At 37.0% G+C, this 72,089-nt stretch overlaps 4 protein-coding genes and 1 pseudogene across 4 annotated transcripts; 1 reads left to right on the top strand and 4 right to left on the bottom strand.

The window, feature by feature from the left end:
- Positions 1 to 8,217: 8,217 nt before the first annotated feature.
- On the bottom strand, positions 8,218 to 11,879 carry LOC113275621 (carbon catabolite repressor protein 4 homolog 3-like). Its single transcript, XM_026525158.1, has 13 exons — positions 11,614 to 11,879; positions 11,372 to 11,535; positions 11,210 to 11,275; positions 11,044 to 11,096; positions 10,852 to 10,933; positions 10,580 to 10,666; positions 10,313 to 10,405; positions 10,156 to 10,188; positions 9,930 to 10,033; positions 9,658 to 9,769; positions 9,429 to 9,508; positions 9,258 to 9,342; positions 8,218 to 9,009 (listed from the first exon to the last, which is right to left on the bottom strand). Exons 1-13 carry the CDS (start codon positions 11,840 to 11,842, stop codon positions 8,887 to 8,889), a joined length of 1,311 nt encoding a protein of 436 aa, XP_026380943.1. The 5' UTR covers positions 11,843 to 11,879; the 3' UTR covers positions 8,218 to 8,886.
- Positions 11,880 to 12,772: 893 nt separating this feature from the next.
- On the bottom strand, positions 12,773 to 16,122 carry LOC113275620 (GDT1-like protein 5). Its single transcript, XM_026525157.1, has 13 exons — positions 15,885 to 16,122; positions 15,711 to 15,779; positions 15,538 to 15,597; positions 15,392 to 15,439; positions 14,849 to 14,937; positions 14,684 to 14,720; positions 14,556 to 14,603; positions 14,163 to 14,228; positions 14,034 to 14,078; positions 13,866 to 13,927; positions 13,363 to 13,435; positions 13,174 to 13,264; positions 12,773 to 12,992 (listed from the first exon to the last, which is right to left on the bottom strand). The coding sequence occupies exons 1-12, from the start codon at positions 15,903 to 15,905 to the stop codon at positions 13,193 to 13,195; spliced, it is 690 nt and encodes a 229-aa protein (XP_026380942.1). The 5' UTR covers positions 15,906 to 16,122; the 3' UTR covers positions 12,773 to 12,992; positions 13,174 to 13,192.
- A 2,125-nt stretch (positions 16,123 to 18,247) lies between these two features.
- LOC113275619 (3-dehydrosphinganine reductase TSC10A-like) lies at positions 18,248 to 21,639 on the bottom strand. The gene is made up of 4 exons (XM_026525156.1): positions 20,965 to 21,639; positions 20,058 to 20,205; positions 19,386 to 19,676; positions 18,248 to 18,622 (listed from the first exon to the last, which is right to left on the bottom strand). The coding sequence occupies exons 1-4, from the start codon at positions 21,496 to 21,498 to the stop codon at positions 18,615 to 18,617; spliced, it is 981 nt and encodes a 326-aa protein (XP_026380941.1). The 5' UTR covers positions 21,499 to 21,639; the 3' UTR covers positions 18,248 to 18,614.
- Positions 21,640 to 41,620: 19,981 nt separating this feature from the next.
- On the bottom strand, positions 41,621 to 55,715 carry LOC113272572 (uncharacterized protein DDB_G0283697-like). Its single transcript, XM_026522385.1, has 6 exons — positions 55,661 to 55,715; positions 55,378 to 55,446; positions 55,188 to 55,277; positions 42,318 to 42,521; positions 42,126 to 42,230; positions 41,621 to 41,676 (listed from the first exon to the last, which is right to left on the bottom strand). The coding sequence occupies exons 1-6, from the start codon at positions 55,713 to 55,715 to the stop codon at positions 41,621 to 41,623; spliced, it is 579 nt and encodes a 192-aa protein (XP_026378170.1).
- Positions 55,716 to 56,026: 311 nt separating this feature from the next.
- On the top strand, positions 56,027 to 71,839 carry LOC113272571 (annotated as a pseudogene).
- The last annotated feature ends 250 nt before the right edge of the window (positions 71,840 to 72,089 follow it).

Below are 72,089 nucleotides of genomic sequence, written 5' to 3'. Positions count from 1 at the left end.
CATAACAAATCATTTTCGAATAAGACATTTAACCGATCGAAAGATGAACCTTGTTTTCATCCATATCAACTTTAGCCAAAACGATCGAGATCATGACTATCTTTTCATCAGATTTTAATGCCATAAATAATAGCTTAATCGAAATCTGCAGCACAAACAAAAACAAGATATACTCAAACAAAACAAACAAGATCATGACTATCTTTTCATCAGATCTTAATGCCATAAATAATAGTTTAATCGAAATCTACAGCACAAACAAAAAGAAGATAAAATCAAACAAAAGAAGAAGAAAAATCTTGACCAGGCATCTTTCTGATCGGGTATCTTTTTACCAAGCTCACCGAGTTCACGGTTGGTATCTTTTTTTTTTTTGGTGATCTACGACACAAACCAAAAGAAGAGAACCTCAAAAAGGAAACGTTACAAAAAATTCCATTGGGGCTAAAGTTTAGACCATGCACCGGTTAATTAAGGTATAAAGCTCACATATTCCCTCTTTCTTACCCATTACCCGTTTAAATGGAGACGAATTCACTGTCTCGCGCTAATATTTGCAACCATATGGAAGGTATACTCACGCTAATATTTGCAACCATATGGAAGGTATATAGCTCAGCTATTTCTTTTTTTTTTTGACCGAAATTATGGCTAATTTTTTCACTTACTTTTCATCCTCTATTTACTCCCCTCATTATCCTCCCAAGCTCCCACGATTATTCACTTACTTATCTATTTACTCCCATCATTATCCTTAAATAACTTTTGTAAGTCCTATAAATAAGATAAAATCGTCCATGCTATAAAGTTTGCATGCAATGAAACGGTTGTTTTATGATTAACACATAATAATCCATTCCAAAAATAAAAAACGTCAAAAAAGATTAAATATGTCACTATATGAATAAAGGAATTTATTTCTTCAACCACACATATTCGCTCATTCACTCATTTCCAACTCATTTACTCATTTCCAACTTATTCTTTTGACGAAATTTTTAGTTTAAGCGTATCAACATGTCAAACATGATCAGTTGTAGCCTCACAAAAACCGTTGCCCAAAACATATTTGCTTCCTTTTCGAGAATGCATGATTGCGATGAAAACAAACATGCAATATTTAGGTTTGTTTCAAGAAAATGGGAAGAGGTTGATTTCATGGCGACCAACGAAGGCACTACTTTGTATTTACTAATGATTGACTAAAACGTGAGTATATTATTATTTCAATCCAAATCAAACTAATATTTTTTAAAAAATATTATGCATGCATTCCAATCAATATTTCCATCCTACATAGAAGATACCATGCACGACATCGTCCCTAAGAAATTGATAAGGAAGTTCGAGCTATTGGTCCATGAGGAGGGATTTATTCACTCTCTAAGTTCAAGACCACAATGGAGAAATCCAGATTTCATCCATCAAAGAATGATCATCGGTAATTCTTCAAATAGAATATCGAGGTTGATTGTTCGTTGGGGGATACCAGAGACATCCCCATGCATGCCTTTTCCTTTATTGAATTTGATGACCTGGAGTCTAGGAATTTTTTATCAAAAAATATTATTTTAAGTCTAAGGAGTATCGTTAGGAATTATTAATTATTTAAGTGTAACCGAATTTATGATTATTTGGATTAAAATTTTCATGTCAACAAGTTTTCATGGTTCGAATTAAGCCTCATAGTGTGTGGTAGTTATTAAAATCATTATAACTAAAAGTTATCTTGTTTAATGTCGTGCCGTTACGGCACGAGTTATTTCTAGCTATTTACATAATATAGTCCAAACTTGTGCACCCCTCCAAAATCGGGGTGCACATTCCGCCCCTCCCTATTGGAGGATTTATTTTTAGTAAACCGCTTTTAGTTTATCTTCCAAAAGATTTCTCTCTCTGCTTTTACTCTTTGTCATTCTATATTCCAGGAAGTGAGTTCATCTTCTGATCATCATAATATATAGTTGGGTTCTTCTCTCTCTTTCGTATTTTAAGTTATGATGTCTTGGCTGAAAGAAAATTTTTTCTTGAAATTTCACATCTAAACATCTAATACGAATCTCTTGATACTTTTTTTAGTCATTCTTATGAACATACAAATCTGTAACTATCTCCAAAAAATGAGTTCTCATATTGAGGATAATCCAATGGTGATTCTAGAGGAGTTGTCAAATTCAGAATTTCTGATCATGATTAGTACATGGGAAAGAACATGATTTGCTCGTAAGGCTAAGTCCTATGGGGTATATATCTAGATGCTAGATTGGCCATCCACGTCAGCATGGGAAACCTCCTAAATCCTATGGCATGGCGAATCTAGCAGTGAAACGCTGAACAGTAAAGCGTTTATGCAATGCCGAACCAACCGGCGTTTGACCTGGTCAGCTACATTGACAACGCCATTCGGTTCAGCGTTCAAAAGAATCGATACATTCAACAGAAGCTAGAACTTCTCCCCCATTTTCATTTCTTCACAAAATTTTCACTTCTCTCCCGAAAATGCTTCTTCAAGATCTTGAGTTGTAGAATTTTTTTTTCAAATTCCTTTTGTGGGTTTGTTCTTCATTGGATTTGTGATCGCTTGAAGGTGGTTTGGAGCGATTCCATCCACGAAATCATCCGAGGTAAGAAATTTAAGTTTTAGGTTAAAGTTTTATGATTTTTGATTTTTGATGCGATTTCATTCAAATTGATGATTGAACCAAACAGCGCTGAGAAATCTCAGCCATCAGATCAAGATGACCGTTGCATTTTTAACGACTCAGATTTTGTAGCCGTTTGAAACCTTAACAGCTATATTTTCAGGATTCCTTATAAATAGAGGACTACTTCTCCTTCATCCCTCACACCAAAATCAATTGATTATCTCCTTCATTGATTTTCTTCTTCTTCTTCACATAATTTTGTTCATACAAAATTATGACACACTTTACTACAAAAGAAGAAGAGGCACTAATCTATGGTTGGGTTATAGCAAGCAACGATTCGATTCCTAGAAAAGATAAAAAAATGTGCAATATTTTGGGGGAAGATAATTGAAGAGTACAATAAAAGAAATGGTACCGATGGTGTCGAAAGAGATAAAAATGCATTGCGAACAAAGCGCAACACATTGAGAGCCGAAGTGAAAAGATATATTTCACATGTTAGGCCCTACTTCCGAAGCAGACCTACGGGGATGACCGAGGCGGATTATGTAAGTACCTCAATTTTTGTTTAATATTTTCTTTCTTCCATTTTGATCTCTTTCTTTCTCTAAATTTTTCCTTTCATTTTTTTCCCCGTGGACAAGAGAATTATGAAGCAGAGACTGGAAGACTTTGGAGGCACGAATCGGTTTTCCAGATCCTGAAGACTTATCAACCCTATTACAACCCAACGGTGAATAATGATGATGGAGTCGGTACTTCCACTCAACCTAGTCAACAAACTCAAGCTACTCAATAAAATGAAGCTGATAATATGGATGAAGATTTGGAAAACATGCAAAGGTTTGGTAGCACTTCATCTACTCATAATTCTGAAACCTCGGACATATCAAAGAGAAGACGCTATTTCGAACAAACACATGACGTTAGAAGTGAAGGGAGAGATCAAGCAAAGAAAAAGGCTCGTGAGGCTAAAGCATCGCAGAAATCAGATGAAAAAATGGATAAACTCATCGGACTTCTTGAAAACGCACAAGGACAAAGGGCTTCCAAGTATGAAACAGAGGAAGCATATCTGAAGAAGAACATGGAAACCTCTTCAATCTTGGACAAAACTCAGCAAAGAGAATCGGACATGAAGATCCTATGACAACCCTTGGATGAATTACAGGAATGGGAGAAACCTGTCTACAAAATTTGGAAGAACGAGTTTTTGGCCCGTAATGGATTGGACCTTATCCCCTAAATTAAAGTGATATATTAGTAATAATTTAAGTTATTTAGAAGTAGGATTTCAATTTCAATGTACTTTTTTATGTTTTAAGTTATTTAGAAGTAGGATTTCAATTTCAATGTAGTTTTTTATGTTTTAAGTTATTTTAAATTAATGTATTTTTTTAATTTCTTCAAAAAAACATTGTAACTTTGTTTTGCAATGTAATGGAATATTACAAATTCTCAAACGGCTACATTTACTTTGATAAATTTTCAAATTTTAAAACAAACTACGATTGAAACAAATTGCCAAACATGTGAAAAATGGAATTCCGGAAAAAAAATAGTCGTTGGTTAAAAAAGGGTCAAGCGCTGGATGGTGCAGCGTCCCAGCCGAACGCCGAATGGAACAGCGTCCACAGAAGCGCTGAACAGTTCGGCGTTGATTCTCTGGAATATTCGCATAACGCCGAATCGTTCAGCGTTTCGATCACTTTTTGAGCGTCGCACTATTCAGCGTTTCAATCTCGCTGATAGTTGGACTGCGAGCAAATGCTAGGAGAGAGAAGTAGCCTGAAAGAGTGTTAACTTTTTTCCCACACTTTTTTCATGATTTGCAATACTTTTTGGCCAATCTAGCTGTTCAATCTAGCCCATAGGGGTTAGCCTAAGAATGATTTATTCGTCTTCAATTTTTGAAAATATGTGGGGCTTAATGCAATTAGAGAGTGGGCAATGGAATATATCAGTGAAAAGTCCGGTTTAATCTAGCAATCTAAAAGCCATATCATTCTTACTCTTTCTTCCTCCTTCCAATCGATATATTCGACACTCAAATGATCAAAACTCTTTCTCTACTTATTTAAATACCATACCAATACCAAATTCAAAAAAACCTGGAAATAAAATCTTTAGTTCTTCTAAGTAATCTTCTTTCCTCAAAATTACACACTAGTATATACTTTTCCTTTTAGATCCAATAAGATGAGGCGAGAATTTTCTCTATCTACATTATACTGCAATTTGTGTTTCGAAGATTATTAGAACATTGATGCCCATAGAATCTGGTTGAAGAGAAAAAAAAAAACTTAATAATCAAGAAGAACCCAACTAGATATTATGATGATCAGAAGATGAACTCACTTCCTGGAATATAGAATGACAAAGAATAAAAGCCGAGAGAGAAATATTTTGGAAGATAAACCAAAAGCGGTTTACTAAAAATAAATCCTCCAATAGGGAGGGTCAGAATGTGCACCCCGCTTTTAATGTTGTTTGTTTTTCTCTTCAGTCCAGATTCTATGGGCATCAATGTTCTAATAATCTTCGAAACACAAAGTGCAGTATAATGTAGATAGAGAAAATTCTCGCCTCATCTTATTGGATCTAAAAGGAAAAGTATATACTAGCGAGTAATTTTGGGGAAAGAAGATTACTTAGAAGAACTAAAGATTTTATGTCAAGGTCTGTTTGAAATTGGTACTGGTATGGTATTTAAATAAGTAGAGAAAGAGTTTTGATCAATTGAGTATCGAATATATTGATTGGAAGGAAAAAGGAGTAAGAATGATCTGGATTTTAGATTGCCAGAATATATCGACTGGAAGGAAGAAAGGTAAGAATGATCTGGCTTTTAGATTGCCAGAATATATCGATTGGAAGGAAGAAAGAGTAAGAATGATCTGGCTTTTAGATTGCCAGATTAAACCGGACTTTTCACTGATGTATTCCATTGCCCACCCTCTAATTGCATTAATCCCCCATATATTTTCAAAAATTGAAGACGAATAAATCCTTCTTGCGAGCAAATCATGTTCTTTCCCATGTACTAATCATGATCAGAAATTCTAAATTTGACAACTCCTCTAGAATCACCATTGGGTTATCCTCAATATGAGAACTCATCTGTGGAGATAGTTACAGATTTATATGTTCATAAGAGTGACTAAAAAAAGTATCAAGAGATTCGTATTAGATGTTTAGATGCGAAATTTCCAGAACAAATTTTCTTTCAGCCAAGACATCATGACTTAAAATACGAAAAAGAGGGCAAGTGAAGTATTTTTTTTGCCTCGTGTTACGGAGTGATAGTATGCTGTTTTCATTCAAAATAGGTTGTTTTTAATCAAAGAATCCTCCGATAGGGAGGATGGAATGGGGTCGAGATCCCATGTCCTTTCCTTCCGTGTGCCCCCGTGCCCCACCAATCAAGTCTTTAACATGTGGCAGGTTATTTTTTCTTTATCTTAATTTCCTCTATTACAGTTGGAGATGAGTAAGAAAATTTAAAAAGAATATATCGTTTCCTTTTATATCTCCCAAGCGGTAATCCAAAGCTGCGCATCTTTATTATTCATCGAAGTTTTTTCATTAATGAAAAAACATGACAAACTGAGTTTACTGTTTTACAATCAGGAATAGACGAATGGTTGATTAAATGTGTAGCTTTGCAACATTTGAGTGTATATATTTTCCAAGTAGCTATTAACGTAATATGGGAGGCTAATATCAATCACACTCACTATCAAACCGTACTCACATGTGTAGTTAACTGTTAACACCTCAAGGTATTTTCTTCCGTTCTTAACTCTGTTTTAGATACCTATCATCGTAAAGCATTTTCTATTTTTTGCTGGACGTTTAGCATATATGTATTCGAGGAACAACAAGGATTACAAGGACATGGGTTGCAAACACGTCAGATAATCACAGCGGAAGTGATGATAAATACACATTCAAGTAAGAAAAGAAGAAATGCTCTGGAGCTCGGATTGTCGCACTTGGATGTTTGGGTCTAATCCATAACAGATGGATAACTATTTCAATCCCCGTCTGCATATCCAGAGGCACACGTTAAGAGCAAATCTTAAGGGTAGTGTCATTCTTTCAAATGAAGGAGTGCACTACCAATTTGGGCAGATTAGAGACTCCTATGGGTAGTGTTTACCCCACTTTTCCCCCAAACACGTTTGTGCACTCGTTCAATTGAACGAGTGGTTGGTAGTGAAACACTAGACGGGGATGGTCTCCCGTCAAAAAAAATTGAACTTTTTGAACCAAACGGGGGACAGTCCCCCGTTAAAGTAGTTTTTTTAGGGTTTTTTTATTTTGACGGGAGAAAGTCTCCCGTGTAGGATTTTTAGTTTTTTTTTTCTTTTTTTCCCGTTAAAGTAGTTATTTACGTTTGTTTGTTTTTTTGACGGGAAAAAATTCCCCGTCTAAGTAGGTTTCTTAATTATTTTTTCTTTTTTGATGGGGAATAAATCCCTCGTTTAGTGTTCCTTTTCATTTTTGCCCATAATGGCTTCACTCCTTCATATGAAGGAGTCCTCTTTCATATGAAAGAGTTCGTTTTTATTTGGGGACTACCCATAGAATAAGCTCTAAGATTTTCTTCTTTCTTCTATTTTTTTTTTCTGCCGTACCTCAAAACAAAAATGGTGTAATTGAAATTGAAAAAGGAGTTGTAGATTGTGTCACGGAAGATATAAAAGGAAACAATATATTTATTTTTTATTTTGTTGAAAATCAAATTAAGGTAAAATAATAAGCCACATGTTAAGACTTGATTGGTGGGACACGAGGGCACACGGGACATGAGATCTCGACCCGCTGGAATGTGCACCCCGGTTTTAGAGGGTGCACAAATTTGGACTCTTTAGAGTAAAAGAAGAAGCCATGGGATTTAGAAGATGATAAAAACTAGATAGGCACGAGTTCTCTTTATAAAGGGCCTGGAAGTCAACTTTAAAATCTGTACAAGAGGTCAATTTATGTCTATATATGGAACAAATGGGTGTTCTTAATTGTTCTGAATTTTCATTTTGCTTAATTTATACTTGGCAGTTTCATGTGGTTGAGTAAATCCAGTGCCAGTATTAAATTCTGAGAAGAAATAAGCAAAGAATGGAAAATGTTCTTGGTTGCTGCAAACACCAACTTGGCCATATGAGCAGTGTATACTCAGAATAATAATTAACCAGAGCACAATTGATCCGCAAATCTTGTAAACTTTAATGGGATCTGTTATTGGTCGCGATGCAATCAACTTGCTTATTATGGAGCATAAGAATGGAGCATGTTCTTCATTGATTCAATCGACACTGCAGAGACATTACGCTATAGAAAACACTATTCTACCGCAAGAGTTACTAATTTGGCTTTTTTTCTACTATACAATTCCCTGAATATAAAGTTAGCACACGCATGGGTAGATTTGTATCTCTCTCACTCTCTGTGTGTGTTTGGTGTGCACTGGGCCACTGGCTGCTGTGGATAATCTATCAGAGAAATAATTTAGATATAGTACTGCTCTGGGCTGAAAATAAATCAGCATAACTAATACCGATAACAATAATGCAAAATGAGACGATAAAAAATGGGCAAGCTGTTTTTACACCAAGCACTAGTTCTTGATATGCATCCACACTATACATGATTGATCATGTATCAGACTACCAACGATGCGAAAACTAAGAGTACATGTGATTTACCACTAGAACATTGGTGCTGAGCTTTGCAACGCACAAACCTGTTAATACAAGTAACGAGAATGGAGTACAAAGAGAGAGACATGGGAACAGGAAAACATACTTACCTGGACAGGGTCTGATTATAACGAAGTTAATCCAATAACTGATACATTAGCATGACATTATGCAGCTTCTATGTATATTGTGGCTGGCTATTGAGAAACCGAGCAAATTCAGTCAGCCATGGTTTCTTAATTGGGTAAACACAGTAATAAGTGGCGGTTTTTTGCATAATTTCAGGGATGCATAGTTGTGGGGATGTTTGCAATGTTTGCTTCAACAATAGGTAACTTATGGAATACTATCATCGATTCTTCCACATATAGTTCTTACTTCTTACTCTTAATAGTGATAACAAACTACCAATCTCTACGTGGTGTTATCCAACAACAATCTAAGGGTTGTAATGTACTACACTTCTCAAGTAATGACCAAGCTTATTTCTACGTTAAGTCTCTCTCTATTTCTCTTGCATCACCACTTCCCAGATCTCATTCTACAATTTCTGTTGCTGCTGTTGAGGCTGCAGTTGTTGTTGAGCCATTTTTATCTTCTTTATTACAATCAGTGAAAGAAAACTCTGAACCCAATGCCAGGTGATCGCTGCCCAAATGCTGTATCGAATAAGTAAAGTGGTCTGTGAGTCTGACAAAAATACCTGCCAGATGCGAAACTATGCTATTGCTGTATTGAAATAATAGAGCAAAAATCCGAGACAAGGGACACATTTAGGCCGGTTTTAAATTGTTCAGTAGCACCACTGTGTACGACATAATACTCCTTCAATGCTCATCAAGTTAAAGAAATCTAAGCTATACCATAAAGAGTTTAAGAAAACCATATCAACAGCTTATGTTTGTACCTTGTTTGGCAATCCGCGAGTCTTCAATAAAAGATTGATTGATGGGGTATCAAGAACCCTCGTAGGAACAAGGTCGTTTGAGTACCTGTTTTTTAAGTTATTCCATAAACATTAAGCAAAGTCTGCATTTATAGATGGAAGGTAAGAAGTTACAGAAAGGAACTGAATTACCAAATATAATCGACAGTTCCAAGGAACATTGAGTGATACGAAGTAGCTGAGGGTTCCCCAAGAGAATCTCTCGCAGTTCCCTGAAATATTAACCTTTGGTGTAAATTATCATATGAATAATGTTAAGACATATTCACCATTTGAAGTAGATACCAGGAAAAAAAAAACGTATGTTCATTACAGATAAACTATGAGAAAAACTAGTTTGGGTGAACAGGGTGGCATCAACCTTCACTGTGGCGTAGGAGCTGCGCAGCTTCAAAGGGTTTTCGAGTACAGTTTTACTTGAATCTCCAGTGGCATATTCAATCTCTTCATCAGTCCAGCAATACTCAAAGTCGCTGAAAGGAAAAGAGTTGTCGCGTTGTTAACTTAACATCTTGGCCAAGTCAGCACAAGTCAGCACAGGTTTGAATTATGTTCAGTTGCAGACCCGAAACTGAGTCTTTCAAACTTGATCAAATAAGGAGAAGTATTTGCAAATTAAAATTAACAGCATGCCTGTCCTTCAAAATGCCTGGTTTGAGTTTTCCACCAGTAAATTGAGCAGGGTGACGACTCTTCTGTCCAGATAAATCTTTGCGATCGTGTAACGTGATATTCAGCTGCAAAAGAGGAGGCAGAACAAATATATACAACCACCTTATTACTAACGTATATTTTGAGTCGCCTATACCGTAAAGAATCACCAGAAGTATCATTTAACAATATGCAGCAAAATTTTCACCTCTGAAGATGACAAGAACTTGTAGACGGCACTCTGCAGGGATTCAAAAGAACACTAGTTGTTAATACTATCGAAACAGATGATACCGTATAATATATCTGAAGTCCGAAGTAGTAATAAGTTTCGGATAAAAACAATATCTCATTAAGGTGGTAACCTGAGGAGTGATATTGAAATCACCAGCTAGCACCATAGGAATATTTCCCCATTTCTCCGACAGGGCATGTGCTTTTGACAAGAGCAAGCGAATCTGAAAACGAAAATACAAATATTAGAACCTATTGAGTGATTTAAAGGAATACAAATACTGACAGATTAGAAAAATGAACTTCTACACGTAGTGGTCCCGTACTACTTCTGTTCCATTCTACCATAGGAAAATGAATAGTGTTTCATGCATAAAACGAAATGTCATGGTACTTACTTGACCCAATTTCATGTCGCCTCGGTTTTGATTGAAAAGAACATGTATATTGCCAACTAAAATTCGACTTGTGTCTGCATTACACATCTACCTGTTTCAAAACATAAATAAGCTATTGAAACTGATGGTACATACATATAAAACTTTATTCAAACAGTTCAACAGCAGAACAGCGCATGAATGTCGTCAGCAAACTGTAATGGAGAGATCATAATGAACAGACAAGAGCAAATAAGATACTCTGAAAGTACTTAAACAAATGTATCTACTACCTCGAAAACAGACAGTTGAGCAATATTATCACGGAGTTCGAACTCCTTGAACTCGATGCTCTCTCCTTCCAATAACTTGAATCTAATGCATTAAAGTAAGAAATATAGCCATTCAGATTCAATTCACTTGGAATTATCTAAGCTAAAGCAAATAAACAAAGGAGTGAGAGAAGTCACTCAAGAAATTCTTACACATTTGGTTTCCAGAACATAGCACAACCATCTGTGGCATCTCCAGTGCGTCTCTACAATGTTCATCATTTGGTTGAGTTAAAACCAAAGAGAGAATGTGATTAAAAAAATAACTTCTAGTTCCAATTTTCGGCACAACCAAAAACCCTAAGTTTTAAATTTTCACCTTATAATTGCCAACATAACCTTCTTTCTCCATGGTCGCCGAAAGATCATTATATCTGTCCACCTCCTACAATCAAATTCAACAAACTTATATTATCAGCAGAAGAACATCAGAATAACAAACAATAACCAAAACATCAATTCAAGAAGAAGATGGACATACTTGCAAACAGATGATATCAGAGTCCAATCCAATAAGTTCCTCACAAATAAGTTTCTTCCTGTAATCCCAATTCACAAACTGACAAGCCACATTTGAGTATAAACCTCCATGTTTCGAAGCATTCTTCTCGCTCAATACATTATACGAAACAACCGTAAACTTATCTGGATTCAACCAGGAATAGAGTGAGGTGTAACCACAAAAAAAAATGCATAAATAATATATGATTAGTAAGTATTTACCGTTAGAGTGAGGTGGTGGAGAATCAGATTCAACCCAACGCCTAATAATCTTCGGATGGACAAATGTTTTATTACTGTTGGGATTGTACCAACGTTCAATGCGGTTACAGATGTTGATTGATAAACTGGTTCTGGAGAAGCAACAGCTTCTGAGTGAACGACCATGGAAGGTTTTCCTGGAGAAGAGAGCTTGGGAGGAGAAGGATAGAGAAAGAGCTTCCAAAGCCATAACAAGGTTCAGGGTTCAAGAGCAGGAGAAACGAGAAGAGATAATGTTGTGGTGAAGAGGCACCAAATGGAGTCAGGATCAGTTTTATAATCCCTGATTGTGTATAGTTACACCAGGTTTACATCATATCGAGACAACCGAAGAGAATACATCAGAAATTCAGGATTGCCGTTTGCACATGTATAAATTAGATATTGTTTCTTCATTAATGTCAATTCTACCTCTTTTTTTGTAAATTTTAGCTTCAGTTTTTTGTTGCTCGAAACAGTTAAATCTACAGGACTGTAAGAGCGTCCACGGTGGTGGTGCGAGTATAATCAAAGACCAAAAATTAAAAAAAAAAGACCAAATTTGGGTTTAATCCTTCATGTGGCGTAGTGGGAAAAGAGTATATTTGATCACGCGTTGATAAAGATTACGCCTGGGATCAGGCCAGGCGTTGGTAAAGATAACGCCCGACGTGGGGCGTTGGTATAGTATACGCTTCAAAAAAAAAAAAAAGGGGCGGAGGTATAAAGCCCGCCCCATGCAAGTTTCAAAAATTTTAAACTTTGAAAATGGAGTGGGTTAAGTATATGAACGCCCCATTTCGCGCGTTAAGTTTATGAACGCCCCATCGGCCGTTATCTTTACCAACGCCCCATTCAGGCGAAGTTTATATGCACACCTGTTCGTTGGACGTTAACTATACCAACGCGCGTTGAATGGCGGAGATTATATCAACGCCCGATGTGTAGCGGAGATTATATTAACGCCCGACTATATTTGGATTTGGTCTTGATCGCCGACCAAATTTGGTCTGAATTTTACTCTTTGATCAAATTTTGATCGATGATCCGTCCCACTACGCCAGCCCACTCGACTAAAAATTTGGGTTTACTCGTCCATTGCAGTTGCTCTAAGACACACAGTTCAATTTAATCTACAAGATTTGACAAGGCTCGCTTGGCCGCTCTCAAGACTGAAGACAAAATAAAATGTGCATATAAAACTTATCAACTTTTGAATATGTTACTGATTTTCACAAGTCATTCAAAATGATATACAATGCTGCTGCTTGGATCCAAAATAAATACGTCTGTGAATCATCTCACAAACCCATGCAGGATGATGCTTTGCTACATGTCTAAATTGATGGTGCTGATGCGCTCTGCAAGAAAGTAATTGAGGCATAGAGAAGTTAGGAACCAGTAACAGGAAGGTGGAGGTGCAGACAAATGAAAATACAGAGAGGTTCTAGCTTAAGGTAATGAAAGAAATCAAGGTTCATACTCAAGTAGAAAATGTAGGATTAATAAAGCGGGCATATGTAGCAGAACTGAGATACTTACAGTTGAAATGAGTCAGGCACTATGGTTCGACTGTTGAAAGAAAGGATTGCATACCGAAAATCAGAAATAGAATCCCACCTGAGATTGCAACCTACATTGACAAACATATGGGTAAGTACTAGATAATAGCATCTGAGAGATTTTTTGAGATCGAACAGCTGAAACCAGATGACAGAAGAAATAAATCACCATTTTCTCAGATATGTTTGAAGCCAAACTCTTGCCACCAAGAACAGCTGCAGTGGTACACAATGCTTGACCTCTGCATGAAATAAGAAACAACCTAGTCAGCGATTACAATAGAAGTTATGTTGCCTTTGCTGAAAAATTGGAGCAAGACATGTGTGCAGAATCCAGAAAACCTTTCACTGAAAACATAGAAGGACTAATGATTCACTGGACTGGATTGCAAGTACATTAACTTGCTGAAGCACCATATGTGACAACTTTTGGACATGGTAAAAAGCCTCTTTGGGAAGGTTCCACAACCACAACCAAATCTAACAGAAATAAGCCCACAAACTAGGCTAGTGATTTTCATTTTCTAATTTTCAATATATGAACATCAAATTTCTTAAAGATGGAGGAAGAAGAGTGGACGTTATATGATTTTGTCTCAAGCTTGGAAAAGGTACCCTTTGTACTATGGCCTGGTCAAGTACATATGCGTGTGAAAAATAAAGGGTACTTACAAGATTCCACCAAGAACAACACCATATGGATTCTCATCCGCAGCCAATCCAATTGTAGCAAGCTGGAAAGACAGTGAAACTAAGTCAACAGTGAATATGCACAAGAGTTTTGATCTTAATGATAGATCATAATCTCATATATGCATTACTTCCTCTACAGTTGCTTACCTGGCTCTTATCACCCCATTCCCCAAAGAATGTAATGGAAAATGCCTGCAGAATGGAAAGAAAAGTTAATGAAGTAAACTTCCTCTTTACATTTCAACTTCAAGCTATATGTTTAATAAGAATAATTACCTTCAACAAGATGGGGGAGAAGAGGGATGTGAGGAATGGTCTCTTCTGCTTTTTCAAGTCATCATCCTGAAAAATACAGCCAAATCCACTCAATGTACTTGTGGAATATATCTTTGAAAACTAAACAGATACTGCCACAATCCATATATTAATTTGCAAATCGACCAGTACAATTTCATGTAGGGTAACAAAGGTGAAATACAGATAAATGTTAAAAAAAAAAAGATGCCAACAGTGCAATACTTCGTGCACATCCATACATTTCAGCAGAAAGTGTCTTTCTATAAACTAGAAGAACAATCAAATGATGAACCTCGGGAAACGTAACCAGAAGAAAAATGCTGAGAGGAAAAACATGGATGGCTTCACACTAAAAGTGCTTTATGACCTCACCTTAGATCCTTTTGTGGCTTTTGCAGCAGTTGTCTTCATATCAGAATCCTAGCAATCCATCATCACCAGTGATATCAGAAAAGAAGAAAAGTGAAACATGTATTAGACATAAGGTATGAAATACCAACCAATTTTGCCTCAACTTCAGCCAAATCATCTTCATCCCTGTCAGGTGAAAGAGAAATAGCAGTTAGTACATCTGAGAAATAAAAAGAACTTATAAAAACAATAAGAAGATGAGTAGTCCACGGAAATCACAGGTATTCTGAGGCAAAGTTGAGGAGCAAGCATACCCCTTGTCTGAAAATCCCTCCCACAATGTCCATAGCCCAAAGCCAAAGAATAAAATTGTGGTTACATGGTGAGTCCATACACGAGGAATCTGCATCATTATGACCAAATATGAACATTGGAAGCAGTGTAGGACCCACAAAATCCGAAAATAAAATAGCAAAATATGCTAAACTAGTTAACTCTAAACAGATTACACTAATCAGGTTATGACCTTTTAGCTACATAAAAGCAAAGACATATAAATGGGAAATTTCCCAGTCACAGAGGCCTTCATCACTACGAACAATCTTACTCATCCTTGTCTGTACTATCTTGACCAGTGTAGCGGTACTAATACTCAGCCGCACAGTTATCCTACTTATCTTTGTAGTGAAAATAAAAATTGCTAAATATAAAAAAAAAAGCTGCAAATAACCTTAGTTACAGCTCAAATCCACATAAAATTGTTTCCGTACACTCAAAAAGAACTTCACAACTCGTAATAATCATAACTCTAATAATAGACATGAAGAATCATTTCAAAATTAACTCAAAATGCTTACCAAATTTGGGGCAGCCCAACCTACTAGAGCAGAGAGAATCGTCATTACCTAGAATCAACCGGTACACAATTTGTAAGGAAAAAAAAAATCCTCCCATGAAGTCTGTCCAATTCCTAGGAACATAAGACGAAGAGCTTGGTACTTACAATTAAAGCTCCTAAGCAACCAGCTAAAACAAGTCTCCTTGGATGACGCATTGCCAAGATCTTAAAAAACACGCAATCAAATTCAAACGTGTTAAAAGACATTTTTGAAATAGCAAAAAAGATCACTACTATATTTGTTACCAAATTAAAAATAGAAAATCAACAAGACTTACTGCAGCTGCAAAGAAGGTCTTATCTCCGATCTCAGATAGAACTGTCATCGCAAGCGATTTAGTAAAACCCTAATCACAAAATTTAAACACAATTACACATCGAGGTATGATCGATAAATCATTAAAAAATCAAAAATAAAAGTCGTTCACTGAGTTCTGATATGATTTCAGTACCTGTATTACCGATGAAGTCATGTTTGCAAAAGTCTGACCTGAGTGAGAAACAAACAAAACCCTAGACTGGAAAGAAGAAGAAGAAGAGATAGATTGAAGATTATTTCTATAATTCTTCTCTCTTTCCTTTCTTACTTTCTGTTCTAATTTCTCACGAGTCAGAGCTCTTCTTTAGCTCGGCCGAGTTTGACTTTATAATCAAAAGAGTAATATAGAGGGAGAGGGTCTCTTCTAACTGGCTTTCTGAACTCTAACCAACAAACGGCAAAAATCACAATCATTCGTCCGTCCATATAGTGGCACCCGATTTTAATACGCGATGCTTCTCCTGCCAACTAAATTCAGCCACGTGACTATGGAACTGTTTCTCACAAAGGAAAGACTCTCATGGTGAGCACACTCTGAGTTTCACTTTCACCTATCATTTGAACCTCATCCTTTGGTTAAGTTTCAATAACTACGGAACGAGAAGTGAGACTATTTACAAGATATTTGATAAGTGGTTAACCACTTAACTCATAATACCAAAATAATACTCCCTTCAATTCTCCGAATCTGAAAGAGATACTGTCGCTTTCTATTTTCGCCTAAAAATATGTCAAATTAAAATAAAATAAAAAATGAAAAATGATAGTATCTTTTTCAACCTCGAAAGTATAGTCAGGTCACACAGATGGGATGAACAATGGGTAAGAGCATATCCCTAAGTTTATACATTAACCCCGTACAAGAAATAGTCTTTTTGCTGGACATTACTCTAGTTCGGTTGGGTGGCCTGTGGGTGATCACGTCGAATCATGTCAGTTCTAGATATCTGCAGTTTTAATTTTACTGGTGGCCATGATTCCTATTCTATTCCTGACAAAGGAAGTATGCTTTCAGCCATTAGAATGACAAGTATCCCTGTTTAGTTATTTAAAATTAGGCCCTGGAAATTCAACGAGAAGCTTCCTCTTTTTTGTTTTTTCGTGGTAGACAAACGAATAAGATTAAGATAAGGTACCATAGACTAGGCTCCTAGAACTGGTACCTTATAGCTACGAGTTTGTGTCCTCAAAGGACAACGTACAAAACCAAGGCCCAGGGGAGATGCATGGTCCGGCAATATGAGTCTGATTAGCCTAAGAAGCTAATTCATGCACCACCTAACTCAATCAGTTTGAGAGAGGAGTCCAATAATTCGTGCCAGTTGAGGAAGGTGGTTGTTTTGGAAAGCAATAGTGAAACTTTTCATCATGTTTGTGCGGTGCAACAACGATCCTAATGCGTTCTCTAAACTCAGCCCAACTGATTCACCTTAACCATGGTGAAGCGGCCTTTCAGATAACTAAGAGATAGAGACATTCCACCAGACACAAATAAATACTAGTTCGTAGAAAAACTTGGAAGTCAAATGTTTGTAAACCACGCATTGGAAAACTGAATGCATAAATTTAGAATGGATGATAATGAAAGAGAATTACAGGACGAATATAAGAACCAATATAACAATTCCAAGACCAATAAAAATGTTGACACATGAAGGATTGCACAAATGTATCAATATACTGAGAAAAGAAACTTATGGCATGTATTGGATCGAACAGTTGAGAACCGATATAACGAGATGTTGATGGTTGAATACCTCACATAAGAGATGCTTAATCAATTGCGCCATACAAAGATGCAAGCCTTGAATAGTAAGCTGCACCACTGAGATACCTCTGCCTCTATTACAATACAGGAAATCTTTTATACGAATCAAGGTCTCAAAGATGTATGCCTTGAATAGTAAGCTGCACTAGTGAGATACCTCTGCCTCTGTTACAATACAGGAATTCTCTTATGCGAATCAACGTAGAACATTGAATTCATTGGACTAGATTGCATAAACATTTCTTTAAGCATGCTCTACACAGTTGGCCATATTTGAGATGGTACCAATGTGTGCATCACAGCCCATGGAATGACTTTTCAAAACGGTAAATTCCAACATTCACCGAAACATTTACTCAAGAATGCCTAAAACAAGAGGTATAGCAGAGATGCACGTTTCTTATATTGAAGATGCCTGCGGGATGAAAGTTTGGTGGGCACAGCATGAATTAAGATGGGAGAAAAGTACTCGAGGATTCGCCTTTATAAATCATCTGCCCTGCAAAATAATACAAGTACCCATAGAAGAAAAAATGAGGAATAGTTGACAGGGTTAAGCTTAAAATTCCGCCTTTGCATTGCCATGACATCAGAAGAAAAGAATCTTCCGCCATCTAGAGATTGCGAATCCTGTTTCTACACCTGAATCTGCATGCTTTGAAAACTGCTAAAAAAATACTTTACTTAAACAGGGGAACTGATGACTAAAAAAGTTAATGAACTCTTGATACACCAAAACAATTTTTAGATCAAAAGATAGAAGTCATAATGTGTGAAACAGAAGTTATTAACAGATTTAAATACAAACTACCTGCCATGTACTGAAATAGAACGTAACTTATTAGATGAAAAGCCTAGCCTACATGAAGAAGATAGCAAAACTATGTTACTGCTGAAGCAAACAACACATTAAGAAGACAGAAAATGAATGAAGATATTAAATGGGTCACAGAAAAATAAATAAAAATACTGGGTTGCATCATAATATCAATGCTTCAATTTGTTTCTTGCACCATAACCCGCCTCTTTAAAATCGAGAAGATCAATCCCAACCCTCATTGTACTACAGGTACCTCCTATCCAACATCTGCTGCTTTAGGTCCCTATAGTCATTGAATCATGAATACGAGTCAGATCATATCCAAAATAAATTGCAAAGGGTGTACACTGAAAACAAAATGGTCAACCATTAGCTACTTTCATTCCCAATCTGTTTCCAATATCGAAAAAGTGTGGTGTGTTTACATTGACTCTCATGGTTACGTTTTACACTGACTGGTCATTACATAAACATGTTTTTTGAAATCATAAGAATTACTGCTTTCCCACGAGGAATCAGATGATCATGAACTGGTGAAGGTTTCAGCAACAATCTGGTAGTGAATAAGTCAAAAGGTATGGAGATTAGAATAGTGTAGACGAAACGGTCATGAAGTTTGAAAGATAACAATGACGAGTATGTGTTTAACATAACTGGGAGACAAAAATAATGAGGTTGGACTGATGGATTCAAACAACATACTCTTAAGTTGGGACAGGTTTAGATGTGGTGGACTTTAGTCACTGGTGACACTTGATGGGTTAAGAAAATCTGTGCACAGGTTGAGCACCGTTCAGAAATTTTAGATTGTGTTTCTTATTTAGGGAGTATACTTATTTCATGCATTCCCAAACTGCTAAGAAAAATTAATAATTTGATTCTGATTCAAGTGTAATCCATATCAATGTTGTGATAATGTTATACATTTACTTTTAGCCCTTCAACAAGACAGAATAAAGAGGCCAGGTAGTGGTCATAGATTCATGCATCTAGAGACTCAAAAATACTGGGATATAAATAAGTACTCTACTTAAATTTGAACTTACGGATTTTTTGTGCATTCCATTTCTCTATACTTGCATACCAATTCCATAGATAGAAAAAACCCACGAAACGCAAAAGACTAGTCGTGGCCACCTCCAGAAGTGCCATTGCAGGTGATCTCTGGGGACTCATTCCAGCAGTTGCGAGAGACAGCATTAGTCCATCAAAATTGCATGGGATGATAAAGCTTCCAGACTTGATGCCATTTAAAGCTGTTATGGCTACTTCATCAGCTTTCTTCGCACCAGAAGAGGCGGCAATTATACTAGTAATCTCTGGCTTTGTCTTGTTCTCTGAGGCAGATCAGTATGTGTCAGTTAAATCTGTTGATTGTCAGTTACAAGTGACTGAATCATACATAGAAAGCTCAGTCCACTGCAATCTCTATTTTATAGTGGTGTTAATAAGAATTTGGGTAAAGATCATACAATGAACATGATAGGTAACACAGGACATCTTCAACATATACAATAAAAATGCGTTTTTAAACATGAAATCTTAGTTTCTTAATCAATTGCAAAATATTTTCCTTATTTTGATTAGATAATCAGCAACAAATTCTATTAGTCTCAAATTTCTCAGTTGAATATCCTATCTCACCCATGCATCCAAATCATATGATTATGAACTATAAAAGAGCGGAAAAAAAAAAACTAGAAAGCGATGTTTCATACCTTCAGCTAAGCCAGGGGTTTCGGTGTCTGGAGGAAATATAAGTGAGATGTGGATGTTATCAGAAATAACCTCTTGCTGCAAGGATTCTGCTAAACCCCGAAGACCAAATTTACTAGCCGCGTAAGCCGCATAACCATAGATTCCAACCTATACAATACAAGCACAAACACTTAATATGAGATTAAGAAGATGAGTCGCACCAGTACATAGCACCTCAGACATTTTAACTTAGATACTCAATTTCTTGACTTAGCAGGCAGCTAAATTGGAAACGATATCATTGTTAAGGATCCACATTGATACCAAGTAGTGCTTGCAAGGGCCCAAAACATAACATGCTAAAAAGCAAATAAACTAAAAATATTTTACTACTTCGTATAGAGAAAGCGATCAGATTCTAGAACAAAAATAATTTCTACTACTACAATTCACACTAAAACATTGAACACAGATCCCATTATGTGATTACTGAAATGTTCCTATATGTGATATTTCCATGACTAGCTAACCAGAAAAAGACAATCTCCAGTGAATCTCAGTCCACTGTTGCTAACAATTTAACTATTATCAAGAAGCATGATGAGCTAAACAAAATAAACTCAAACTAGTTCCAACACAGTTCAGAAGAGTTTTGCTAGGATGCGTGCGTCTCACATGGACGCCCTGGTTGGACAACATGTTTCAGTGTTATCCCAGCATCTATGCTGAATCACAATAGGGCAACGCGTGCACCAAATGTGCCAGCATTGTAACAATGCAGTATCTTTCATCACAATATATCAATTCCTACGAAAAAGACATACTAGATATGCATCAATCTAGATTGACATACATTGTATTCGCGAACAACCAAATAATCTATAAACAGAGATAAACCAAGTGAAGATAAAGAAAAATGTTATATACCTGACCAGCTTGTGAAGACATCAAAGCAATAGAACAAGGACCACGATCTTTTCTACTCTTCATTGACGGCAACACAGCTTTAATCAGATGAAATGTACCCATTAAATTAACATCCATCATAAACTTAATAGTATCTACTTCTTGTTTATCAAATTCTTCAGGAATAAAAACACCTTGATTACAAATCAATACATCAATTGGATCAGCTTCGTTAATTGCTTTTTTCACATCATCAAAATTCCTAACATCAACGCTGAATACAGAAACATCAATACCAGTTGATAGTCGAATAGAATTACGTGCTTCTTCTAATTTATCAACATTACGAGCAAGTATTGATACACGAGCTCCTTGTGATGCAGCTTCATGAGCTAAAGCATATCCAATACCACTTGAACCACCAGTAATGAATACATGACGACCTTTGATTGGGATTTTAGTAGGTCTAGGTTTTAAGATTATGGTTAGGATTATGAGGATTAAAATAGGAATTATGAGGATTAAAAGGAGAAACAGAAAGTACATGGATGCCATCTTGATCTCAAGAACTGTTTGAGAGCCTTCTCGATTATACAGACTGACGATGAGAGAGTTCAGATTCACGTTTGTTTATGCCTAACAGTCAAAGGAAGATTTCAATTGGGCAGGTCGGTATTTTGGATACAGGATGTTGAAGATTTGCTTTTAAGTCCAATACTCGTGAAAATATAGATTGACCGATGACATCGTAAAAATCGCTGAACAAGTCGATATGTACATTATCTATATACCCCTATCATTATTAGGCATATTAAAAAGTGAAACCTACATGGAGACCCATTCTTACACTTTTTCCTACTGTGAAACCCACATGCGTGAAATATCACACGCGCATCCAAATCGGTCCTGAAAATTATTTCGTCACCCAGAGTTTTCAAAAGTACGATTTTTTTTATTATTTCCCAATTTAACCTCACCAAACAAAAACTCAGTTCACAGTTTCAGTTTCAGCTTTGAGAAATTCAGTTTCGAGAGAGAGATTTATAGCTGAGCGATTGAGAAGTAGAAGGAGATAGAATACCAGTGAGCGATTGAGAAGGAGAAGGAGATAGAATATCAGCTAGAGCTGAGAGATTCAATTATCGAGAGCTGAAGAAGGAGATGATTTAGGAGATTGAATTTACTCAGCGAAGATAATTCAAGCTTTAGCCTCACTTTCAGTTTCTAAGATTCAGGTTCGAGAGATTGATAGCTCAGAGATTCAGAAGGAGCTGATTGGAAGATTTAATTTACTCTGAAATTCAAGCTTCAGGTTCGTTCGATCTACACTACAATCTTGATTCTGATTTTTGTTTAATATTGATTCGATTCTAGGTTTTAGTTTCTGTAAGATTAGGATCTATTATTTTAAGTTTCCGAAGCTTAATTTAAGTTTTCGAATCGGTGTTTAGATCTTTTAAGCTTGTTATTGATTTTTTTTTTATTTTTCTAGGTTCTGAAATTGTTACGATCAATGTAGATCTTTTCGATTCAATCTTTTTGTTTCGATTTCATGTTCTGATGTTGATGCACCAATTTTTTAGGTTTTGCTTCTGTTCTATTTGATTTTTTGTTTGATTTGTTTTTCCACTCCTATTTTTGATTTGTTTCTGTTACGCTAATAGAGATTTTATTGATTTTGGTATCTTGTTGAATTCTGATCTGATAATGGTTAATGTAAATTTGTCTTTTATGTTGTTGATTAGATCTTTTAATTTTGAGTAAGAATTCTTGTGAAGCAATATGTAGGATAGATATGTTTGATTTTTTCTGTTTTGTGTTTTTGCAGGGTAAAATGCCTGCTGCTAGTGCACTAGCTGTAATTCACTACTTTAGTGAATTCTTAGCACATCTTGTTGATGTCAACACAACTCTGGAGACTTTGAAGACAGTCGTTTGCCATAAGTGGACTCGTTTACTACCTCATCATGTCAAATTTTATTTTAATGATGAAAGCAAGTTTGTGCAAGTAGATTCTGATGTTCTGCTTCAATGTTTTGTATCTCATTGCCACTATAAAGGTCAGAAGAGTTTTTTTACTTGTTGAAGTTGGCTTCAATTCTTCCAACAGTCGTAGTAGAGCTTCATCAAGTAGAAGTGTAATATAACCTGAACCAGAAGAAGCTATGGTGAATTTCCTTGAAGATGGTTTTGTACCTATTAACAGGGTTCTTAGGACTGAGGGGTGGGATAAATTACTTGATGATGTTGATAAAGTTTTTTTGGGAGGTGTCGCAGAGGTACGTTTTGCAGTAAAGAAATACGATTTAAAAACTGGTGTGTTCTTGTATATACTAAGAATGAACCTAGCAGGTTCTATGCAAAATGCTCTAACAAAAAATGCCCCTGGGAGTATAAGGTTTGTGATGTTGATGTTGAAAACGGGATGCTTAAGGTTAAGAAGTATGTTAGCAGTCATACATGTGGTGTTGGATGTGAAAGGCTTTTCCAAAGGCTCGGCAGTAAATTTGTTGCTAGTCTTATGAAGGATGAAATTAGAAGTGATCCGAGTTTCAAAGCTTCTGATTTGAAAAAGTTTTTTAAAACTAGCTACGGGATCAATGTGAAATATTACCAAGCTTACAATGGAAGGGAGAAATTGTATGAGGATATATTTGGTGATGAGGCCATTTCGTATTCGCATCTGGTATGGTATGTAGATGTCATTCGCAGCACAAATCCTGGTAGTTGGATTGATTTTCAAGTTCAAATGGATGAACCTGAATCGAACGAGGATAGTTCAACTGAATTAGAAGATGAGGCACCTTCAAATAAGTTTGTGCGTATTTTTATTGCTTTCGAGGCATGCATCCATGGTTACCGTTACCTTTATCCCATGGTTTATGTCGATGCTACCTTTTTTACAGGGAGATATAGAGGATGCCTTATGGATGCAACCGCTATCAATGCTGAAAATGGTAATTTTTCTGATAATGCATCCTTTTTATATATGTGCATAATGTCTCATGCATTATTTATGTTGGCTTCATAATGTATTATGCATTATTGTTTTCACCTTTCTGGTTATGCATCATTTCTGTTTAAATGCGTAAGACATTATACATTATTTTGTTTTAGCTGCATAATGTCTTATGCATTATTATTGTTTTCACTTTTCTGATCTTTTGCATCCTTTTTATGCAAGTGCATAATTTCTTATGCATCATTTAGTTTAGATGCACAAGACATTATGCATTTTTTATTTTCACTTTTCTGGTTATGCATCATTTCTGTTTAGATGCATAAGACATTATACATTATTTTGTTTTAGTTGCATAATGTCTTATGCATTATTATTTTCACTTTTATGATCTTATGCATCCTTTTTATGCAAGTGCATAATGTTTTATGCATCATTTAGTTTAGATGCATAAGACATTATGCATCTTAGCTGCACATACTTCATGTAGACGCTGGCTTGATTTTATATTTTTTGTTGTGCAGAGTTCTTTCCACCATCCATGGTGATCTGATTTCAAGTTGTTGTTGTAGTAAGAAGTTCGTTGAGACTTGTGAAAGCAATATATTTTAGATTTAATTTTTAAGACTAAAAATATAGCAAACTTAAATAAAAGTGATATGAAAAATATGGAGAAGACTGGGGCTACGGAATCCACTGATTACCAATATCAAAGTGATTTATATTCTCTAATTATAATCATGAAAATCATGTATTCAAATTGATTCTTAATATTGCAATAGTTGATTTTTTAGAAATAACAATTGTAGATCGAAAGTATGGGACATCAAAACCCTAGGCTAGCATGCTCCATCAATTGAAATGACAATTTTTTAACAAAAACCATTTTATCAATTTATTTATCTAGGAAAATAATCATATAATAATTGCATAAATTAGAGATTATCACTTTTCATTGGTGAAATAGCTTTCTCCTTTGCCCCAGATGATGGGTTTAGCTCATCATTGTGTAAACACGCTCAAAATATTTGTTCATTGCTTCAAAAATTGTTTACAAAGATGAAATGGAGAGAAAATAATGAAAATTGGGTGTTTGCAATGTTTTTAATTGTTGCAAAACACTGTTACAGAGAACGATAAAAGGAAATTGTCGATGTAGCTTATACGACTGTCAAATATGTGTTGCAATCACTGTAGCAATTACGACTGCTCCTTGTGGTCTTATGTTCTTCGTATCTTCTTCAATGGCAGCAGCAGCAATTCTCTCAAACTCGCGTTTATTTGCTCTGGTCTCTCCCCCGATCACTCCCTCCTCATCAGTGACTCCCAAGACTTGTTTATATACTCACGGCTCCTCCAAATTATCTCGAATAAATCCAAATAATTCTCCTCTTTACCCGGGAATAATATCCTGCCATTTTTCGAAGATATTATTCCCCTTTTCTCTTCCTGTGCGTCTTCTGGTGGTGATATACTCCAAATGCGTTGCTTACACGATCCAGAAAAGTCAAACTCGTGCAGACATGAGCCAAACAGAGTTAAACTCACGTAACTTCCATATAAAGCATCACCTGCCGGAAATATTCACTTCCATCTGTTCCACATAACCTTCCTATTTTATCGAATCCGACTTGCATACCTTCCGTGTTCAGGTGAAACAGGTTTGTATCTATCCAAACCATGAGAGAAATCCGCCTAAGTCTCTTCCAAAACCAATCCAGCAGAATACGCAGGTGGAGTATAATTTTCCCGCCAAATCAAATGTTTAAACGAGGAAGATAGGGGTGCCCTTATAACTTCCTGGGGTGCCTTTAGCGTGATGGGTGCTGAGGACAAATTTGGGTGCTGAGGATGAATTTGGGCTACGCATAACCTTGGGTTCCCCTTAACCAAATCTGGGTTCCGTATAGCAAATGTCCTTCAAGGGTCCAAATATCACTTTTTGAGCAACTTTTTCCACACAAGTGTATTTCTTCAAAAACACCTACACAAACATAAAAATACCATAATAAGTACAAAATCAAGCACTAGCAATAGAGACATTGAGGACAATTCAGACACAAAAATGTGTCTATCAAATACCCCCAAACTTATTATTTGCTAGTCCTCGAGCAAATCTAATATAAAATGACTACACTTAGCACGTGCAGCAAGCCGTTAAACCGCTAGGTGGCCCTAGCGGCGGAGTGTTGTCTCCGGAGGGTTCACCATAGGTGTACCCACAAAACCTTTACTCCAGACCCTAGATATCAACGCAGAACCTTGGAAGGCACTAAAGAATCTCCTTGATTGGCATACAATCATTGACTATAGGAGGAAGTACCCTGATGCGAAATTCCAATTGTTGTGCACGAGTTTGCACTCAGCATACTAAAATTCATATATAAGTGACATAGCTCTACTCAGATAGTTTGTAGACATCATAACCGGAGTCAACCAATCATATGGAAAGATTAAGAAGATGGATAAAGAGAAAAATAGATGGTTCAAAGTGAACGGTGTTTCCCATATCTGTCTGAAGGCCTCTGCCAAGATGAACCTATCCTAATGGACTGAGATACCGGTCTGACTAATATCAACACAACTGGCATATACAAGGGGACCAGTGGTCGATAAACCTAACTCTAGGTCAACACAACTGGCACATACAAGGGCACCAGTGGTCGACTTTATTGAATTTATTACGGTTGGTCTGATAGTCTGGTCTCAAACTTTTTTTTTTTTTTCGTATCTCAATCACTCTATTTCACCCAGCAATGGTAACAACTTGAGTCGTGTGCCCCACCAAATCACTTAAGAAAATAAAAACAACAGGGATTAGGATTCAACGAGTTATGGCGAAACTACCATGTTTTTTTTTTTAATTCTAACACCTGAGCTCTGTGCTTTTATGAATAGACTCTTTAGATGTTTCCATCTAATCAGATTGGTTCCTCAACTCCTACAACCAAGATGTTCCCATCCACTTAGATTGGTTAGTTCCAACCTTAATAAGCATAAATTTCTAGGCTCTGGAGCTTATTTATTGCAACTAAAAGCTAACAAAAAGTTTCTTCCCCACCCCCAAACTTAAATCTAACACTGTCCTCGATGTTTCTAATGAAAGAGCAATATCAAAAAGCAAAGTAACATGAGGAATCAGTAAAGAGAGAAGTCGGAAAGATAGTACCTGGGTGGAGAGAGAAATCAAAAACTAATATACAACATAAAATCGCCTCGATGGTCAATCAAGGGTAAACAGGGTCCTCCAGAGGGACCTCCTCAACATCACCTGTAGGAAAGGGCTTTAAAAAGGGTTTCAATCTCTGAACGTTAACCTTCGAAGAACTACTACCATCCGGTGTCTGAATCTCAACAGCTCCATGAGGAAAGACAGTCCGAACAATAAAAGGACTCGTCCACCGAGAATGTAACTTCCCAGGGAAAAGATGCAAGCGGGTATCATACAAAAGAACTTTTTGACCTGGAGAAAATGACTTCCTTAAAATATTTCTATCATGCACAAGTTTCATTTTTTTCTTATACTCCTTTGCACTATCGTAAGCATCTATACGAATCTCTTCCAACTCATTGAGCTGGAGTTTCCTATGGGCTCCTGCCTTGTCAAGTGAAAAATTTAGCTGCTTAACAGCCCAATAAGCTCTATGTTCTAACTCAATAGGTAAATGACATGCCTTTCCATACACAAGCCGATGAGGCGACATTCCAATGGGGGTCTTAAACGCAGTACGGTAAGCCCATAAGGCATCAGTAAGCCTAGACGACCAGTCTTTCTGATTAGGATTAACTGTTTTCTCTAATATGCGCTTTATCTTCTTACTGGAAACCTCTACCTGACCACTAGTCTGTGGATGATATGGGGTAGCTATCTTATGTGTAATACCATATTTCTTCATCAAAAGCCTAAAAGGTCCATTACAAAAGTGCGACCCTCCATCACTAATTATAGATCGCGGTGTACCTAAACGTGTAAGTATATTATTTTTCAAGAACTCAATCACAACCCTATGGTCATTAGTTTTACACGCAACCGCCTCAATCCACTTAGAGACATAGTCTACAGCGACAAGGATGTAAAGGTTACCAAAAGAATTAGGAAACGGACCCATAAAGTCAATACACCACACATCAAAGACCTCAACAACTAAAATAGGGTTCAAGGGAATCATGTTCCTACGGGAAATGGTTCCTAATTTTTGGCAACGTTCACAAGCAACACAGTAACTGTGGGAGTCTTTAAACAACGAAGGCCAATAGAATCCACACTGCAATATCTTAGCAGCAGTCTTCTTAGCACTAAAGTGACCCCCACAATCATGATCATGACAAAAGGAAATAATACTGGACTAGTCACTCTCAGGTATACATCTCCTAATAATATGGTACGGACAATACTTAAACAAATAAGGATCATCCCAAAAGAAGTGCTTCACCTCAGCTAAAAACCTAGAACGATCTTGTTTACCCCAATGTTGGGGCATTCGACTAGTAACAAGATAATTCACTATATTCGCATACCAAGGTGCTTGGGTAACAAAGAACAGTTGTTCATCAGGAAAACTATCCCTAACAGGAGGAGAATCATTAAGGGTATCCACAACAAGCCTAGACAAGTGGTCTGCTACTACATTTTCTGCACCTTTTTTTATCTCTAATGTCTAAGGAAAATTTCTGCAACAATAGGATCCATCTAATCAATCTAGGTTTAGTATCCTTCTTGGAAAGAAGATACTTCAAAGCAGCATGATCAGTAAAGATTATGACCTTAGAACCTAAGAGGTAGGATCTAAACTTGTCTAAGGCAAACACAATAACTAATAGTTCCTTCTCCGTAGTGGTATAGTTCAACTGGGCATCATTCAGAGTTTTGCTAGAATAGTAAATCACATGAAGTAACTTATTTTCTCTCTGACCTAGCACAACACCAATAGCATAATCTGAAGCATCACACATGATCTCAAAGGGTAGGTTCCAGTTGGGTGCCTGGACTATGGGGGCGGTAGTGAGTAAATTATTAAGCTTCTCGAAAGCCTCTAAACAAGCATCATCAAAGACAAACTTAACGTCTTTTTCAAGCAAATTGCAAAGAGGTCTAGAAATTAAGCTAAAATCCTTAATGAATCGACGATAAAAACCTGCATGCCCTAAGAATGACCTAATATCTCTTACGTTTTTTGGGACCTGTAAAGTTTTAATAAGGTCAACTTTGGCTCTATCTTCCTCTATACCCTTCAAAGATACGATATGCCCTAGAACAATTCCTGAACGAACCATGAAGTGACATTTCTCCCAATTAAGCACTAAATTTTTTTCCTTACACCTAGTCAAAACTAATGACGAATGATGCAAGCATTCATCGAAAGACGAACCAAACACTGAAAAATCATCCATAAAGACCTCTAAGAACCATTCTACCATGTCCGAAAATATTCTCAACATACAACGTTGAAAGGTCGCAGGGGCATTACATAGCCCGAAACGCATGCGTCTATACGCAAAGGTACCAAAGGGACAGGTGAAAGTGGTTTTCTCTTGGTCTTCTGGGGCAATAACAACCTGATTATAACCACAATATCCATCTAAAAACCAATAATGGCTACGTCCAGCTAATCTCTCTAGCATTTGGTCGATGAAGGGAAGGGGAAAGTGGTCCTTCCTAGTGACCTTGTTCAATTTCCTATAGTCAATACAGACACGCCAACCCGTGGTCACCCGGGTTGGGATTAACTCATTGTTATCATTCTGGACTACAGTAATACCGGATTTCTTGGGAACAACCTGAACGGGACCGACCCACTTACTGTCTGAAATGGGGTAGATAATGCCTGCATCTAACAGCTTAAGAACCTCGGTTCGAACTACTTCTTTCGTATTAGGGTTCAGTCGACGTTGCATCTCCCTAGAAGGTTTGGTGTCACTCTCTAAATAGATCTGATGCATACAATCAGTAGGACTTATACCCTTAATGTCTGCTATGGTCCACCCTAAAGCTTCCTTGTTATTCTGATGGACAGTCACTAGCCTACTTTCCTGATCACTATCCAAGTCGGATGCTATAATCGCAGGTAAAGTTTCAGATGGGCCTAAAAACACATACTTCAGGGAATCTGGTAATGGTTTAAGGTCCAACTTAGGAGGATTTTCTAACGAAGGAACTAGGGTAGACTCAGAAACGGGTAGAGGTTCGAACTTAGGTTTCCAGCCATTACTAGTGTCTATCAAAGGGGTTGAATCTAACAAAGCATTCACCTCATTAATCACATCGTCATCATCAAAATCAATCCCAAAGTGGGCTAGGCATTTCTCTAATGGATCTTCTAACAAAGTGTTTGGTAATGACTCCTCGACTAATGTTCCTATCATGTTCACCTCTTCTATGTTCGAGTCATCTAGTTCAGAGGGTAGCTTACTAATATTAAAAATGTTCATCTCAATAGTCATATTACCAAAAGACAAATTCATAATACCATTTCGACAGTTAATAATCGCATTGGATGTAGCTAAAAACGGGCGACCTAAAATCACTGGTATTTGGTTCTCTGGGTCAGGGACAGGTTGGGTATCTAGGATAACAAAATCCACTAGATAAATAAACTTGTCGACCTCAATAAGAACGTCCTCGATCACACCATGAGGAATTTTAACGGACCTATCAGCTAACTGAAGTGTCATCTGGGTAGGTTTCATCTCACCAAGTCCTAGCTTAAGGTACACATGGTATGGAAGTAAGTTCACACTGGCTCCTATGTCAATCAAAGCTTTATCGACATGGTGTTTACCTATTGTGCAAGAAATAGTAGGGGACCCTGGGTCTTTATACTTATGAGTAGTGGTATTTTGAATAATAGAACTCACATGACTAGCTAGGAAGGCTTTCTTCTGGACACTAAGTTTTCGCTTTCACGTACACATATCCTTAAGAAGCTTGGCATAAGCGGGAATCTGCTTAATCGCATCTAACAAGGGGAGGTTGATAGTAACCTGCTTAAAAACCTCCAATATATTATTAAAGTTGGACTCCATCTTAGTTGGAACTAGCAGTTGGGGGAACGGGGCTCTGGGAACAAAGCCGGGCTCAGCATGACCCTCATTGGTCTCTTTGGAGACTCTATCAGTCTCCTCATTTTCTGGTTCAGAAGGGTGAACTACAACATGTTCACTATCAGGCATGGCAACTTTATTGTCAACTTTCTTTCCACTCCTAAGGGTTGTTATAGAATTCACATGATTGTACGATTTCTCTCCTTTAGGGTTAGGATCAGTTTGACTAGGGAATCTTCCATCTTCTCTTTCACTAAGAAACTTAGATATTTGGCCGACTTGAAGTTCTAAGTTAGCAAGAGACTGGGAATTATTCTTAAAATTCTGACTGGTTTCTTTTTGAAAACCACAGTGGTTCTTTGATAACATCTCATGGGTCTTTGCTAACATAGTAAGGGTTTCTTCTAAGGTGGAGATCTTTTTCTCATTCTGAAACTAGGGTTGACCTGAAGAGTTCTTAGCATAAGAAAAACCTGGGGGAGGCTGAGAATTACTAGACTGTCCTTGATTCTGACCCTTAGACCAAGAAAAATTAGGATGGTTTCTCCAACCAGGGTTGTAAGTCTCTGAGTATGGGTCAAACTTCTGACGGTTCTCAAACCTAACATTGTTATAGACAGCATGGGTTTTCTCTTCACTAACCTGACCTTCCCAAAACGAGTTATTGGGTTCTACTCTACAACTAGACACTTGAGAGGCTCTAAACCTATCATCAGGTTCAACAAGAGACCTATGTTTAAGATGATTCAATTCCAAAGCTTCTAACCTTCTAGACAAAGCAGCAAACTTAGCATCATACCTGAAGCTTGTATCTACCACATTGGTGCTACTTCTATTGACCAAGAGTCTTTTGGGGGGTTCAACATATGACTCCCACTGTTGGGATTTTTCAGCGACAGCTCCTAAGAAGGTGAAAGCATCATCAACACTTTTACTAATGAACTCACCAGCGCAGATAGATTCAACCATGGCTTTGGTTGAATAGTCTAAACCATCATAAATAATCTCTACGAGTTTCATCTTATCGAATCCATGGTGAGGACACTGGGATAGGAGATCATTGAATCTCTCTAAGAACCTATAAAGAGACTCTCTCTCTCTCTTGTTGCACACCAGCACTAATTTTCTGCCTAACAGACGCAGTTTTATGCTTAGGGTAGAATTTCATATAGAAAGCAGCAATAAGTTCCTGCCATGTTTCAATGGATTCAGATGGTAGGTTGTTCATCCAGGTCTTGGCTTTATCTCTCAAGAAAATGGGAAACATCTTAAGTTTCAAGACTTCATCAGTAAGGTCTTTTATTCTAATTGTCCCACAAATTTCCTCAAAGTCCCTAATATGAAAATAAGGGTTCTCATCGTCTTTCCCTAAGAATATAGGGATCATCTGAAGAATACTAGGTTTTATCTCGAAATTAGCCGTAGAGGCTGGCAATTTAATGCACGAAGCTCGGGTGGACCTAGTTGGGAACATGTAATCTTTCAAAGTTTCCATTGCTGGCACAGCTGAAGTACTAGGGGTATTTTCCTCACGGAGAGACAGATTCTCAAAACTGAAGTTTCCAAAAACAGGGCTCTCAAAAGAAGAGTCTTCGAGCTCCCCGCCTTCACAAGAAGAACTACTAGGTTTATCACTAATCAAACGACCTAGAGTGTTTCTTTTCTAAGCCCGCTCTTTAATAACCTTGGGTATACACTAGAAAAACAAAATAAAAAGAAAGAAAACCTAAAAGGAAGGGAAGTTCTATGCAAACACAAAGCAGGCTGACTCCACCAAAGCAAACCTAAAGATTTCTAGCAAACAAAAAGCATGATGACTCCACTTAGATTGTTTCTAGACTAGCTTCTAATCCTTCGAAAGGGAATTCGTTACAATTTAAGCAAACCCCTCTGGAATCAATCCGAGTTTAAGTAAGTTGAATCGGGATGAGGGAAGCTTAATGGATCTTTGATACCCAAGGCCTCACCGGCATTACAAGGCGGCGTATTCAACTCGCAGAAACCATCATGAACTTTGAAGCATGCTTAAAAGAGTAACCAATATTTTTCGAATGACTTTCCTATTAAGCTCGTTACCCTATAGGTCCCGTTCTAGTCAAATTTTAGGCTTAGGTTCGTGTTTGGTTTCGTTTTCCTAAGGCGGGCAAGAAAGGAACGGTGATGAAATCCGAACCTTTATCTTGTATGGCCAGTCCTTTCCCTTTACTAGGAAATTAAAGTAGTCGTTTTCAGATCCTCGGCATATATGTAAACGAAGGAATACAGTAACTCGCTGACATGAGATTCGCGAGTGTTTCGACAAACTTACCTCCCGTACCAGACGGGGGATGAACCGCTGAAATCGACTCGGGAAACGACTCATATGTCATGTACGAACCCGAGGGGCCGAGGCGATATCGTAATCGCCGTCCTTCTCTGCAAACAGTTTATATTTAAACTACCCTCCCGTAGGGTTTAAAAAAATAAAGTCCCAAAGTCCACAGTCCAAAGTCCGGAAATAAAGTGCAAAAGAAAAAGATAATCTAAAAGAAATTCTAAAAAAAATAAAAAAAATATTGTCTCTCTTTTTTTTTAATTATTTTTATTCTCCTTTTCTTTCGCTCCTTTCGCTTTGCTTTTACTCCAAATCTTTAAGTATTCACCAAAATCTTTGGAAAATTTTTCTTTCGCCCCAAATTTCAAAATCTGTAAGGAAAAGACAAAATCCCAGAAACGTAAAGAAGAACAAATAAAATAAAAATGAAAAACAAATAAAAACCTAAAAAAAAAAATCTAAAAAACTCTAGCCTAAAGACAAGTTCGCGTCGGCGGCGCCAAAAATTGATCTGATTTCAAGTTGTTGTTGTAGTAAGAAGTTCGTTGATACTTGTGAAAGCAATAGATTTTAGATTTAATTTTTAAGACTAAAAATATAGCAAACTTAAATAAAAGTGATTTGAAAAATATGGAGAAGACTGGGGCTATGGAATCCACTGTTTACCAATATCAAAGTGATTTATATTCTCTAATTATAATCATGCAAATCATGCATTCAAAATGATTCTTAATATTGCAATATTTGATTTTTTTAGAAATAACAATTGTAGATCGAAAGTATGGGATATCAAAACCCTAGGCTAGCATGCTCCATCAATTGAAATGACAATTGTTTAACAAAAACCATTTTATCAATTTATTTATCTAGGAAAATAATCATATAATAATTGCATAAATTAGAGATTACCACTTTTCATTGGTGAAATAGCTTCCTCCTTTGCCCCAGAGGATGGGTTTAGCTCATCATTGTGTAAACACGCTCAAAATATTTGTTCATTGCTTCAAAAATTGTTTACAAAGATGAAATGGAGAGAAAATAATGAAAATCGGGTGTTTGCAACGTTTTTAATTATTGCAAAACACTGTTATAGAGAACGATAAAAGGAAACTGTCGTTGTCTCTGTATCTTATACGACTGTCAAATATGTGTCGCAATCGCTGTAGCAGTTACGACTGTTCATTGTGGTCTTATGTTCTTCGTATCTTCTTCAATGGCAGCAACAACAATTCTCTCAAAATCGCGTTTATTTGCTCTGGTCTCTCCCCCGATCACTCCCTCCTCGTCTATGACTCCCAAGACTTGTTTATATACCCACGGATCCTCCAAATTATCTCGGATAAATGCAAATAATTCTCCTCTTTACCCGAGAATAATATCCTGCCATTTTCCGGAGATATTATTCCCCTTTTCTCTTCCTGTGCGTCTTCTGGTGGTGATATACTCCAAATGTGTTGCTTACACGATCCAGGAAAGTCAAACTCGTGCAGACACGAGCCAAACAGAGTTAAACTCACGTAACTTCTATATAAAGCATCACCTGCCGGAAATATTCACTTCCGTTTGTTCCACGTAACCTTCCTATTTTATCGAATCTGACTTGCATACTTTCCGTGTTTAAGAGAAACAGGTTTGTATCTATGCAAACCATGATTGAAATCCGCCTAAGTCTCTTCCAAAACCAATCCAGCAGAATACGCAGGTGGAGTATAATTTTCCCGCCAAATCAAGTGTTTAAACGAGGAAGATAGGGGTGCCCTTATAACTTCCTAGGGTGCCTTTAGCGTGATGGGTGCTGAGGACAAATTTGGGTACTGAGGATGAATTTGGGCTACGCATAACCTTGGGTGCCCCTTAGCCAAATCTGGGGTTCGTATAGCAAATGTCCTTCAGGGTCTAAATAGCACTTTTTGAGCAACTTTTTCCACACAAGTGTATTTCTCCAAAAACACCTACATAATCATAAAAACACCATAATAAGTACAAAATCGAGCACTATCAATAGAGACACTGAGGATAATTCAGACACAAAAATGTGTCTATCACATATCCCTGGTACCTGGTGAAGATAATGATAACTGGGAATGGTTCATGAGGAATTTGAGTAATGTTCTTGATCATGATCAAAGGCCAATCACATTTTTATCTGATCGTGCAGAAGGATTAAAGAGAGCGATTCCAATTTACTTTCCTGGAGCCTTCCATAGTTTCTGCTATTATCATCTTAAGATGAACTTACCTATTAATGCATCTGACGAAAGGTATGGTGTCGTTACTGATTCATTTCAAGCTGCTGCGTATGCTCTTAGTCCCGAAGGTTTCCAAACTGCCATCGCTACGATTAGGGGTCTTGGTTGTGGTTGGGTTGCAGACTATATATTAGATATCCCTCCAGAGAAGTGGTCAAATGCCTTTTTTCAAGGTTGTAGGTATGGTAGGACATCTTCTACTCTTGTTGAATCCTTCAATAGTTGGATGAAGGTACACAAGAAGCTCCCTGCAAATTCTCTTCTGGATCAGATAAGGAAGGATGTGATGAGTATGATGTCAGAAAGGCGGAATACTGGTAAAAGTTTCATAATAATTCCCACACCGAAGAATGAAGCTAAGATGAAGGCTCTTATTGATGAGGGTTTAACCTGGCTGGTTATACAGTCCGATACTCATGTTTATGAAGTGGAGGGAGGCGAGAGTTCTCATAGTGTTAGGACATGTACCTGTCAGAGGTGGCGCGTCTATGGATTTCCATGTGTGCATGCTTTTGTGTCAATAACAATGTCTTGTTCTAATCCATATGATTTTGTTGAACCTTATTTCACTACTGCATACTTCAATAATGCCTTCAGCCATGCAATTCATCATATTCCGAACTACAACAGGCCTGAAGTTTATGAAGGTGATGATATTATCGATGTACCTGATGTTAGGAGGCCGCCAGGGAGACCACAAGCTAATAGACATTTGATCCGTTACGAGAAGCCGCCCAGAAGATCTATGTGCTGTGGTAATTGTTGTGAGATTTTTCATCATAACAAGCAAACTTGTACAAAGCCTACCTGTTACAAGAAGTCGTCAAAGCCGCCGAAGAAGCCTAAGGGAAGTTAAGGGAGAGCACTTAGCTTGTTGGTTTCTTCATACTATTACTTTTACGTTTGAACCTAATTCATATTTCATTTACAGTATTTTTTATTTTGTAAGACTTTTTTTTAGTACGTATTGGTTTTATGAAAATGGACTTTCTTTTTTACTGTGTATTATGCCTTTTTTTTTAAATGCAGAACCTGTCTTATGCATTTTTGTTTTTCAAATGCATAATTTGTTATGCAATTATTTTTAGATGCATAATTTGTTATGCTTGTTTTTTAACATATGCATAATTTTTTATGCATTCTTTTCTTACGGTGTTTAATATGTTATGCATCCTTTTTTTGTATTGCATAACCTGTTATATGTTCATTCTTTTAGCAACCTGTCTTCACTTCAATACTTTGTAAGATTTATAACATGTTATGTTTATAATCTGGGGTCGAGGGGGAAGCGCCCCCTCGTTAACTAAGTTTTTTCTACTAGTCCAGTCCTCTCTACTACTGCCCTCTATCTTATTCTCTCTACTGGTATATTTTTATTATCTCTTTGAATTTTGAAAAGTGAAGAACTAAGAGTAAAGCAAATACCAAAATAGACAGCTATGAAAATGAGTATGGTTTTCTTCTTTATAGAGAAATAAACAATGGGTTCTTCAAAGATTTATAACATGTTATGTTTATAATCTGGGATCGAGGGGGAAGCGCCCCCTCGTTAACTAAGTTTTGAAACAAATAGATGCACTGAAACAAGCATTAATATATATAAACATAGTAATATAACAAGATTTTTAGTTTTTCTAATCTTCATAGTAATATAACAAGATAAACTAACACATTACACCAACTACTTGCGAGTTAATATTGACAGACTGAAGTTAAGCTTTACCAACTACTGAAGTTAAGCTTTACACATAACACCACTGAAGGTTTTCGCTTGCTATAAATAGATACCAATTCAAACTCCAAGATCATATATTGCATCCCAGAAGTCTTCATTGGTATCTATGGCCCAACTGTTACCAACATCTGTCAGTATTGTCAATGCCAAACTTTGTCTCTTCTTGTTGACTTTCGCTATTGCTTCTTCAGTTGTCAACTTCTGCCATTTATTTTGGCCTTCTAACTTCATTCTCATCTTCATATAGTAGCAGACAAATATGAGGCAGTCGGGGTAAGAACCTTGTTCATGGACCTTGTTTAAAACTATATCCTTGTATACAAGTTTTTCTCTCTTTATATACACGACATCTGCTGATAGTTTCAGGTTGTCATATCTTTGGATCAAATAAGGCATACAAGCAGTTGCCATCTGAACGGCTTGATGCTTGCATTTAAATTTATATCTCGACAGACTGTTGAAGAAGTTCCACTCACCCTCAAAGAAGTCATACTCTAACAATGTCCAATGTGAACCAGTAGGGATATCCTTTGTGATATAGTTCATTGGAATGAACATTTTCTCGACTTCCATAGGTAGATTTAATATGAATTGTTCAACATACCTGGAAATCCCAACTAGGTCCTTGCTTCTAACAAAATACTGCACAACAGATGTAGTAAACAATGTTGAATAACTTATTTTGCAGAAGAAACAATGTGGGTATCACAGGTTATGCAATAAAACAATGATGAATAATTTTTCATGCAGCAAAAGTAGTTGTTATGTAGCTGAAGTAAATGGGTGTAACAGTTCTTTAACTTACCCAAGCATCTGGCCTCATGAATGTCGTCTCAACATACCTATGTTGATAGCTCACCAGATCCTTCTCAATTTTCCGCTTACGGAACAACATATAATTGTATAAGCGTAATACATTTTCTTCCAGGTATTGATTGTTCAGCAGTTGCGTTATTACATCTCCGTGAATCAGAATATCCCATAGGTACGGGTCTTCATCTGATTCTCCTTCTTTGATAAACCAAGCAGAATTGCTGCAGAAGACACAATAAGTTTTTTTTAAGTGACCCAAAAAATGTAATAAACTGTTATGCATTGATTTTTTTGTATGTAGAACTTGTTATGTATTGAAATATTAGAAGCATAATTTGTTATGCATTGATTTTTTTTGTATGCATAACTTGTGCTGCATTGATGTTTTTAAAGCATAATCTATTATGTATTGTTTGTTTATAAACCAAATTGGTTATGCATTTAACTTTTTAACAAGCATATAAAGTAGTTTGATGTACTCACAGGCTGTTGGCATGCTCAAAGTATCTCTCCAGTACTTCCACGTTGGCTGGTTGTAATGTATCTTTGTAAGCTTTAAAGCATTCCATTATTTCCGGTGGAGGTAATTTTGTGAACGAATTACCAGGTTTACGAGGATTTACTTCTTCAACTTTATCATCTGCAGGCTTGTCTATTTTCTTCGGCTGCTTCCCTAGGTAACAATCTTTGAGGAGTACACTGGATGTTCTTTCCTCACCTGCTGTCCTATTCTTGATTATTTTTTATCTTACTTCCCATTTCCACCTGGTTATCATCTTTATGTTCCTGCTTCCCATCGTATGTTCGCTTCGTTACTGGCTTTTTCTTCACTGGTGACCTCTTGGCAAATTCTGTTCTTGGTATAAATTCCCCTCCATGTTCTTCTTCCTAGAGATTCATGTAACCAAAATATGTTAGATATAAACAATTTATTTCGAAATAGTTGATTAAAGAGTAAAATAGCAACATACTAAATAGTTTGTAGTTTATTAAAATAATAAATAGTACATAGTTCATTCGAAATTAAAAAAACATATAAAAATGTTATGATGCTTTCTTAAAAAACATAATCTGTTTATATTTTATGTACCAGATTTTTTGTATTTATCTTTGCATCTTCATTCGAGCTTTTTTATTTTTCAGCATCTTGTGTGGCTGGAGTTAGAGGATTGTTTGCCAGATACTTCAAGACATCAGTGGTCGTTTCAATGACTATCTCCTTCTCTGCCTCAACGACTGTCTCAACAACCATCTCCTTCTTTGCTTCAACGTCCGTCTCAACAGTTGATTGTTGTAGCTTTTCAGCCACTGGCTCTTCTGGTTGTTGTGGTTCTTCATTTTGCTGCTGTTGTTGTGGTTCTTCGGCATCATCTTTAGTTGCAGCAGCAGGTTGTGAAAAATGCAGGTTAAATGTGGGCACTTCAAATTCTTCTGCTTTCTTATGAGTTTCTGAAAGAATGTCATCATCACCACCGGCCAGAAAATATTTTTCCTGTGCTTCAATTCTTTCTTGGGTTGTTGCTATGTTGGGTGTTGTCTCCAATTCCTCTTGAGTTTCTGTTTCCTTGTCGTCGCTGGAGAAATTAACAGCTTTTTCCAAGTCCATGAACTTGAAAGGTGAAGACTGGATTCTTTGACTAGCCGTTTGGTCTTGGCTATCAAGTATGATGACTTCTGCCACTGATTCTTGTGTAGGTTATTCAGTTGAAGATACCGGTTCAACAAGAGTCTCATTCCTTGGCAAGTTTTGGCTCAGTAGGACGCTTGGATCAGCTGATGATACATCAACGCTAGGGCCAACTGACGAATCCACCTGCACCTCTTCGTTCCCACGATCAACAAGCAATTCCTTCACGGAATCATACAACTTTTAATTGAAGTCTCCTCCACTCTGTTTGTTCCTCTCCTCAGTCTGCTTCATGTCTTTTAGCTTTGCTTGAATGATCTGCAATCTTGTTTATGCACTCTCGGCGGGATAATTTTCTTGTTCAACTATCTTCATTGCATCCTGAAATGCTTCTTCATACTTGTCCATGTTCTCTTCAATATTTATTTCAACGAGTTCAAGTATCACTAACCTTTTCCTTGGTTCTCTTGGTTCACAGAGTTCAACTCCATTGCACTGTACTCATCTCTAAAGTTCTCATGGAACTGCGACATGATTTATAACACTCATCAAGGGAATGCAAAACTAATATAACAACATTTTTTATATGCATTACCTGTGATGCAACTAGTTTAAACAATGCATAATTAGTCATGCATTTTTATTAGGCTGCATAAGATGTTATGCATTGAGTTATAAAGGTGCATAACTTATTATGCATTCATAGATTTTTAAAAACACAACCCTGATTAACACTTTTCATTTCTAAACAATGCATAACTGCTCATGCATTCATAATTGAGCTGCATAAGATGTTATGCATTGATTTATTAAGGCGCATAACTTATTATGCATTCATAGTTTTTGAAAAACACAACCCTGATTAACAATGCATAACTACTCCTGCATTCATAATTGAGTTGCATAAGATGTTATCCATTCTTTTCTTAAGGTGCATAACTTATTATGCACTTCCAGGTTTTGCTAACATAACTTATTATACATTCATTTTTTAAGTTCATAAACAAGTACCTTTAAGATTGTAATATGTTTCTTGAGCATTGCTTTCTTCATTGCTGCAAAGTACACTTCGCAGCTCTTGGTGTAGCATTGGGATTGACCTTGACGATGTTGGATGATATCTCATCTATGTTGGAGTGCTCAGCCAACCAAAGCTGCGAAAAACAATAATTAACAAGATATTATGTAAATTAATATACAGAGCAAGTTTATTAAGAGAGTAAAAAAAAAAACTAACTCACAAGAGAATATATAGTGCAGCCATTGCAATTCCCGATACGATGATTCTTTCTTTCGACAGTCTTTATGCCATTCATCAGGTGTTCATGAATAAGATCAGGAAAAGATACAAAGTCCATGGTTTCCAAATCCTTAACCAAACCAACATATGAGACATCCAAGTTGTCTCCCATTGAACTACAAAAGAACAATACGACTAGCATGTAAAGGCAGACAAGGCATACAACTTCCTCTTCATGACCTTTTTTATCAAGTTTTTCAAACACCAGCCTTTCAATATCATCTATCCACACTTTTTCCACATGTGCTTTTGGATCTGTACTGATATAACCTGCCTTTGTTTTAAATGGGAATTTCTTGATGAGGGCATGTGACTGAGTCAGGTCTATCTCCTTCTTTGAAGTCATAATATCATTTCCTTTCCATTCCTTAATTCTTGGAATCAGAAAAGTAACTGCAAGCTCACTAGACGTTGACTGTATCGACTTGTTTTCGGACACCTTGAACGAATGTTGATTCAAATTATCATGGTCATATGATAGAAGGACTTCATCCATCAGCTGGTTGCTCTTACCATCCAAGTACGCCATGTTTGCAGCATATAACCAGTTATAGAATTTCCCAAACGGACACACAATCATCATGTTAGCCTGCGACGGAGTCAAACCACCTCTTTCTCTTATCTTGTCAAAAAAGTGACCTACCTTAGAAAACCTGCTCTATAATTACCTACTTGAACTGCAGATTTGGGTTTTACTGCATAAACAAAAGAACAAAAAAAACATTTTTTTAGAACTGTCGTTTAGAACTGCATTACTACTCATGCCTACTTCTCAGGCATCTTCATAAACAATAATGCACTATAAATAATTGGTGAAATATGAGTGCATAATATGGTATGAACCTTTATAAATAATTGCATAACTAGTTATGCAGCTGCAAATGTGAATGCATGACTAGTTATGCGTTATGTAAAAATGACAAAGTGTTAAGCAGGGTTATGTGTACCCTGCATAACCTATAATGCACTACTTCTTAAAATTACATAAACACACAGTTGAGTGCATAAAATATGATGCATACGTAATCTAATAAGCACGTAAGTGATAAGAGAATTTTATTAACTGATGCATAACAGGAATTCAACGCACCTTGTTTATAGACAACACATTGCTTATTAGATTCTTCTTCTTCTTCCTTTTTACTTTCTGATGTTTCAGATTGCTTCTTCTTCATCATCTTTTTCAGGTCTTCTGATTGTTTGGGTTCATGTCTTTTTCTTTTCTTCTTCTGATCAATAGCTTTCCTAACTGAAACGGACCAAATCAATGTTGAAACAAATCAATTACACTAAAGAAACAATATATCACACAAAAGATATCACAAGAAAATATTACCATCTACTTCCTTGTCATCATCTACTTCCTTCTCATCATCCGTGTTATCATCTTCATTCTCTGTATCATCATCACCCAAAATTTCCTTTGGTGCAACGTTCTTTTTAGTCTTTGTTTTCTTTTCTGCTTCAGACTTAGATGAACTAGGTGATTCTTTATCTTTCAATCTCTGCGAATTCCTTGATGGGGTGGTTGCTTCAGGATCTTATTGACACACAAATAAATAAGTTACTCATATCAGGTTATGCAGTAATTTTGGTAAGCATAACAAGTTATGCTTCTGCATAACAAGTCATGCACATTTTTTTTATTCTGCATAACATGTTATTCAGATTTTTTTTGTTGCACAACATGTTATGCAAACATGAATCACAGACACATGAAGGAATATAAATGCATACCAGAGACTTTCTTTTTCTTCTTGGCAGCGCCGGGCTTTACGTTGGTTCTCGTCTCCTTTTGCTGTTGTTCACCATCAATTTCCGTTTTCCCTCTTCTGGGTTATCATCATTAGCAGGTAACAATGATGTTAACACTTAAATAGATTAAAATGAAAAAGTAACACTTAAAAATGGGTGTTATGCAGTGTTTTTTTAAAAGCATAATCTGTCATGCATCTGCAAAACAAGTTATGCACATTTATTTTGATGCTGCATAATGGTGTGAATTCTAAATGCACACAAAACACTTGCAAGTATACAAGGTCAAGATTTGTAATAAAATGGTGAGTAGGGGTTTGTCCACAGGGAGAGGAGCATATGAGAAGTTTTCCTAGGCTAACAATGGTGACAATGTACTATGGCAGAGAGCAAAGCAGGGCAAATCAGCAAAGAACCAAGCTAAGTAATGAAAAACAGACTAGAACCACAGCAGGGAAAGATAAGCAAAGAACCAAGGCTTGGAAAGTAAAGCAACAAAGAAACAGCTAAGAGAAGCAGCAAATAACCAAGGCTTGGAAGCCAAGGGCAGAGTGAGTTCAGTGCACTGACTTCAGTGCAAAGTAGCTACAAAGTGCAAGAAAATGAAAGGCAAGAAAAGTAACTGAAATACAAGCATACAGGACTGAAAAATAAAAGTGACTGAAAGAGTAGTGGTGGTAAGCCAAGGCATATGATCCACCTTGTATCCTAATCAAGTGACATGGTCTAGGTTAAGTTCAATCCTAAGCATACAACTAGAAATGAAAGAACACCAACTTGCTCACTAGTCTACCCCTAGCATTGGCTGTCTTTTGACAGTACAGCCAATCACAGGCTCTATGAGCATTGGCCTCTCTCAATTACACAATCAAAACACAGCAGGGAAGAACTATCCTAGCTCAATCACACTTGACAGTGCACAAGGCTTCACTGAGCCTTGGCCTGAAACTGATTAGCTCATGCTAACCATGTTTTGGCAACAAACATACATCATATGAGATAAGTTAAACATAAATTGCAGCATATCAAATAACTACAACACATAAGCAAATTGCAACTGTAAACATACAAGTACTGAAATTTTCAGTTCATAAAAATTTTTCTCCAATTCTCTACTGGCTAGTCCAGAGAGGTAAAATAGTGTCCTCCTAATGCTTCCCCCAACACCAATTTATACCCATTACACAAAATTAGCTTTTCCCCCAATTTTCCCCAAAGTCAGTAAAATTAGGTTTTGCCAATTACCTACTGTTGATGAAATTCTCGCTCCATCTCGTCGACCCATCCTTCTATTTCTCTTCCTGAGTCATCTCCCGCTCCAATTGTTGCTCTAACATCAACTTATATCTTCAATTTCTCACCTAGGGTTTCAGTCGGCAGAGATGAGAAATTGAGGAGATTAGTTGATGTAAAACGTGATAGTGATGATGGGTATAGGTAGAGTGATTTGGGGAGAAAATAGTGGAGTGATTTGGGGGCGTCAGGGAGAGGTGGTGATGATGGTGGTGGTACGGGGCATGGCGGTTCTGCAGAGGGGGTGATGGAGGAGATGGTTCGATGGAGAAGGGAAGGGTGCGTTTGGTTGAGGTGTAGGTGCTCGGTCGCTAGGGTGTGAGGCGAGTGTATCGAGTGTGATGATCTGCGACGCTGCGCCGTGGGATAGGGAGATGAAAGATCAATCGGACGGTGAGATGAAGTGAAGCTTGTAGCGACCGCTGGATTTTTTTATACGACGAAGTTAACGGCTCTAGATGGGGTTAGGTGTTGTAGTGTAAGGCGGAGATATCAAACGTTGATGAACAGCAAGGGAGCGACCGTTGGATTCAACTACCATCTAATCTGAAGGCTTGGAATTTCAGCGCTGTGGTGCTTGGCAGAGACTTCAGATTTTGATGCTCTATGAAGGAGCGACCATCGGATGCTTCTGGAACTGATCTGACGGCTGAGAACGGAGGCGCTTTTGTGTGTAGAAAATGAGGTTGTGCGCACCATTCTTCGCGGCTTCCTTGCGTAATTTCTCCCGGCTTTTCACTACTTTTCTGCTCTTTTCGCTCCGCGACTCATCCGAACTTTATTTATTACCTAAAAATGCAAAATTAATTAATAAAAATATTTATTCTTGAAAACAATGAAAATACAGAATATGGGTAAAATGTAGAATTAATGCATAAAAGATGAGTTAAATGCCAACAAAAAGGGATAAATATATACATATTTGGCACTCATCAAATACCCCCAAACCTGAATTTTACTTGTCCTCAAGTAAAACAAAACTAAGGAAATCCTAACTATACCACTGTCGCTGGTCTCTCGAATGCATTTAGCGTATGCACTAAGCCTTTTAAACCACTAAGTGTCCCTAGTGGACGAGTTGAAGTCTCGTGAAGGTTTACCAGAGGTGCCTACAAACCTAGGTCAAAATATAAGCTCAGATTCCATCAAACGTGACATGTGCAAAACAGTTAAGCTCACAGCAAAATGGAGATGTCAATCTAGCTATCGAAGGCACAATCCTAGCACTGATAACAAAAAAGACATGTGATAAGAGTGTAAAGTGTATCTACACATGTGTAAAGAAAGATCTGAAGTCATGACTACTAATCACCAAGAGATAGTTTCTCAGGCTAAGAACTGAGGTCGAAATCTAGCTAGCTGTCCGGACTTTACGAGAATTGTGAATGAGTTGGAGGTATTTCACAATTACTCGCGTTGTACATCAATGGCATACACCCTCCTTGCTTACAACACAAAAACACAAAAGATGACTATTTACATGACTCTTATTTACATTGACTATTCTCTTTTATTTTTGGAACAAGAGATGATGGAATTGATAAATACTTGATTTTTTTTTTTTTTTGTATTTTTTTTTTTTTTTTTTTTTTTTTTCTAATATATACATCGTTTTTTTTTTTTTTTTTTTTTTTTTTTTTTTTTTTTTTGAACAAGGAAACACTTTTGATACATACAAAAGGAAACAAAAGATTACATGACACTTTGCAAGAGGTAGCCCTTTTTGATGCACCCAGTTAAATTCGATGGTTGTCTTTCTTAATGTAACCACCTTCTATCCCAACCAACCAAAGAACAAGCTAGTCAGTTTCGTTCAGTATTCTAAAGTGATTGGCAATCGTAACTTCCTATCCAACACCTTGAAGATCGAGGCCATACATGTATTGGTAGATCGTGCGCGTGCAAATTTCTTATCACTATGTGAATTGTGCTAGAATCAGGGTGCCTAAATATCTAGACTAAGACTCCTAATAAAAATACATATTTGCACAAGAGTCAACATTTCAAGGTAAATGAGCTCCATTTTTATGATTTTTTTTTTTTCAATTTTTAATTTTTTTGAATTTTGATTTTTCAATTTTTTTTTTGGAATTTTTCAATTTTTTCAAAAAGAAGGAGTTCGTTTTCAATAGCATATTATCATGGTATCTACTCTATACCCCCAAACCTAAACTAAACATTGTCCTCAATGTTTCAAAATATGGAAAGAATTATAAAACAATATATGAAGAGGAACATGCTGAGTAGAGTAAAAGGAGAGAGAATACCCGATTGTACGGTGGTAGCTCGATTAAAACTCCGTTTTCAAGGCAAAAATCCAATATAGCAGTCACAATGGATGAGCACAAATATATACAAAAGGAAATTTAACTAACACATTATCTACAAGAAAATTTGGTTTTTAATGGGATTGGACTTTTTGGAAAAATTTGGTTTTGTTGGGAAATTTTGGTTTTGATGGGAAAACGAAAAATTTTGGTTTTTAGGGAAACATTTGGAAAACTGTTTGGTTATTTAGGGAAAGAGTGGACCAGTTTAGTCCACATAGACTGGGTCCTCCAGGTGGTTGTTTCAATGTCGGGTGGAAATGGCTCAAGGAATGGCTTTAATCTCTGCCCGTTGACTTTGAAAACGTTCTTGTTGGAGACATCCTCCAGCTCTACAGCTCCATGAGGAAAAACTGTGCGTACTAGGTACGGACCCTTCCATCTGGAACGCAGTTTTCCTGGAAAAAGATGTAATCGGGAGTCATACAGCAAGACTTTCTGACCAGGAGTGAAGGATTTGCGCAGAATACGCTTGTCATGAAACATCTTCATCTTCTGCTTGTACAGCTTGGCACTGTCATAAGCCTCATTTCTCAATTCTTCCAACTCGTTGAGTTGAAGTTTCCGTTGAATTCCAGCTTCGTCCAGAGAAAAGTTCAGCTCTTTGATTGCCCAGTAGGCACGATGTTCTAATTCCACAGGTAGATGGCACGGCTTTCCATACACTAGACGATAGGGGGACATGCCAATTGGTGTCTTATAAGCTGTTCTATAGGCCCATAAAGCATCATTCAATCTCAATGACCAATCTTTCCTGGACGGGTTGACCGTCTTCTCCAGAATGTGCTTAATTTCCCTATTAGACACTTCCACTTGTCCACTAGTCTGAGGGTGGTACGGAGTAGCAACCTTGTGAGTTATGCCATACTTGCGTACTAAAGACTCAAAGTACTTGTTACGAAAATGTGAACCGCCGTCACTGATGATAGCTCTAGGGGTACCAAAACGTGAAAATAGTTTCCTTTAGAAATGAAAGTACCACCTTGTGGTCATTTGTTCTGGTTGCTATGGCTTCTACCCACTTAGAAACGTAATCAACTGCGACTAGGATGTACAACTTGCTGTCAGACATGGGAAATGGACCCATGAAGTCTATCCCCCAAACATCAAAAATCTCCACAATCAAAATGGGGTTCAATGGCATCATGTTTCTCCTCGAAATGCTTCCTAGCTTTTGACAGCGTTCACAAGCAACACAATAATCATGGCAATCCTTGAACAATGATGGCCAATAGAATCCACACTGCAAGATCTTTGCAGCGGTTTTCTTGGCACTGAAATGGCCTCCACATGCTTGGTCATGACAGAAAGATATCACATCTTTCTGTTCAGTGTTGGGGACACATCTCCTAATGATTTGGTCTGGACAGTACTTAAACAAATATGGGTCATCCCAAAGGAAATGTTTGACTTCAGCCAGGAATTTAGAGCGGTCTTGTCTGACCAACGTGAGGGCATCCTACCTGTAGCGAGGTAGTTAACAATATCAGCAAACCAAGGAAGGTCTGAGATAGACATCAGCTGTTCATCTGGGAATGATTCTCTAATCAGCTCAGATTCATCAATAGACTCTAAAGTTAATCTAGACAAATGATCAGCAACCACATTCTCACACCTTTCTTATCACGGATTTCGAGATCGAATTCCTGTAATAAGAGTATCCATCGAATAAGGCGAGCTTTAGCATCCTTCTTGGAAAGAAGATACTTCAAAGCCGCATGGTCTGTGTATATGATGATCTTAGACCCTATCAGATAAGATCTAAACTTGTCTAATGCGAAAACGACGGCAAGCAATTCCTTCTCGGTAGTTGAATAATTGAGTTGGGCATCATTAAGGGTTTTGCTAGCATAGTATATCACATATGGTAGTCTATCAACTCGCTGTCCTAAAACAGCACCAACAGCATAATCAGAGGCATCACACATAAGTTCGAACGGAAGCTTCCAATCGGGTGGTCGGACTATAGGAGCGGTGGTGAGAAGGGTTTTTAATTCCTCCCATGCCTTCACACAGGCATCATCGAAATTGAAGGCAACATCTTTGGAGAGAAGACTGCACAGAGGTCTGGAGATTTTGCTGAAATCTTTGATGAATCGCCGGTAAAAACCAGCATGACCTAGAAATGATCTGATCTCCTTCACAGAGCAAGGTTGTGGTAGATGTTGAATGAGGTCAACTTTAGCTTTATCCACTTCAATTCCTTTTCTGAGATGATGTGTCCTAGAACTATTCCTGAATTCACCATAAAATGGCATTTTTCCCAATTTAGAACAAGGTTCTTTTCTTTACATCTGGATATCACGAGGGCAAGATGCTTCAAACATTCGTCAAACGAGGAACCAAAAACAGAGAAATCATCCATAAAGATCTCGAGAAAACTATCTATCATGTCAGAAAAAATGCTCATCATGCAACGCTGAAAAGTAGCAGGTGCATTACACAACCCGAAGGGCATACGTCTATAAGCAAACGTCCCAAATGGACACGTGAATGTAGTTTTTTCCTGATCTTCCGGAGCAATGTGAATTTGGTTATAACCGGAAAAGCCATCTAGAAAACAGTAGTGACTGTGTCCAGACACACGTTCTAGCATTTGGTCAATGAAAGGGAGCGGGAAGTGATCCTTCCTTGTTACTGTGTTCAACTTCCTGTAGTCGATGCATACTCGCCATCCTGTGGTTGTACGAGTAGGGACTAATTCATTCTTGTCGTTCTGAACAACAGTAATGCCTGACTTCTTAGGCACAACTTGAATGGGACTAACCCATTTGCTATCGGGAATTGGGTATATGATACCCGCATCAAGTAGTTTCAGGATCTCTCCTTTGACTACATCTCTCATGTTAGGTTAAGTCTCCTTTGCATTTCCCTCGATGGTTTGGCATTCTCTTCAAGGTTAATGTGGTGCATGCAAATGGTGGGACTAATTCCTTTGAGATCTGAGATGGTCCATCCTAAGGCCTCTTTGTGTTCCTTAAGTACTTCTAAAAGCTTACTTTCCTGTTCCGTGTCTAAACATGATGAAATAATGACAGGTAAAGTATCAGAAGAACCTAGGAATGCGTACTTCAACGTACTAGGCAATGGTTTCAATTCAAGCTTGGGTGGCTCAACAATGGATGGAATAAGCTTGGAATCAGAGAATAGGGGTTGTTCCACTTCATATTTCCTTTCAGTGACGTCCATTTGAGGTACAGATTCGAGCAGAGATAGGACGTCACTACAGTATGCATCATCATAGAAATCAGGGTTAAAGTTCTCCATACATGCTTGAAAGGGGTCAACGGATAGAATGTTAGTCAACGAATCTTGCATTAATCCTTCAATCATATTAACTTCATGCACATCATCATCATCAAGATTCACAGGTTGTTGACTAATATCGAACACATTCAATTCTACCGTCATGTTACCAAAAGACAGTTTTAACACTCCATTCCGACAGTTGATGATCGCGTTGGACGTAGCCAAGAAAGGACGTCCTAAGATGACAGGAATGTGACAGTCTGGGTTTTGTACAGGTTGAGTGTCTAAGACAATGAAGTCTACGGGAAAATAGAATTTGTCAACCTTGATCAAAACATCTTCCACCACTCCACGAGGAATCTTGACAGATCGGTCTGCCAGTTGTAGAGTGATAGATGTTGGTTTCAACTCCCCAAGACCTAACTGCTCATAAACAGAATATGGCAGTAGGTTAACACTTGCACCTAGGTCTAATAACGCTTTATTGACCGTGTGTTCTCCTATAGTGCAAGAAATTGTTGGACATCCTGGATCCCTAAACTTGGGTGGAGTTTTGTTCAGAATGATGGAACTCACCTGCTCAGCTAAGAAAGCACGTTTTTGCACATTGAGCTTGCGCTTTTGAGTACACAAGTCTTTGAGGAATTTGGCATAAGCAGGGATTTGCTTGATTGCTTCAAGAAAAGGAATGTTGATGTTGACTCTCTTGAACAGATCTAACATCTCATTGTAATGGGTACTTTTCTGTTGATAGATCAATCTTTGAGGAAATGGGAGCAACAGGAAGATGAGTTGGCAAAGGGACATTCACAGCAGTAGAATTGTCAGATTTTCCAACTTGCTCAGATTCTTTGGTTTTCTGGGGTTGTGGAGACAACGTGGAATTTGTATCAGACTCATTAGGTTCGCCACGTTGTTCTCGATGACTTTACCACTTCGGAGGGTGGTAATGGCATGGATTTGATCAGGTGAGGTTTCAGTGCAGGATGTTGTGCCTGTTTGAAATATCCTCTTTGGATTTTGTTGGGGTTGGCTCGGAAGTTTACCCTTTTCTCTCTCACATATTTGATCCATCTTTTGATCTAGATTTTTCTGACTTTGCATCAAACTCTGGAACATTTCTAAGGTGGATCTCTTGTCGGTATTGTGTTGAGGATATGATTGTTGTTGAGAGTTTGATTGTTGTTGAGGGTTTCTCGGGTGTTGATAACCTTGATTGTTCTGATATCCCTGATTGTTTTGATAGCTCTGATTGGGTTGAGATGGTCCTCCTTGAGTGGGTCCTTTTGACCATGAAAAGTTAGGGTGGTTTCTCCATCCTGGATTGTAGGTCTGTGAATAAGGGTTATGCTCTGGTTTCTGAAACATGGCATGTGCCTGTTCAAGCCTAGACTCCTGGACTGCAAGCAAATCTGGACAATTTTGGAATTGATGGTTGGGGTCGTTACAAGCAGCACAAACAGATGAAGCGACATGTTCTCGGAGAGTAGTGGTGGAAGGTTTTGAATTTTTATGTAGTTCTAACTCTTCTAATCTCCTAACTATTGATGCCATGTTTGCTCTACCCTCAAAATCCGCTTCAATCCTAAAAGCCTTTGCTTCGGATGTAGTCTTTCTGGTTTCACGGATGGATTCCCACTGTTGCGTCTTTTCAGCTACTTCAATCAAGAAGTCCCAAGACGCGTCAGCAGTTTTATCTACGAATAGACCATTACACATCGACTCAACCGTTGTTCGGGTGGACACATCTAGACCTTCATACAAAATTTGCACAAGTCTCCATTTTTCAAAACCATGATGGGGACATTGGAGCAATAATTCATTGAATCTCTCCAGGTATCTAGCTAAGGTCTCACCTTCTAATTGCACAAAGCTATTCAGACTTTGACGAATTGTCGCAGTCTTGTGGTTCGGGAAAAACTTTTTGAAAAACTCCTTTGTGAGGTCATCCCATGTCATGATGGATTGAGGCTGTAAAGCATAGAGCCAGGCCTTTGCCTTATCTTTCAGGGAAAGGAAAAAGCCTTAACTTCAGGGTTTCGTCGGTCATTTGAGTGAAACGCAGAGTTCCACAAATTTCCTCGAATTCTCTCACGTGGTGGTACGGGTTTTCATTCTCAACACCTCTAAAAATAGGAAGCATCTGTATTGTGCTAGATTTCAGCTCATAATGGCCATTAGCCTCGGGCAGCAAAATACAAGAAGGTTGACTGGCTCTAGTTGGGTACATATAATCCTTGAGGGTACGTGGTTCTCCCATTGTTTCTGGTTGATCTGGACTGTCTCCCTCAGAACTTAGAATTTCGATAGGTTCGTCTGGGTTAATTCTAACAAGTCTGTTTGTCTGGTCTCTGTAGGTCACAATCATGTCCTAGTAGGTACCTTAACTAACATGTTGGTCAGACAGAGCAATCGGAAACAATTTGGCCCAAGGGTTATGAAGATTTGGTTTTTGAATGGGTTTTGGTTTAAAGAAGGGTTTTTTTTTTGGTTTAAAAATTTTGGGTTTTTGAAAATTTTTGAACTAAACCTCATAAATTATCACAACTCATAAAAGAAAATAAAAACAATAATAATAATTAAAACAACCCATAAAAGAAAAAAGAAAAATAAAAGAAAAATAAAGAAAAACAAAAAGAAAATAAAAAATTATTACAATCCCAAATATAAAAAAAAGAAAAAGAAATAAAAATTATTACAATCCCAAAATAAATAATTAAATAAATTATTACAAGCCCAAATTTGAATTTAAATGAGGCCCAAGTGGGTTAACTCATGGGTTAGGCTTACTTGTTTTTGGAGGGAAGCCCAAAAATAGGCTTTTAGTCCCCTTTTAGTTGCAAGGCCCAGTTGGGCTTTAGGATCGTCCTAGCAGCTCACGTCCAAGCCCAGCAGCAGCAGGTGTAGCAGAGCCCAGCAGCAGCAGCAACGGAGCCCAGCTGAAGTTGCAAGCCCAAGAGCAGAAGTTGCAAGCCCAGCAGAAGTTGAGATTACTGAGCCCAGCTCAGTTGGTACAAGCCCAGTTCAGAAGAAGTTGCACAAGCCCAGCAGCAGAGGTTGGCAGCAGGCCTGGCAACAAGTTGGCAGCAGTTGGCAGCAAGCTTGGCAACAGCAACAGCTTGGCAGCAACAGCACCAGCAGATCAGCAGCAGCAGTTGGCAGCAACTTGGCAGCAGCAGCAGCAAGCTTGGCAGCAGCTCTTCAGTTGGCAACAGCAGACTTGGCAGCAGCACTGCAACAGCACCAGCAGCAGCAAGTTGGCAGGGCCAACAACAACAACAGACTTTGATGCACACACAGTACACTAGCAGCAGCTTGAAAACTTCAAAAAGATGGCAGCCAGCTCCCCGGCAGCGGCGCCAAAAACTTGGTAGGTCCGGAAAGTTCTAAAAATTATCCCCGGCAGCGGCGCCAAAAACTTGGTGTGAATTCTAAATGCACACAAAACACTTGCAAGTATACAAGGTCAAGATTTGTAATAAAATGGTGAGTAGGGGTTTGTCCACAGGGAGAGGAGCATATGAGAAGTTTTCCTAGGCTAACAATGGTGACAATGTACTATGGCAGAGAGCAAAGCAGGGCAAATCAGCAAAGAACCAAGCTAAGTAATGAAAAACAGACTAGAACCACAGCAGGGAAAGATAAGCAAAGAACCAAGGCTTGGAAAGTAAAGCAACAAAGAAACAGCTAAGAGAAGCAGCAAATAACCAAGGCTTGGAAGCCAAGGGCAGAGTGAGTTCAGTGCACTGACTTCAGTGCAAAGTAGCTACAAAGTGCAAGAAAATGAAAGGCAAGAAAAGTAACTGAAATACAAGCATACAGGACTGAAAAATAAAAGTGACTGAAAGAGTAGTGGTGGTAAGCCAAGGCATATGATCCACCTTGTATCCTAATCAAGTGACATGGTCTAGGTTAAGTTCAATCCTAAGCATACAACTAGAAATGGAAGAACACCAACTTGCTCACTAGTCTACCCCTAGCATTGGCTGTCTTTTGACAGTACAGCCAATCACAGGCTCTATGAACATTGGCATCTCTCATTTGCACAATCAAAACACAGCAACAGGAAGTAACTATCCTAGCTCATTCACACTTGACAGTGCACAAGGCTTCACTGAGCCTTGGCCTGAAGCTGATTAGCTCATGCTAACCATGAGTAAAACATTCACATTCATCATATGATATAAATTAAACACAAATTGCAACATATCAGATAACTACAAACAGAAGCAATTTTCAACTGTCACTGATAAGCAACTAAAATTTGAAGTTCATAAAAATTGTAGCAAATTCTCTACTGGCTAGTCCAGAGAGGTATACAGTGTCCCCTACACACTTCACATAACATCAATTTATACCCATTACACATCATTGGGTTTTCCCCCAATTTTCCCCCAAAATCAGTAGAACTAGGGTTTGGTGAAATTGATTTACCTACTGTTGATGAGATACTCGCTCCATCTCGTCGACCCAATCTTCTCCTGCTTCTTCTCGTTCCTCTCGAGCTCCAATTGATGCTTTAATCATCATTTATATCACCAATTTCTCACCTAGGGTTTCAGGCAGAGAGATGAGAAATTGAGGTTGTAAATGATGATTAAAGAGATGGTACGTGATGGGTTTAGGTAGAATAGAGTTGGGGAGAAATTAGTGGAGTGATTTGGGGGCGTCAGGGAGAGGTGGTGATGATGGTGGTGCGGCAGGTGAAGAAGGTGGTTCTGCAGAGGGGGTTGATGGAGGAGATGGGTTCGACAGAATGGGGAAGGGTGCGTTTGTTTGGGGTGTAGGTGCTCGGTCGCTAGGGTGTGAGGCGAGTGTATCGAGTTTGATGATCTGCGACGCTGAGCCGTGGGATAGGGAGATGAAAGATCAATCGGACGGTGAGATGAAGTGAAGCTTGTAGCGACCGCTGGATTTTTTTATACGACGAAGTTAACGGCTCTAGATGGGGTTAGGTGTTGTAGTGTAAGGCGGAGATATCAAACGTTGATGAATAGCAAGGGAGCGACCGTTGGATTCAACAACCATCTAATCTGAAGGCTTGGAATTTCAGCGCTGTGGTGCTTGGCAGAGACTTCAGATTTTGATGCTCTATGAAGGAGCGACCATCGGATGCTTCTGAGAACTGATCTGACGGCTGAGAACGGAGGCGCTTTTGTGTGTAGAAAATGAGGTTGTGCGTACCATTCTTCGCGGCTTCCTTGCGTGATTTCTCCCGGCTTTTCACTACTTTTCTGCTCTTTTCGCTCCGCGACTCATCCGAACTTTATTTATTACCTAAAAATGCAAAATTAATTAATAAAAATATTTATTCTTGAAAACAATGAAAATACAGAATATGGGGTAAAATGTAGAATTAATGCATAAAAGATGAGTTAAATTGCCAACAAAAAGGGATAAATATATACATTATTTGGCACTCATCACATAACCTGTCATGCATAATGCATAACTAGTTTTGATGCTGCATACCCTGTCATGCATAATGCATAACTAGTCATGCATAACCTATTATGCACTCAAACAACCTGTTATGCATTTTTTTTATGCAGAATCGCACATCAATTAGTGAGGATGCATACCAGAGACTTCCTTTCTCTTCACAACATATTTCTTTGCCTTCTTTTTCATCTTCACCAGTGGTCGGTCACTATCACGTTCTCCTTTTTCATCTTCAACATCATCAGGTAAAATTGATGTTAAAATCAAAGAGTGGGTAAGTTATATAGCAAAATAAATTATGGGTAAACATATTTAGGATGAAAATTTCACCAGAAACGTTTTTGTTCTTAGATTTGTTCTTCTTTTGGGGATTTCCGGCTTCTGGTTCATCATCGGCTTCTGGTACAACAAAACTTAAAATTTAAAAAAAAATATGGTAAAAACAAAATCAAAACACTAACAGATGAAGTAAATGCTAAATCTCACCATTGTTTTTCTTTTTCTTCGAATGGATTTCTCCTTCTTCGTCTTCAACATCAAGAACAAAAGTTAAAATCGAAAAAAAAAATCAAATCTAGATTCAATACCCGAATGCATGCACTAGTTTCAATACCTGATTTCTTTTGTTTCTTCTTCTGAAGACGCTTTCTCGAAGGTGTTTCATCCATTTTTGTTGAAACTGAATTCTAGGGTTAGACAGTAAGTAGTTCTAGGGTTTTTTATCATTTGAAATTGATTTATAGGGTTTGATAAACTAACAGATGATTGTTTTCTTTGAATGATGGAGAAGAAAATCTATGCAGATCCGTTATAGAGTTAATGGAGGAAAGATTTAATGGAGGAGTAGAGGAATAGATAAAGAAGAACGGTAAGAAACTGGTGGGGAATAAATGTGTGGACCGTTTCTGGGAGTTAATATAATTGTACGAACAGCTGAGAGTATCAACGTCCTTCCGCACGTTAAAAATAATTTCAAATAATGCTGGATGCAACTGTAGCAGAAATTAATTATGGGCCTGAGGGTAAGAAAAAAAATCTGGGCCTGCCCCTAAATTTCCCTATTAAAAAATACCCTTTCAAACTAAAATTATACCATCTAGCTTCTGGAGGGCCAAACCTGAATTTACCCCCTAATTTACTAAAATATCCCTACTTAAATAGAAATAATCCTTACTAAAATATCCCTACTTAAATAGAAATAATCGATGAACTGAGCACTACTAAAAATTTAGAAATAATCAAAAAGCTTTTTGTTCCGAAACTTCTTCAGCTGCTACTTATTTATTCACCGATCTTGGTTTTTCATTACAAAACTTCTTTAACTTATGGATGATTTGTTGATACTGGAACTGTTTGAATATTTTTTGGTTTTTTCAATTTAATAATTAATAGTGTTAAGTGTTATGAATTCAATAATTTGATGCGTGAAACTAATGGTGTTGTGTGTTTCAGTTTTGTTGGTGTTGTTAGATTTGTGACATCAGGTCTTCAACTAGATCGAACCAATACACATTTCATTCATTTTATTTTCTTTTTTTGATGATGAATGATATATGTAACGTAAATATTAAAATTCAGTTGTAGTTGAAATTTGAAACTGGGAAATTCAGTTATTGGAATTGATTTGTTCAGTTTTGTTGGTGTAGCTAGGAGATTGATTGAGTCTGAAATTGAAGAGACACTGGAATCAAGATCTTCTTTCAAATTGAATAATATTTGGTGATTTGGTGGTGAGAACTGATTTGAATAAGAATTCGTATTGATTTGGTGCAGGTATGTAATAAAAAGTTTTGTTTGTTGGATTTAGATACACCATATTATTAACTAACTAAAGTAAATTTAGAAACTGCAGGTATATAAGTTTTTGATTACTATTATATTGTGTTGTCTAAATTTAACAAATTATATTTAACTTTGTGTTGGTTGATTGTCGATGTGGTTGGCGCAAACTGAAAACTTTGGTATACGAATTTTGATTACCATTATACTGTGTTGTTTAAAAACTCAACAAATTACGTTTTATGTTGTGTTGGTTGATTGTCGATGTGGTTGACACAAACTTAATCTTTCTTATATATTATATGAAAACTTGGTTCCTTTATTTGTAAAATACAATTGGTTTCATATTCTGATGGTTTGTTTCGTTCATTAAAGACTCCATGAAAAGCTTTGGTTCAGGAATTTTGTTTGTTCAGCATTCTCTAGATTGGTGTTAGACTTGTTTATTACTGAGTACACTGGTGTTGGTTGAGAATTAGGACATGCCTTTGTTTTATTAAAATGCAGTCATGCTATGAAGTGGTACTTTTTTTTTTGTTCACTCTATTGATCTTCTTATAAATATTCATAGCAAGATTACATAACGAAAGTGACCATTGAAAAATAAGACAAGCTACAGAAAGTCTTAATTGACCCTCGTGATCCAAGTTGGCTCCCATATATGCAGAAAACTTGTACACAGTTGATCCGAGACAACTTGAGCTAGTTGCCCCCATACATAGAGACAACTAGAGCTAGTTAGCTCTTATTTCTGTTTCTGGAAGCAACTTGTTCAAGTTGTCTCCAGACATAGTTGCAATTGGCATAAGTTATCTTCAATAGTGATGATGTCTTCCAAAAAAAGGTATGAAAAACTAATATCAACACGAAGAAAATTTTAGATTCTTTTCAGCTAGGTCTTATTGTGTATCTGTGTTGTCAGTATGAATACGCAACTTGCCGCATTGATTTATTTCATTAGTTTGTCATTCTTAATCAAAATGAATACATTGTGCAGTTTCAATTTTGCTTCAGATTATGTATGTATTCCATTGTTGTCATTCTTAATCAAACTGAATATATTTTGCTTCAGATTATGCATGTATCCCGTTGTTAATTTTGTTATAGGTTACGTCTCTAAAAATGAACTCAAATAGTATATTAATTGCTTGTTGATGTTGATCTATGGTTCAACATTTTGACATCTTGTTTAGTGTTAGGGTCATGGTTCTTGGAAGTTTGGAATTGCAACTGCATTGTGGCTTCAGATGTAGAGACAACTATATTTTCAATTGGAATCTGAACGACTCCAGTTATGGAGGAAACTTGTGCTAGTATCTCTCGTGTTTTTAAACAACTTTATAACAGTTGGTTCCAGATGTGGAAACAACTTCTGCTAGTTTCTCCCAGAATTGGAATCAACTTGATCTACTTTATCTCAATTTCCTAAGGCAACTTGTGCTAGATTTCATTACTTGAGGAAATAATTTAATACTAACTATTTCTTTTGTGTGTTTGAAACATAACAGTTGCAGCCATTAAGAAGACGTGTGTTTTTATATGAAGACAATGAGTTGTATCCGTCGAATGGAAGTGAGCCACGAAGAAGTAGTTGCTAAAGTAAACAAGAAAATGGGAGCTTCAAAATATTATCATCCAGTCAGATTCCAAAACTATGATAAATCAGTTTGCCTGCAATCAAATTCCTTGGTTCATAAAATTAAGATGGTACAATGCAGTCAAGAATTTAGTTGTTATCAAGTTCAATCACTGTTTCAGAGAGGTTAATTTCTCTGCAGATTGTGCAGCTAAGAGAGGAGCAAGAATGTTAGCAGGTGAAAGAAGTGTTTTTCTTGGCAGACCTATATGGCAGAGAAGAGTTGAAATGCTTGAGATAGTATACTACAGATTCAGCTAGTTGGGCTTCATGGGCTTGAATTTGTTAACATCTAGTGGATAGTTTTGGGATGGGTTATTTTGTAATTTTTATTTTCTTTCTTATTTTGTATCTGTAACTTTTAATTTTTTAATAAAATTTCAGTGATTCAGCAAAAAAGAAATGGTCAAGATAGAATACAACTGACGAATGGAAGTTTCATAAAGAAACATACATGAGTTTGGATGCGAGATAGATTGTAAATTTAAAGCCATAATATTGTTTGTGTTAGTTATAGTATTACTGAAATGACTTTTAGCATGAATGACTATATAATTTAGTTGTAAACATGAATGACTGAATGTTTTGATTAGATATAGTGTTGTTTTAATGTGAAGGCAGATACACTACTGTTATATGATTTATATGATTTCAGGTACAAAATAAAGTGATAGATAAAATACAAACAGGTCCTAGAAAAAAAAATTGCCGCAACTAGCACAAGTTGTCTCCAAATTTGGAAGCAACTAGCATAAGTTGTCTCAAGAAACGGAGGCAACTTGCTTTAAGTTGGTTCCAAACTGGAGGAAACTTTCTTTAAGTTGGTTCTAATAAAACAGAGCATTGAGCAAATCTTCTTACTTGGAAAAAACCAAAAACTTAAAAAGATCATAAAATGTAGCAAACTGAATAAAAAGTGTTTAGAATAACTACAACATAATAATACAAGTTCAATAAAAAGAAAAGTGATAAAAAGTCAAAACTAACACAACAAGTTCACAAAAGTAACAACTGGAAAATCAACACATAAGAATACTTTATAGGAAGTTGAACATAATCCTGAGAAGTATGGAATCCAGGCGATTCTGCCGGATATGATGGCCAATGGATGATGAAACATTGAGAATTCTCTTCAAGTTATTTGGAAACCAGCGCCAATTATCACCATCTTTACCAGGAACAACTCCAAAGGTACCTATAAAGTCTCTACAAAGAAAAAGAAATAAGAAAAACTTAAAATAAGTACAAAATGAGTGACTGAAAGAATGTTCCGAGCGGAAGAAACTACTAAAAGCCAACTCTAGATATATAAGAAACTACCACAAATTGAGTACATAAGTGGAAGCAACTTGCTCAAGTTATTCCCAAAGATGGAAGCCACCTGATCAAGTTGTCTCCAAAAACTGAAGCCTAAAAAATATAACCTACAACAACATCATTAACACAGAACAACATACATGTGATGTTCCACAGTTAGAGTAAATAAGTTGTAATGCATACCTAGGTCACCATAATAGGAAGTCAAAAGCAAAATAAAAAAACACATCAAAACGCAAGAAAAATGTATACCTAGGTCACCATCTTTTCCACACCAACCATAAAATCACTCTTGAACTACACTGTTAGAAAGGTAGCATCAATGGCTATCATATGAAGTACGATAATAGGAATCCAGGAAGCTAGTGATATCTCAAAGTAGAGACAACTTTCTCAGGTTCTCAAAATCAGAAGCCAAAAGCGCATGTTCCATTCAGAAACATCAACATAAATTAGGCAACTTTCTCAGGTTCTCAAAATTAGGAAACTAACCTACATCGTCTCAGCAAAATCTAATAAGAATAAGTTGCCAGCAAAAACGAAGCCAACCAGACCAAGGTATCTCCAAAGTTGGAACCAACTATATCAAGTTGTCTCCAACTGTGAAGGCAACTGGTCCAAGTTGTCTCCAAAAATAAAAAATATACACAAATGAGTGAACCTAGTGTGAGTCTAACACACATCTTCTGACATGAAGTCAGTCGCGCTACCATTGCACCACAGATTCATCGCAACTACTCTAATGTATATATGTAAAGACAATTTCATATACTTCTCAGAAAAATAGAGCCAACTAGCTCAAATTGCCCGCGAATTTGGAATCAACTAGCTCAAGCTGCCTCCAAATATGGAATCAACTAGCTCAAGTTACCTCCAAATGTGGAAGCAACTAGCTTAAATTGCATCCAATCTGGAAGTAACTAGCTCAAATTTCCTTCAAAAGTGAAAGCAAGTTTCCTGGCATGATGCTAGTGTACATAGAAGTTAAAAAAAAAATTGGTATTAATAAAATGTACATGGGAATATCTTAGTTGAAACAAGGAGCGGATCAGAGTTTGAAGAACCAACATCTATTTTACTTGTTGTATCTTCTATTTGCTTGACCAAAGTTGTGCCTTCGGCAGTAACATGCTGCATCACAATAACATCCACACCGATGATATGTATAAGGCACACTTTATCATGTAAATAATAATGTTAAAAGTTTCACTGATGCCTCCTCTATGAAAGAGAAAAACAAGTACACTTACCCTCTATGTTACATTACTTTTTTATTTAAAACCAGTAACTCAATCTCTATACCCCAGAGGCCTCCTCCATTCTCTTTCTCTCCTACAACAAACTACCAATATTTGTTGGAAATCTACTAAGAAAGATAAGCGAAAATGCTTTATAGCCCCGTTTCTGTACCTCAAAATTTTGACACCACTATGTATCAAATTTTGATTGGTTCATTCCATAAAGCAGGACCCCCTGTTTTTCCTGGTGGAATTGGGAGAGATGGAATCAATGATGGATTGCACTGCCACCTAGTGGTGTGGAAAAGAGGGGTATGAATCCGGGTCTCTGTAGCATATTTGTCAAGTGATAGTGAAGGTAAACAACAAGAATAGTTTTCGATCTTGCTATGTCATTTAATGGGTTTTACACAAACTAAGGCCTGTATATGTCAGCTAACTATCCCATCCAAAAGCCTACTCAAACACGTTACTTTACTTGTAATCCAATATTGCCAACAAAAAATTTCATTAATTAATGCAACCATAGTTTATGACAGTCCAAGTACACAAAGTGGATCATAATAATTTAAGTATGCATGGAGTTCCTAACATAAAACTACCATCCACAACAACACAACTAACTGCTTGCAGGAGAATATATGAACGTCTTACCTTGATTGCTCAAGTGTATCAAGCACAGCTCAAAGTTGTGACAACTCCAATACAATTTCGACTTAATACAACACTTGAAATTCAAGTTACTATACAAGCATAAATCACAATGTAATATGAGATTTTTGGACCACAGAAATCAACACAGCAAGACGAGACCCAATATTATGTATCATTTAGATCCTGCTAACAATTCCCTCAACAAAAATCAATAGATATTTACCACCAATAATTCCCGAGAAACGCGCAGGAGATTTTTCAAATAAGACATACCATCGTGCTTGCAGCCTGCAATAGTTAATCTGGTCACCAAAAGTTAAGTACTTAGCTACTTTAACATACATTGCAAGAATTATCTTAAAATCATGGATTCATTTTGATTTATCAAGGCTTCCTTAATAATCCAAAAATGAAGTTCAAATTAACCAAATGATAACTTCACGTGAAACAGACAAAACAGTACAAGGTTTCAATAACTATTCTATCCACTCATAAGCCATTGTCACGAGTAGTTCTAAGTCCATTTACCATTTAATTAACTAAATACGTGACAAAGAATGTACACACGGATACCATTATTAGAGCAAGTCTTATGGTGGAATCCAAACTATTCCAAACTTAGAGAAAATGTGGAATGTCAAGTCTAATAGCTTCCAAATAAGCATGTTTCTTAATTTTTCCACGACATGTTCCATGATACCGTGGAAGGTATGTTGGAATCCAAATGAACGCTAAATGATAAATAGCGCTCAACGCTATTGTAAATAGCGTTCTGTGACGTCACCTAAACAACCACAGGGTCCACGTCCTGTAAAATTAGTTAAAGCAGGAGAAGTTGTGTTGTTTACGGAAATATTACACAATTATATAAATATACGGGTGGCGCCTTCCTATTAGTTAAGAGCATCCACAGTGGACGAGTATAACCAAAAATTTGGGATGAGATCGTGACGCAGTGGGACGGAGTAAAGATCAAATCCCAGCCAAAGATCAAATTCCAGACCATATTTGGTCGCGACCAAATACCAAATCCTAATATAGTCGGGCGTAAATTTAAAGTACGCTTGTTGCTGGGCGTAAATTTAAAGTACGCTTGTTAACGGGCGGAGATTTAAATTACGCCCGATGAAAATTCAAATTAAAAAAAAAAAAAAAAAATGAGGCGTAAACTTAAAGTACGCCTGTTGACAGGCGTAAACTTAAAGTCCGCCTGGTGATTGATTGGGCGGACATTTGAGATACGCCCGATGAAATTTTTTTGGGGCGGATCTTTAAATTACGCGCGACCAAATTTTAATCACCACCGTTACGTGACAACACGGACTAAACCCAAAATTTGATCTTTTTTTTGATCTTTGATCTTTGGTTTTGATCGCACCACTGCAGTTGCTCTAAGGGCAGTGACTATACTAAATTAACAGGATAAAACAAGAAATGTAAGTTTCAACCACGTGAATGGTCTGTAGCCCGGCTTTTTGTATTAATAAAAAAAATGAAAAAAGTTTGATTAGGGCTGCACAAAAACGACTCAACCCACCAACCCAACCCACACCAACCTGAAATTATCCGCACCCGACCCAACCCACTTAGGAGCGGGTGGATTATGGGTCACAACATCAAAACCCATCGTATGGCGGGTTGACTGTGGGTGACAACTTCCCTTACCCGACCCAACCCACCCACCCACCTAAATATTTCTAAATTAATGCTAACCCTTAGATTACCAATCCTTGATGAACCACATCCATTGAAGTGATAATATACAATGCCTAAACCTAATCATCGGTAGCTTCTCTTCACTGAAGAGTCTTCAATCAGTTCCCTTCAACGGCAGTCTCAGAGGCTCAGTTTATTTTTTCATTTTCTCTTAGCTTTGTAAATCAAATCACAGCATCACCAGCAGCAATCAATCAACATCGTCACCAGTAAACCAACAACCAAATGTGAGACTAGGAATCATTGTAATTTGTAAATACTAATTAGGGTTTTGTTTCCTAAGATTGATTTTGGGTTGGCTTATTTCAATTGGGTTCTTAATGTAATGTTCATTGTATTTTATGGTGGGTAACCCGCCACCCACCCGATCCAACCCACCGTAATGTGGGTTGGGTGAAAATCGACCCATTGTAATGTTGGGTTGGTTGCGGGTGACAACTTCTGTTACCCACCATCAGTGGGTTGGGTGACGGATGAGGCCAAACCCGACCCAACCCGACCCATGCGCAGCCCTAAGTTTGACCGCCAGTTTAAATAACGCTGAGCGTTATTTCTTTTCTCACTTTGGAGTTCTTCCATTACTAGAGTTGTACTTCCATGTTCTATTCCAAATGATGAGGTGGTATGGAATTTGGAAGATGGAATTCTTTCACCATAAGACTTGTTATTAGACTGAAAAGATATTGTAGCAGACCATGGTACCACCCAAACGAGTAAAAAATTGTCTAACTTTTACATATAACTTCTGGGACTTTCATCAAACAAGTCATGGGAGTCTTGTTGTCAGTAGAGAGGCATCCCTTTTGGTGTTATACATTTCCCCCTTCCCTTCAACCTGGGCCCTCGAACCTAAAAATTTCCACCATACACAATATCTATACTAGATGACTGCTTCAGCAGTGCTTGGACGACCAATGTAGGGGGCTTGTTTTCATGACGCAATTTGTAACAGTTTTTGCAATAATATCTATAACTGTGAATTTATAACATTTACAAAGCGTTATAATAGTGTAAAACTTATTTTGTAACATTTCTGTAACGGTTTCAGATCTGATGGCTGAATTTTGTTGGCAATCAACGATCAAGATTAAAATTAAAAGTTTAGGTGAAGGTTATTTGACTATTTTCATGCCGTATTAGTTGTCAATCGGGTCGACTTCCATTCATTTTCATCGCTCCTAACCGTAGTATTGCTGACTCAATTTTGAGAGAAAACGACCAATACCCATTCAATTGAATCGATTAAAAACGGGAAAAAAAACGTTATAAGCAATGCATTTTTAGGCCCCATAGTGACATTATAGAAGGGACTCCCTTCGGTCGTCCCGATCACTCAAATTCCATAATCGATTTCTGAAAGAACAAAATTAATTTATGTACTAATCATAATCGATTTTTCAATCAAAACTCATCACCAATTTCTACAAAATCAAAAGTATATACTGATGTTGAGGTAGGAGTAGATAACGAACCATAACTTTCTGAAATTTGTTCATCTTTCAAGATCGACCCTTGTTTATATAATTCTGCTGCTTCTTCTAGTGATTTCAAAATTCATCGAAAAACTAGTTGATGATTGCACTCGAAACATTCAATCTCTCTCTCGAATATCACTAGAAGAAAAAAGAAACAAAAATTTGTGGAGATGGAGAAGATGGTGGTGGAGATGGAGATGATGGTGGCGGAGTATTGTTTGATTGATTTTGGTGGCGGTGTTGCTGGCAGTGGCGAAGATGGTGGAAGTGGTGGCTGAAACACAAGAATGAGAAAAAAAGTTTTGAGATCTGAAAATACAAAACGAAAAAAACTTAATCTTGTTTAATGGGTAAAACTGGAATAAAATATTTTTGTGTTTCCTTCCGGAAGGTGAGGGGTATATACCTAATGGATAAGGGTATTTGTGCATGACTCATGGATAATAGGGGTGTTTATAACATTCCCATAAACTAGAATGTCTTGGTGTTTATCGTAGGCGGGGGCTCGACCTTCATGTAGCTCGACACAAACGCAGAAAATAGATTACCTGAACAAATAATAGACTTGGCTATGGTGCTTTTTTCGATAATAATCGTATTTGATGATAAGTTGTCTGACTAAATTTTAAAATATTACATCAGGGAGGTTGAATGAATCATATTTAAATGCGATCTTATAGTACAAATACACGAATCAAATAAGGAAAAGAAAAAGTAATAAAAATCAAAACTAAATGAACTTACATCAGCGGAGGTTGAATGAATCATATTTAAATGTGATCTTATTACAAATCGACGAATCAAATAAAAAAAGGTAATAAAAACCAAAAACAAATGAACTTTTTTTTTTTCGATCGATCAGTAGTGAAAATTGAACCCGCAACCCCGCAGCCAAACAAACTTATTTTAGCTGTGTACCACATATTCTAAAATATCTACAGTTTTAATGAATCAAACTCCAATAAAACCCTTGTATACGGAAGAGTTTTATATCCAAAACCATAAATGAAAGCTCTCAGACCCATTATTCTCCAGTTGCACCATGTTGTGACCCTTACCTATTGAATGGTTTCCACCATATTTCTTGAAAGTGATAAATTTTTCCGACCCTCGAATCATCTGCTCATTAGCCATAATCATCAAAACCTCCAGTCTATCAAGGTGGATTCATGTCACCTCGAATCTTCTTCTCACTATGAATGCAATGCAGTATGTTTTGTGTTTTTCTAGGGGGGGCATCATGATCAAATTTGACTGATGCAACAACATGCAGATCGAACCCCCTGAACTTTGGTTGGAGAAATTAAGGTTGGATTCCATATGAATAATTGAAATTAGTTCCCCAAGTGAATCAACATATACATCAATGAATTAACTTCTTAAGTTTACTGCCACTTTGACATTGAAAGTGTACAGTGTTGCGTACTTAAGATGAAACTCGAAAATAGGGTGTCCCAGCCGGTTGTAAGAAGTACCTTCATAGCGGCGCGAATTTAGTTGAACCTGCGTAAAATAAGTTGAAACAATTCAGAGCCCTAGCAAGGGGATGAGTGCGTTGTTGGATGACGATAATCAATTAATCACCAATGGCTTTCTACACCATCCCATGTAAAATTACAGATAACTACAAAATGTTAGTTTTCAAATACAAAAAACTCCATAATCTAGAATGACACCTACAGATATGTCTCCATTTTCTGTTTTTCCCCAATCGAACCTTCCATCAAAATTTTCTTTGCAAACAAAAAATTCACAACTCTGTGGCTTCCAGAATAAAAATTCTTATATCCCGTAATCTATTAACGATGAATAAGAGACCGCTAAAAGAGAAGTTCTCTACACATACCAGTCGTAGTGCAGCATTTCTTCCAAACATATCCCCAATATGTGCTTAATTACGAAGGGCAGCAGGGAGAACCTTCCAGAATTCATCGACAAATTTTGGACCTTCCTCCTACTATGCTGCAACATATAAATCATGTAATACTCATCCAGAAATAGGCTGAACCCAGATTTCCACCGTAGTGCATTAACAATTGTTTAATCAAAAATGTTTCATTTCACTACCAAGGTAACACATTATGTGACATGGCAAACAAAAATAAACCACATAAAAAAATATAGCAAGTACTGAGTGCCATGGAACATGACCATTGATAAGCAGGGGATGCAAAACCACTGCCTAAAAGCAAGAACCCACGTTCTATTATGTATGAAACATCTAAGAGTCTCCAAAAATGGACTAATAACCAAATAAAATTTAAGGAGCAGTACCATTTGCATTTCATAAATTTCTAAAAAGGACACTCTCAGTACTTAGCTATGATATATTCCCTTCGTCCCTAATTAGATGAGCTATTTGGTTTTTAATTTTATCCAATAATAGATGAGTTATTTCACTAATTAAGGAGGTATTTCTAAAACTATCCTTTTAATTGATTATTGTTACTATATGAAATATGTATAATTTGATAGTCATGTTTATATTCGTTGCGTACGTGTTTTAAAATGCTTTTTAACGGTATAAAGTTTATAAAAAATCATGGTATAATTTAAGAAATAAATCGTTTCTAAATTTTACTAATTATTGTCCATAAGGATATAATTGTAAAAAATACTTAAATATAATCCGCTTTCCTCCTTGCCTTAAAATTTGTGCAAATTATAAATAGCTCATCTAATTAGGGACGGAGGGAGTATATTGTTAAGTCTCGCCAACTTTTCCACCAAACTTAGTCCATTTAAAGTACAACTTATTGTTTCTACTATAAGATTACACCTACCTAGAGAAACACAAAACCTGTAAAAGTCATGAGTTGGAATTATAAAAGTCGAAATGGATTCGCTACTTCATGGAATCACGTAGACTGCCATATGAAAATAGAATAAACACGGTATAAGAATCAGGTCTAGTAACTAAACCACGCAAAAGAGCAAACCAATAAAATCTAGATTAAAGATATAAAAACAAACTGTAGTAATTTGAATCTGATCAACTGCAGGTATACGCGAATACATCTCCATATCCTACATGTTTTATACATGGAAAAATACGCAAAACACATTATGGCATTCTGAAACATTTACATTCAAAGTTGCAAAATAAAATAAAATACAAGTAGTTCTTCGCAACAGTATTCTAAATTATGTATTAGTATCTGTATTGATCTTAGTAAGGCCAACGATAATTTGTACATGCTAAAGCTAAACCATACTTGGCCTCATCCCTCATCAGCAGATGCCAAAATCCCAGCAAGACATATAATCCATGGAAGCCAGATGCTTTTAAGAGATCCATGTGGATATTTCTTATGGAAAATAAATGACATCACTGGAGTCTGCCGACTCAACTACAATTTCAGTAAACAATTGTCACCCTTAAATAAATTCAAAGAGAAATATGGTTAAAGATCTGTAGATCACAACATTCCATAATCAGTGGATTTCCATTGTTCCTTTACACGATGCATCATTATAAATCCATACTGTTTATCACAGAGAATTACATACTCAAAATAAAATAAATTGGTAAACTCTATTAGTCGGGAAAATACTAATCCCAGCTATACAATATCATATTTTCCTTTTATGATTGAACAACCAAGAAATGAGAAACCCATTATCAATAAACAACCCGGGGAATGAAGAAATCTCTAATAGCGAGGTAGTGCAAAAATTAAAGAACAATCATGGATTAGCATATGCCAAAGACGATGCTTGTTGAACGTGAACTATGAATAGAATAATGCGAAAGTATTTATACAGTCACCACCTTTGCAGAGAGCTTTTAACTTGAACGATTTATAGCTTGGACATAATTCAGTATCTAAGACTGTTACTATCAAGTCAATCACAGAATTTTCATGTGCATTACCGCTGAAGTATTCATCAAATTTTGTTTGATTCCCTTGCTAAAGTCTAGTTAGTGACCTGATGTTGGAAAATTAAATCCAATTTCGTATATTTGAATGGAAAATTCATTTAGCTAGTGTCGTGTGGATTTGGGTGTTGTATTAGATGTTATGGAATTAATCTTAGTTCAATTTATTAGTTAAGTTAAGTCAGTTTCAAGTTTGAAACTAACAGAGACCTAAAACTAGATACGGGAAGGGATACAGCCCTTGGGAATTCAAATTGGAATTCAAAAGTCACATCCCTTGACAAATCCTTGAAGTATCATGATTCTTCATTGAAGAGGTGTTTGAAGCACCATGATTCTTCATTAAAGAGGTACTAGTAATTTTTATAAATACCCTGCACATACTTAGAAAAGATCACTAATAAGAAACCTAAACATCATTCTACTGCATTCTAGAATCATCAATTAAGTTTGTGTCAAAAAGAGAGTGTTAGAACAGTGCTCGGTCGAACTCACAAGCGTTGCTATCTCAGGCTTGTTTGTCAATAGTGATCAAAACTATAATTCTTATTTCTAGTATACTTATAGTGATGTCTCGGACTAGGATAGATTTTGCAGTTGAGCTTTAGACTTCACGGCGTTCATCAATTGAAGACGAAGAACTACTAAGGAGAGCTTGTGGAACTTCATCAACAAAAGGTATGTGGAGACTGAAACTCATATATCACTCAAAAAGTCTATTTCTACTCTATCTCCTTCTTGAGACAAAAGTCATATTACTATATAGCATTCGATTATACACACTTGATATTTCGAGCTGAGTTTAACTCGCTTAACATAAAAAAACCTCAATTCATTGATTGAGTACTAATCTAGTTTAACGAAATACAAATTATGTTTTATCGATGAACCAACATAAAAAAACTAACATACCTAAGTCTCCATATTTCTATAATTTTTTTTATCTCTCTTGATATTATTTTCTGGCTCCCCCATTGACCAATAGACATGCAAAATTTACACTCTTTAAAAGAGTATGCATGATAGTGGATCATAATATTTTTCTCTCTTTGAATTTTCTCAGTGATGTGATTGGATATATTAATTTGGTTGGTTAATTATACTTTTTCATATGATCATCTAATTTACGTACAGGGAGACAATCGAATCCTACTCATCAGAAATGAAAAAGTTGTCCATGGTTCTCTTTGAGAAGATGGAAAAAGCTCTATAAGTACAAGCATCCGAGATTAAGGGTATGTCAGAGGTGTTTAAAGATGGGACACAAGCAATGAGGATGAACTATTATCCCCCTTGTCCTCAACCAAACCTCTCCATCGGTCTTACGTCGCACTCGGATTTTCGCAGTTTGACAATCCTCCTTCAAATCAACGAAGTGGAAGGATTATAGATAAAGAAAGAAGGGACGTGGATTTCAGTCAAACCTCTACCTAATGCGTTCGTAGTGAATGTTGGAGACGTTTTGGAGGTATTTATTTAAGCTAGGGTAACTACTGGTCCTTGTTTTGAGCACTGGTTTTGGAAAAAAAAATATTATTTTTACTTTTACAGATAATGACTAATGAAATTTACCATAACTTCGATCATCGGGCAGTAGTAAACTCAACAAATAAGAGGCTCTCAATCGCAACATTTCATGACCCTGTCTAGTCGGTAATAGGCCCATTATCAAGCTTGATTACTCCAGAGACACCTGCTTTGTTCAAAAGTGGATCTACGTATGGGGATCTTGTGGAGTAATGTTACTCAAGGAAGCTCGATGGAAAATCATTTTTACTCCATGAGGATGTGAAAACTCAATAACACAATAATACTACGTGATTGCATGTCAGATTCAACTGTCTTTTTGCCGTTTTTGGTGCTCGAGTCCTTAATTGTTTTCATCATTGCTTTTGATTATAATTAATAAGACTTTTCTCAAAAACTCTTATTTAATGTACCTTTACTTACAGAAAATAAAACATATTGAGGCACAAACGAGAAACAATAATTATTATAAACAGAGTGCTTGAGAAGTGTAATTTCTCGAGAGTGCGTTGTGTTTGTGTTTTGTTATTTGTTCAAGTGTGTACTGATCTTAGTTTTGGTCTTTCTCTCCTATTGTTACTAATTTTTCCCACGAGGTTCTTTCTTTTCTCTCATGATCTAATCGTATATGGTGCACCAACCAGTTATCTATACTTTAGAACATTTATAAAAACAAACTGAAACACATATACACAACCCGGAATCACAGATTAAATGTCTCACCTTGAGTAAGATAGATTGAGCACTTGGAGCACTTGTACAGAATTGGTAAGATACTTGGTACACCTGAATATATTAGAACAAGAAACTTGTAATGGCGGAGTTGAGAAGGTTTACTCGCTTAAAATAGTCGGTACTCTACTTTTAAGAGACGCGAAGAAGTATGGTGCCGATGATACTAGGCATGACTCAAAAAGATTTCATGATTGCATCGCAGGATATCAAATAAGGTTTAGAAAATGGAAATACGAAAGCATTTGAGAAAGGAATGGGAATGGATATATGGAAGTATTTAAATTAAAAGCTAAAAATCTTTTGGATTCTCTTGTTGATATTGGTGGAGGAAATGGAACAACAACTATAGCAATCTACAAAGATTTTCCACATATAAAATGTACACTTTATGATCTTCCTCATGTTGCTGCTAACTCTCATGATCACCCTAACATCGAAAAAGTTCCCGGTGATATGTTTAAGTATGTTCCCAGTGCTCAATCTATCTTACTCAAGGTGAAACATTTAACCTAGTACTCTTCTAAAGATAACCCTTTTTTTTCCTTTTAAAGATGACCCTTCATCTTGCATGACTGGAATGATGAACAATGTGTTCAACGAAGCAATTCCTAAAGAGACGAGTAAAGTAATCATAGTGGATGTATTACTTTTAGAAGAATCTGAAGATGAACTTACAAAGTCAAGATTGATTCTAGATATGAATATGATGGTGAATACTGGTGGTAGGGAGAGAACTGCAAATTATTGGGAAGTTTTGTTCAGAAGTGCAGGGTTTCGGTCTCATAAGATCAGACCGATTCGCGCTATTCAGTATGTCACTGAAGCCCTCCCATAGTAAAATTAATTAAGCTCTATAAAAGAGTACTACTTCTTCTTTCTCTAGGAAGCATGTATATATAATGCGATTCACGTGTCAACAATAAGTCACCTTCACTTGAGGAGATGGTTCCGGTGTTTTGTATTCTGAACTGTATGAAAAGAGGAGGGTACCCAAATATACCTCAATCTAAAAAAATTCCATCTATAAGTCCTTTCTCCGTAAGTGATTGTATATGGACTGAGTCGAGACAATACAACTAATCGGT

This window comes from Papaver somniferum, chromosome 4 (genome assembly GCF_003573695.1).
Source record: "Papaver somniferum cultivar HN1 chromosome 4, ASM357369v1, whole genome shotgun sequence".
Taxonomy (NCBI): domain Eukaryota; kingdom Viridiplantae; phylum Streptophyta; class Magnoliopsida; order Ranunculales; family Papaveraceae; genus Papaver; species Papaver somniferum.
The sequence above is the reverse complement of the archived record's forward strand: the minus strand, read 5'-3'. Positions and strand labels throughout refer to the sequence as shown.

Coding starts and splice junctions, on each gene's coding strand:
- LOC113272572 (XM_026522385.1), bottom strand. CDS start 55,715: ATGGATGAAACACCTTCGAGAAAGCGTCTTCAGAAGAAGAAACAAAAG. Junction 42,522..55,187: donor GAAGAGAAAGGAAGTCTCTG/GTATGCATCCTC, acceptor TGTGTCAATAAG/ATCCTGAAGCAACCACCCCA. Junction 41,677..42,125: donor GCAATCTGAAACATCAGAAA/GTAAAAAGGAAG, acceptor TTGTTTATGCAG/TAAAACCCAAATCTGCAGTT.
- LOC113275621 (XM_026525158.1), bottom strand. CDS start 11,842: ATGGCTTTGGAAGCTCTTTCTCTATCCTTCTCCTCCCAAGCTCTCTTC. Junction 10,406..10,579: donor GCGACATGAAATTGGGTCAA/GTAAGTACCATG, acceptor TTTCGTTTTCAG/ATTCGCTTGCTCTTGTCAAA. Junction 9,770..9,929: donor CCAGGCATTTTGAAGGACAG/GCATGCTGTTAA, acceptor TTTTCCTTTCAG/CGACTTTGAGTATTGCTGGA.
- LOC113275619 (XM_026525156.1), bottom strand. CDS start 21,498: ATGGCATCCATGTACTTTCTGTTTCTCCTTTTAATCCTCATAATTCCT. Junction 20,206..20,964: donor TGTCTTCACAAGCTGGTCAG/GTATATAACATT, acceptor TGTATTGTATAG/GTTGGAATCTATGGTTATGC. Junction 19,677..20,057: donor AACCCCTGGCTTAGCTGAAG/GTATGAAACATC, acceptor GATCTGCCTCAG/AGAACAAGACAAAGCCAGAG.
- LOC113275620 (XM_026525157.1), bottom strand. CDS start 15,905: ATGACTTCATCGGTAATACAG. Junction 14,229..14,555: donor AAGCCACAAAAGGATCTAAG/GTGAGGTCATAA, acceptor TGTATTTTTCAG/GATGATGACTTGAAAAAGCA. Junction 13,265..13,362: donor CAAACATATCTGAGAAAATG/GTGATTTATTTC, acceptor TTGTCAATGTAG/GTTGCAATCTCAGGTGGGAT.